This window comes from Astatotilapia calliptera, chromosome 12, assembly GCF_900246225.1.
Source record: "Astatotilapia calliptera chromosome 12, fAstCal1.2, whole genome shotgun sequence".
Taxonomy (NCBI): domain Eukaryota; kingdom Metazoa; phylum Chordata; class Actinopteri; order Cichliformes; family Cichlidae; genus Astatotilapia; species Astatotilapia calliptera.
Genome location: NC_039313.1, coordinates 11342637 through 11414725, shown reverse-complemented (window position 1 = coordinate 11414725; position 72089 = coordinate 11342637). Strand labels below are relative to the sequence as shown.

The 72089-nt window shown below is 39.0% G+C and overlaps 4 protein-coding genes across 8 annotated transcripts in view; 2 read left to right on the top strand and 2 right to left on the bottom strand.

Annotated features, from left to right (window-relative positions):
- Nucleotides 1–22417: 22417 nt before the first annotated feature.
- LOC113033730 (homeobox protein orthopedia B-like) lies at nt 22418–26928 on the top strand. Of its 2 annotated transcripts, none has more exons than XM_026187795.1 (3): nt 22418–22567; nt 22898–23292; nt 25601–26928. In XM_026187795.1, the coding sequence occupies exons 1-3, from the start codon at nt 22531–22533 to the stop codon at nt 26102–26104; spliced, it is 936 nt and encodes a 311-aa protein (XP_026043580.1). In that variant the 5' UTR covers nt 22418–22530; the 3' UTR covers nt 26105–26928. The 2 variants fall into 2 exon arrangements, with proteins under 2 accessions (XP_026043580.1, XP_026043579.1); XM_026187794.1 differs by having other exon boundaries at nt 22418–22606.
- A 12486-nt stretch (nt 26929–39414) lies between these two features.
- Nucleotides 39415–46657, top strand: LOC113033733 (corticotropin-releasing factor-binding protein-like). Its single transcript, XM_026187798.1, has 7 exons — nt 39415–39525; nt 39681–39768; nt 40554–40711; nt 42004–42214; nt 43403–43557; nt 45854–45974; nt 46266–46657. Exons 1-7 carry the CDS (start codon nt 39445–39447, stop codon nt 46418–46420), a joined length of 969 nt encoding a protein of 322 aa, XP_026043583.1. The 5' UTR covers nt 39415–39444; the 3' UTR covers nt 46421–46657.
- A 9038-nt stretch (nt 46658–55695) lies between these two features.
- LOC113034087 (creatine kinase U-type, mitochondrial-like) lies at nt 55696–63755 on the bottom strand. Its single transcript, XM_026188403.1, has 10 exons — nt 63635–63755; nt 60539–60701; nt 60036–60234; nt 59851–59946; nt 59525–59746; nt 59327–59412; nt 57673–57796; nt 57287–57421; nt 57042–57167; nt 55696–55963 (listed from the first exon to the last, which is right to left on the bottom strand). Exons 2-10 carry the CDS (start codon nt 60676–60678, stop codon nt 55847–55849), a joined length of 1245 nt encoding a protein of 414 aa, XP_026044188.1. The 5' UTR covers nt 60679–60701; nt 63635–63755; the 3' UTR covers nt 55696–55846.
- A 7071-nt stretch (nt 63756–70826) lies between these two features.
- Nucleotides 70827–72089, bottom strand: part of rasgrf2b (Ras protein-specific guanine nucleotide-releasing factor 2b) — a 51184-nt gene continuing 49921 nt past the window's right edge. For all 4 annotated transcript variants that reach the window (XM_026188803.1, XM_026188800.1, XM_026188801.1 and 1 more), the window contains one exon: nt 70827–72089. This exon is cut by the window's right edge and continues 933 nt beyond it. The gene's annotated coding sequence lies outside the window, so the exon portion shown is untranslated.

The following is a 72089-nucleotide window of genomic DNA, read 5'->3' as shown; positions in this document are numbered from 1 at the left end:
CTGGGCTTCTACTTTGCAGACGGAGCTCTCGTCGCAGCGTTTGAACGATACTGACAGTCGTGCTCACGTATAAACTACTTATTACAACCGTGAGTGCAAAGGAGTACTCAAATCTACAGGAGAAAAGAAAAAAAAAAGAGCACAAGTCAGGACTGGCTTAATTGTGACTCTGATTTGAATGAAAAAGCACCTTTATAAAAGGGCCATTGGAGGCTGAGAGGTAAAAGGTTTTACCTTTAACAAGAGCTGCACTAAAACAACTCTGAACCTGAAGAGGTGCGCTCTCAAACGCATGTATAAAGCCCTTTGTACGTGTCTGCTTTGAATGTGCGCACCACACACAAACACACACACACCGGGGTGATTTATTCCAAGCACAGGGCAGGTAAATTGAAGCAGGCCTTTCAGGTTGGTTTTCAGCTCCAGGTCTAATGAGAGCAGCGTTTCCCGTCTCTCCAAACAATGCGCTCCTGTCTCTTAAGAGCCCTTCCACCCGCCTGCAGCCTAGCCACTCTACATTAGATCTGTGGCCTGCAGCAGCCACTACAGTGAAAGGCCTCAGGCTCTGAAATGGCTGTTTGATTCTCTCCCTGCTTTGCCTCTAAATGAATGATTTATTGGCTGTCAATGAGGAGGCCAAGCGTAATGGACAAAAGCAGCACTGCAGAGCCTCAGTCAAGAGGATGTTGTTGTGGATGTTCTCTTTGAGGATCTCCCTGCCTCAGTCTGAAACTGTAATGAAGAGTAAACAACCTTGCTACTGCTAGACCAAAGGTAGTTGGGCGACATTAGGAAGTGCATGACTTCAAGTTGAATGTTGACATCTTGCACCTTTAACTCTAATAGAAACATTTTTCAAAAAGAATTAATTCAGTTTTAAAGAACGGGCTCAGGAAATGTTATTCATCGTCACAGTGCTGGAGGAGTGTTTCTTCTTAAACTGCCACCAGTTGAGTAACATTTTTTATTGTTGTGTTACTCCATTTGGCCCACAATTTGAGTTAAAATTTCAGTTTCTATGTCTCAAATGGTTCTTTATAAATACCGTAGGTTTCCAAGCCACAGATGCGGTGCATCGTAGGCTATCAGATATAGCATTGACTCCTTCTGTCAGCACAGGGCTTCAATCAATTAACACTGCTGAGTAACCTACCACACACACTGTGACTAGAGTGGCCACAGGCGGCATGGAGACGTGTTATTTAAAATCCCCGCTGCTTTTGTTCCCGTAAAAGGGGACATTAACACCCGCTCGTCCTTTGGCCTCTGCTTGTCATCCAAACGGCTAATTTCTGCAGATCCCTCTAATCTCCCAGGAGAGACGGCGTGGCTCAGAGCCAGCAGGGACGAGGGCCTCAGAGGCTGGCCGCAAGAATAGAGAGTCAATGGGTGCTTTTAGAATTGACGTTCTAAAACGTGCCTTTGTTTGCATCATGCTCCCTGGTGTCCCGCCTTTCTGCAGTTCTAATGATAAGTGACAGGCCATTAACTGAAGCTCTTTAGGAAGCCATCATCAGACACACGTCTGATCCTTCCCCACTGAGGCCAGGAGAGCAGCATTGTAGGGTGGTAGATGAGGAAGTTGTTGGCTTAGGTAGTTTAATGTCTTTGGTTTTATTGGTGCTAGTAAATCAGTTGTTATAAAGGAGAAAAAAAACAAGGATATTATTGGCTGTAAAATACTCTTATTTCTCTTCTGCCTAACAACTGATCGCTTGTTTGAGCGAGCAAAAGTGGATCAATTAGAATTTAATTTCTGTAATTTAAAAAATGTGATGCTTAATGCAAGCTGCATGTATAATGGTCTATTTTAAAAGACCATTGCCACAAATCAAGGACGCCTTTAAGTAATGCTGCAGTAAAACTTTTATTTGTTTTCATGATTGCTTCTTTTTTCTTCTTCTTCTTTACTAAACAAAGTGAAAAGTCTTGTCTCGTGTCAAGGTCTTTTGTTGTTTTAATGAATTTTGAAAGAAACAAGAAAATAGAGAATTAGTAAAGAGGTAAATACTCCCTTATGCTGTGCAGCAGGCCAGAAGTACCTCGCGTTCTGCCGTCTTTACTTTCAGACATAATATATTACATTCATAAAACACTGTGTGGAGCCATCAACTGTTTTTATTTTGTTTCGAGTGTGCACTGCCACTATGAACTTCAGGCTTCAGCCTCTCAACATGACATTCTTCAGAAAAAATAAACAACAGGAGCGTTTCACGCTGTAGCGGTGGCCTACAGTAATTTGGGCAAATGCTTCTACTGCTGATGTAGAGATGATAAAAAATATTCCTTATATAGTCTTACCGAGCTCATGATATGAATATAAGAAGAGGAACATTGCAAAGTAATTGTCTACATATCGTGATAAAAACATTAATTTAAGGGCACCACATGCACCACAAGTAATACTAGAACTGGGATTCAGAGGGAAGACAAGAGAACATAACAATATGTTTCATGTCAGCTTCTTTATTCTTCTCCCGTGGATCCGTTAGCTGCTGTAAAGCGTAAGCTAACTCAGCTTTGCAATTGAATCTTGTCATTTTTTTCTGTCTCTGAGCTGAGGACAAACATAAAAAATATCTTAATAAATTAAAAGTACTGAAAATATGATATCACAATAATATCTTAGACACATTAGGTTCTGTTGGTTGGTTCTTTGCTTTTCTTTGCCCACAAAGAAATTAATATGAATATAAACCATGTGAGAATTAGAGTACAGAATAAATGGCAAACATTATAAAACATTCTATTAAATAGAGACTGATTCAAATAATTGCAAACAAAATCTTCTTTTTTAAAAATACCTTACAAACAAAAAAAGACCAATCTCACCTCCTGTTTGATCATGTCATAATCTACAAGGTCAAAACCATCACTGGCCAAAAGAAGAACTGAAACCTCATTGAATTTATTCTACATCCCAAAGTCCAGTCATCCAGCTACAGTTCATTCCCCCACTAACCAATTTACCATCTGTGCATCTCTCCATCTTCTCCCTAAAACAGGGAAGGAAACAGTTGTCGCTGTTCGGGTTTTAGGGCTAAATGATGTCGCTAATCACCTGCTTTTAGTGGAGCTGATTTATGGATGGGACATGAATTGTTATAGGCTGACTTATATATATGTGTGTGTGTTTGGGTAGGTGTCAGAGAGGCAGCCTGTGCGATAGGCTAAATAGTCCTATTATTTATTGTCTCAGAGCGGCCTCTCTGAACGGAAGAGCGGCTCTCCAAATTGAAATATAGCTGAGTTTACCCTTCTGATTACCACAGTAGTTTACTCCCAGAGCCCAAGGAGATCATTAAACAATGGCCGCCACCAGCAACTCAGCACCCCATTATGGTCCAGGATAAATGCTCAGACTGAGGCATAGCTAACCCGGCTGACGGACAATAAGTGTTCCTCTAAGGCATCATTTTTCCCCTTAAAACTGCAGCAGTTGTTGCCTCAACCGAAGCTGGCATCACAACAGCAATGTGCCTTGACGGATATAGATTTCTACCAGAAAGATTCATTGTTTTCTAGATGAGAAAAGGCACTCTAAATCCAGCTAATGCGAGGCGTTATTCTGAGAGTAAACTGGCCAGCTAATGTTGTGACAAGCTCTGTAATTGTTTGAAAATTCTAACAAGATGATTAAAATATGGTAATGGATTATGAACAAACAATGAGCAACACATGTGCACTTTCCTTTCCTTATCATTGTCCAACTGAATGAGCTTAATAGATGCTATTGCATTGAGCCACCAAGACCAGAGACTTGGCACTGAGGGAACTTGTAAAGTTAAAAAATGAAAACAATTATATTGATGATGCAAAGCCTTCTTTTTGTGAGTATTATCAGGATAAAGCAGGAGCATTAAAGAGTTAAGAAAGTGGCAAGTGTGTCGATGTGAGGAAAAATAAGTTATCACAGTGGAACCACATCTCATTCCATCCCAGCCATCACCATCATCCAGCATTTCCACAACGACCTTTGCCGGCGTGATGATGGCCGGGGTTGCAGGCTGAGTCCTTCACACGCTGCTGCTCTGATTACTGCAACATCTGTAACATAAACAGTGGAGCAGGACATCAGCACAGCAGACCTAACAGCCATGACAATGAAGTGACAGTGTCAGCTCAAGACAAGATGACAATGATGTTTCTGTCTCAGTGTGTTGATTATGCACTGTTCAGTGTGTCTCATGGAGCTCGAATCTGTTCTGAATAAATGGGGAATGAAGCTCCAGCGTACACCATGGCAGCTTTTTATGTCACAAAATTAAACCTTGACCTATGATTACTTCTATGATTAATAGGAACTGCACAAAAACATTTCTGAAAGGACCGTGGCGCTGGCTGGTTTATGCTGCAACATGTTACCCCCAGAGATGTCTGAGGCTTTATTAGAAATTAGTATGTATGTCGGTACACAAGTCAGCCAGGAACGGCTGGAGAATCATCACCAGTAATAATCAGCCTTATTCGATAATAGCAGGATAAGAGAAAAATAGGCTTGCATACTGCTGAAACTGGAGCTAATATGATGAGCTGACTCTGGAGAGGAATAATATCGAACAGCTGAATGGAAGGCAAAAGCTCTGTAAAACTGCCCAAACAAAGACACTGTTTATGAAGTTTGTTGCCACCAGCTGCTAATGAAACTATATTTAAATCTTAATAATAAAAAATAGCTGGATGATCTATAATTGCTGTGCTTTTTAACATGCACATAGGTCTGTGAGGAAAAGGAGCAAGTTTCTTCTGTTGAGCGGCTCTACATTTCTCCCATGTAGCAGGCTGTTTTTGTGGCTGTTGTTGCTGTCTGTCCTAACACATTTACCTTAAGCCATCAGCACTCATTAAATGCCTGCTGGTGCAGGGAAACAAAAGGCTGCCCGGCGAGGCAATATGCGCCTCTGACACGTCAGCCAATCCCCAGACGGTCCGCAGAGCCTGGCTGCGCCACGGAATTCTCAAACATATTTTTCTAATTTATGGATGGATAATAAATCAACATTAAGGCTTGGACAACGAGTTATGCATCAGAGGGAGATGGCTGCAAACTGGGCCACAATGCAGCAGAGGAGACCAGGCGCACATCTGCACTAAAGTCACGCTGTGTACGTGTGTCTGGGTGTGATTACATGTAAATATGTACGTCTCTTCCCTGCCAGACTCACTTTAATTTCAACCTTTAACTTGGTGGAGATGCAAACATTTTTTAATGTCACTGCTTAGAGGTGGCGAGTATGAATATTATGAATCGGGAATAAGACCATTAGGATTTACTACTGGAGGGATGGTGCTTTAAATGCTTCATAAAATTTAACACTATGAAATATGCACGCGTTTGCATTTTAATGTCCATTTATTGGCCTTTCACTGACGTGGTAGGTCACTGCTGCTATGCTGGGCCTATAGCCCTGCATTTAGTAGCCAGGACTTGTCCTACTGCCACACGAACATGAGTTTTCTTGAGTGTTATCAAGAAAGCATGATTACTGTTTCAAAATGAAATTAGTTGCAGGTCTTCTACAAATACCCCTGGCATGCATCTGTAATCTGCCATAGCAGATTGGTGGCATGGTTTAAGTATGCTTTGATGTTGTTTCTTTAAACCTGTCAAGAATAACTAATATTATTAGTCTAGGTACACATTTTCATTTAATATATTTTTTGATATAGACTTTAAAAGCTTAAAAGCAAGCCTATCTTGGTGATTAAATAGCCAATGACTGCAATTTCAGTGAAAATTATCACTACAGTCGATTCATTAGTTTCTTTAAACAGGGACAGGGTGCAAAAAATATGTCCAGTATACAGACAGTCATCAGTACCTAAAACCTGGAGTAGACATAGTTGACGTGTGAACACATTTTTGGACTTTATCTCCTTGACTTTCATGTCACCATCACAGTGCTGCTGGTAAGTTTGTTTGTTGCTGCTGGCACTCGCTCGCTGTTTTCGCTCTCACTCTGTTCAGCGTTTGATGTATCATGTGGATAAGCTAGAGCTCCACTCTAAAATTATTAGACCTAATCATTCATTAACCTCTATTACACTGATAGGAGGGTAAACCTAACGCCTGATTACATTCTCAGAGTATGTGTGTACAAGTTGGTGTGTTTATGTCTGAGTGTGCATATATACATTATATTTATGATGAATATGTAAGTGTGAGGGATGCAACTTATGCATTTCTCCACATACTGGACATGTCTTTATTGTTTTGGTTAACAAACTATTTCTCTCTCTCTCTCTCTCTTAGTGTGTGTGTGTGTGTGTGTGTGTGTGTGTGTGTGTGTGTGTGTGTGTGTGTGTGTGTGTGTGTGTGTGTGTGTGTGTGTGTGCATGCATGTGCAGTGGATAAGGTTTGTCATTCATTAGAGTGGAGCACAATCAGGGCTAAACTAGCCATGGCGGCCTGACTCATTATAAGCTGAAGGTTTATTTAAAATCTCACACTGCCTCATTCCCAATCCACTCACCGCCATATGCATACAGTAATTACACAAGTGAGGAGGAGGAGAAGGTTAGTGAGCTGCTGCTGTGTGTGAGAGAGAGAGGAAGAGAGAGAGAGCGAGCACACAAGCCTGTGTGTATGATTATTTTTCATTCCATGTTTCGCCTGAGTTCTGCCCCTATAACTGAGGATCTAATCAATCTGCCGGCTATTAAGTTTGTTAATTGATAATGCATACTAATTAGGCCTGGCTCCGTTACCACAGCGACGACGGGAAGGTGATTGTAGGCAGGAGTCCAAATGGACTTTTAAAGCAGAGAGTGTGAGGTAGAAGCCATCATGCCAGCACATGTGCACACACATGCTCATGGATTGCATTTAAACACTATTTAAAGGTTTATAATATGTACCTACTATGTACTTATCAATTATCAATATTTCATAGCATTATAAATCATTAATATTATTGCTCAGAAAACTAATCTTGTTATTTAAGTTAGGTCTCCATCAGCTTGTTTTTTTGTCTTTATCCATCACAGAGATAGATATTATGACATATATAATACAATGTTATAGTGTTTTTACATATGAATTTAAGCTACTATTCATCTTAAAATTACTGCACATATTTACAATTTGTATAAAAACCAAATGATGATGCTTTAAGAGCATTTTGATTTTTTTAAAAACTTTTTTTAATAATAGAATTATTAGTAGTCTTTTTTATACTGCAATATTGCCACTTCTACTTAGGTGAAGCATCTTAATAATTCATCCATCACTGTTAATAACTGATGTGTTACTACAGCACATTTATTAATCATTTATTACCAACAATATTCCAAACGTAACTATCAAATAATGACAAACACCAGCCAAAGTTTTAAATTCAATCTATAAAAACTCATCTATAAATCACACCCAGGGAGAGATTAATTTAGAGTTAATAAAGTCGAGTTTAAAATTCATGTTAGGGGATATCTTTCAGTGGTTTCTGAAGGCAGTCAATGCAAACATTGGAAAATAAATCAAATGTAAATGAAAGCTTATATTTAAAATTTCCACTATTTTGCAGACCACACTTGCACAGAAAAACAAAAACAAAGGTTCATGCAGCAGTAGTGTATTCAGGGTCCATTCGTGCTTTACTGCTTGTTTAGCTCACTGCCTCTCCATTTGTTTAGGTATCATATTTGTGAATACGGTGTGAGCACACACTCAGACACAGGCACATGCACACATGCACACAAACCATTCATCACCTGCCCAAGACTCTGAATTATCTCTGCGCTTCAAGGTCAAGGAGATGCAGCAGGTAAATTGAAGTCTGAGAGGTCAGCAGGGTTTGATCTCTCTGTTCTACCCAATCCGAGAGATGAAGACAGGAATAGACCGATGCTTTCTTTGTTTAAATGTTGATGATTAGAGACATTTCCTTACTTAATCTTTAATGGGACTTATTTCTCTTCAGCCACTTCTAAGCCCATTTCCTCTGACCCTTGTTTCTTTCCACCACCCAGCAAGAAGCAGTTTCTCACCTCTGCACATATTTCCCACAGAATACAGCTGTCACTGTTCCTCAAACACTTCTGCCTTATTGACATGGTGAGTGTTTCCAGTGTGTGCGAAAGTTCAGCACACACAATTACATTGTCTGATTTTCTGTTTGTAATCTGCTTGGTTGTTATTGTGCAGAGGAGGATATTACCCTCATTACCTCATGATGAAGAGCTCAGTAGATGGTCATATCACTGATTTATCCTGCCCGCTTTGTCTGTGTGACTGATGGCGTTGTACTCACAGGCCAATCCCTCATCAAACTGCACAGTCACTGACAGCTTAGGATTTATAAATGAAGCAAACATTTTCAGGACAATTGAATCACCTTCACAAAACACTTTAATTGAGTCATCTGTATCTTTTGACTTCCTGTTTTTTTAATCTAAACATATCACAACTTTGTTAAAACGAATAAAACTCTGCTATGCCTCCAAATTTGTTTTACTTTGCATCTTTTTCTTGCTGCCTCTCATTACCTTCCTTTGCTCTGTGGATCTCCAAATGTGCATGTGTTGCACGTGTTGTGTGTGTGTGTGTAGTCACTGAGCACATGGCTGCATGCACGTGTTTATTTGTTTCTCTGGGAGCACTGCATGCATGGGTGTGTGTGTGTGTGTGTGTGTGTGTGTGTGTTTGTGCATGCTCATATATGTGTGTGCGTGTGCGAGTGTGCTCGTATGGGGCAGAGCAGCCAGCTGGGTTGGAGGGGTAATAAAGAAGGAGAATCAATAGGCCATGCAGTAGAGCCAAGGTGCTGCCATTTATCACACCGCCTCCCTGACTTCCATCATTCATCATGCCCAATGAGGCAGCAAATAGGAAAATGACTATTTGTATCAAACACATCTGCACTCATCCACTGAGGTATTTTATTCCCATTAACTCAAAGAGTAGAATACGCCAGTTTCAGCTGCTGCTGCTGTTGTTGCTGCTGTTTGTGTGTGTGTGATTCTATTTGTTCAGGCTTGTAGTTGTAGATTCATTGGGAACACATTCATGGCTGCTGTTGTTTTTTCCCTGAGAAAAAAAGAAGAAAAAAACAAAACAGAATGTGTGCTGTGAGCCCTCCAATCCCTGAGTTGATGTGTTTAGTCTCTATCTCCCTCTCTTTCCCTCACTTGACTGTCTCCCTCCTATTATCCACATTCTTTCTTGTTTCAAAACCTTCCTCTTTCTGCACCCATGGAGTGATGGGGCGAATAATATCATGGCGCCGAGAAGCCATTACATTAAGCTTGCCTTTCATTTTCACCTATAAATTAGCAACGACACTGGTCTGCCCAGGGGTTGAGGTGTATATCTGTATGTGTGCATAGCCTGTAGTACTGTGGGGTGTAGAGGGGTGGACTGTGGTCATTATGGTCTAATATCCCATGAAATGGTGAAATTATTATGCAGCCTATTTTATGAGCTGCCTGTGAATATTAAAGAAGGATATTTTGTGTGCTATCCCTCACATTGTTTTTGGCTTGCGTTCGTCTTTGCTCTTCAAACTCAATCAAAAATGTTTCTTTCTTTGAATAAGGGGATGTTAGCCAACAACCTCAATGTGTAAACTCTTTAAGAGCTAAAAAACAACAACCGTTGTTTGCCCTTTGGGGAAGATTAAAAAACAAAATAATACTCGTGGAAATGTGAAGTTCAGCAACAAATTGTATCCACAACTATCTTTTTTAAGCCATTTATCCCAAAGCATCATAGTTCAAACATTAAAAGACAGCACTTCACTGAGAAATGTTAATGAGCTTGCTTTCTTCTTCTTCTTCTTCTTTTCTTTTACATTTCATGGACCAAACAATTAATTACAAAACGTATCTGAAGGTTAATGGAAAATAAATACAATCTATAGTCCCAGCCCTTCATCAAAAACAACAAACAATTCACGTCTACAATCATTTGCAAACATGTGCGCAGAAGGAAAAGGGGGGGGGGGGGGGGGGGGAGTGGCTGGGAACAACAGTACCTGCATGCATTAACCTGCCATTATTCTTGTAACAAAGTCTGGACTGTGAGAATGGACGCTGCTCATAAACACAAGCATGCTGATATGCACAAAAGCATACTTTACATCGCAAGATAAGGGACAATCTTCTTTGCTGCAGCTTTGAAGGAGAACGTAATGTACCAAGGTCACTTAACACATCTATCTCTCAGACATTCATCAGTGCTCTTAGCGTCCCTCTTTACTGCTTTCTGATATACGGCTCTCAGTGGGCTAAAGCCCTTACACGAGGACACACACTCCACCAGCACTATTACCAGCCAGGTGGATCCTTCATGTGATATTCAATCTAAAGTACACCACAGTGTTGGAGAGTCCCACTTACTAACCTCTATTTTTTTGTATTTACATTTTCAGTCACTGATAAAAGCAATGTTTATAATTATGTTAATGTGTGTGAAAAGGGTATTTCCTCTTATTGTAGTGATTATTATATTTAATATTTGATATGCTCGAGGTGGACTGTGTAAGAGGCAACTAGGGTTAACATCATTACCTGCTCACAGCCTCATAATCATTACTGATTGGACAAATTTCTAAAATTACCTTCTTTATTACCAATTACATAGAACACTTAGCTTTCTCAATATCAATCAGCACACTGTGATAATGCATAATTAAGTCTCGCAGACCAATCTGGATGAATTATCTAATATAAACCTAATGACAAAATCAAAGGCTTCTTAATAAAACCCTTGAAGCCATATTGTTTGTTAACTGATTGAAACTGGAAAAGATAACTGTGGCCCATCTAATGCTTAATAAATCAGTGCAGAGGCATAAAGCAAATTCCTCCACAGACCACAAATACATAATCTTATGCACCCTATTGCTTTACTACTGCGTATTTATGTTGGATTAGATATCAAACAAAAACATTTTTTTAATATTTAAATACTAGTTTTATTTTATTTTTTTTACTAAACAAGGATTGCTTCAACATTTCCCCTACAGGGAACCGTAAAGCTCATGTAACCACCTCAAACACCGAGTGCTTCTGGAGCGCACAAGGAGACGTGACCGTGCCCTGCGCACCCCCACCCAGCTTCCTCTGGGAGCTGAGGCAAAGTCACCGACCGCAAGGGGATGGCTTTCAGATTCATAAAATTCATAGAATTTTTCACAAATGGATGAACACAATTTCCTCCCAATTTCCTCATTATGCAAATATGCAAAATATCAAATCTAGACCAATTAGGGGCAGCCACAGCTTCAAATTTACCGGTTTAAGCCGTAATTGCAGAAACCCTCAAATAATTACGCGGCTAATTGGGAATATTTGTGACAGATACAACAAATTCTCCCCACAAATTACATTTCACCCGAGGAAACACCGCGCCCCTGTGAAATCCTATTGAGGTCTAATTTCTCTTACATAATGAAAGGAACTGAAAACTTGTTATCACATTTGAGCACTACGCAGCTTGGTAATGTGGAATGATCAAATAAATTAAACTGAAATTCATACATATTTCTCTAATCTCTTTCAAATGCACTTTATTTGTATAGGAAATAACTCCAGGTCGTTCCACTATGAGTAATAAGAGACAGTTAGAGCGCATGAGCACTAAGGAGAGGCAGGGTGCATGTAGGACGTTGTCATTTCCAGACGCGTGAGGGAAGATCACGCAGTCACCTTCAAAACTTCAGCAATTTTTACTGGAGTTTCTGCATCCGGGAGCCTCTGGTTTGTCTTCTGGCTACCTGGGGTCTATCAAGTCCTCGCAGGTGACCCCCTGTAACTGTGCGCGATGCACACAAACGGGCTGCACACTCATCCACGTCGACACACATACACGGTCCATAAACGCCTGGAACTGAAATGGAGCCGGTCTATGTAAACAGGCAGTGCGCCTGCGGAGCGTAACTGCGCCTATTTGTCAGAAAGCCTCATAAATACGACCGCTTCTGATATCTCCATTTCTCCGCCCCGCCGGACATTGTATAAATGGGGAGCACAGATACAGCGAGCAAAGGCTCCAGTGTTTGTTTTTTAAATTATTTATCCATCCATTTTCTTAACACCTTATCAATCTTAGGGTCACGAGGGGGAGGCTGGAGCCTATCCCAGCTGACTTAGGGAGAAACGCAGAGTACAACCAGGACAGGTCTAAAAATAATTTATAGAGACGTCAGAATAAATATGTAAATCATGTAAATATTGGCTTAATTATGAAAAAACTGCCGGAGAAATATTTATTCTATTAAATTTAAATATGTGATTTTACTTTGTAACCCCAGACCCTCCCACTGTGCAATTAATTTTAAATGAGATAAACATATTTTCATTAAAATAACCTATATGTTTTTAAAAAAAAACTTTTAACAGAAAGCGTCGTCAGTCATAAATCCTAAAATTAGAGAAGCCACGTTTTAAAAATGTAATCATTTTGTCAGTCAGTGATTCTATTGCCTACTAACCTTTAAAAGTGCCATGATATTTTTCCAGTTTGTGCCATCAATCATTTTGTTAGGGAAGTTGTCACTTTTATGGAGTGGTGGATATCTCATTTTCTTACGGGAAATCCCTCCTCATAATAAAAATTGCCTGTTTGAAATACAGGATCTATTTGCACATGTCTATACAAAAAAGAATAGGAGAATATTTGTGTGTGTGTGTGTGTGTGTGTGTGTGTGTGTGTGTGTGTGTGTGTGTGTGTGTGTGTGTGTGTGTGTATTGTTCATACACTCTAAGGTCATGCTGGTGTGATTGATGAAAGGACAAAGTGTTAGCACCAGAGACAGGAAGTGGACCCTGCCGGGGAAGACTGAGGTGAGGCGTTTCTGTCACATGGAAACCCAATTCATCCCTCCCCTCCCTGCGCATTCCCACAACACCGCAGTCTATTTCAGTCTGTTTGTATGAGTAATCAGTTGACCTCTCCTCTTTCTTTCTCTCTTCCTCTCTCTCTCTCTCTCTCCCACTTTCACACACACACACACACACACACACACACACACACACACACACACACACACACACACTCACACACACACACAAACATTCACACCTCAGTCAGGCCCGTTTATGCTGTGATTTTCTGGACACGACCGTCACTGACATCAGATAGATGAGGCTAATCTCAGCCGCAGGCAGGCTGTCAGACAGCTTTGCTGAGGTTCAGTGTGTAAAATGGCGCACGACTGCCACGCACGGATTTTTTTTTTTTTTCTAAACGCCCTTTACTTTTGATAGACAAATCTTGACCAGAAAAATAAGATGCACATACCACGGCATGCAATGAAACCAAACAGACCACTAAAAGCAGTCTTAACACAAAACCAAATTCCAGGCCAATGTTTAAAGCACAATTCTAGTGTTTGGTTACATTCATTTTTCCAAACGTAATCTAAAAAAAAAAAAAAAAAAAAAAAAAGTTTTGAAAAAAAATTCCACGACGTGTCGAAACCGTTACAAACACCATTTAACACAATGTCAAGATCAAGAAAGCAGGTTTCACACAAGTGGGATTTATTTTACATTGCACGCGGGTTCCTGTTTTTTTAAACACTCATGCAAGTGTTCGCGCGACAACCGAAGCTTTGATTATGTGGTTTTGGGAAAGGACGGGCTATGTCATGTGAAGAGCATGTGCACGTTTAGCTACACGTGAGTGTGAGAGTGTGCATGTGTGCGCATCATCTCTAATGCCCTGTTAATTGCCTGACAGTGTTCCTACACACACCTCTGCTAATGTTCCGCTTGCTATTCAGTCTGTGGCCTGCCTTCCTCCTGCCTCTCCTCTGCGCGCGCGCTCTCTCTCTCTCTCAGGCACGGATTGTTCTGTTACAACAGCAGCAGGAATCTCAAGCGCTAATTAGCTTACCTCACCAGAATTGTGATCAGAGTCTCGCGCGAGATGTCACACAAATAACTGCGGGATTAAGAGTAAAATACCAAGGATTATTATTGTTGTTATAATCTCGCGTGGCCCGAGGTCATCAAGTGCCCTGATGACCTCGTGAGGTTTAGTTATACAAGTTCAGCACTTTGGACAGCGCCTCATTGCTTCGTTCAGGTGTTTCTGATTTGAAGGAAAAGACCGTCATACATTCTCCTCCTTAAAAAAGCCATTTCCTTCTTCTAGCTTTCTTTAATCACGACAATTAGACCCAATATTTTTCCCCAGACTCTGACAGACGTCGCTTGTAAGTCTCTTTTCTCTCCGAGCGTGCCGCCACTCTCATTACACACGCTGATTAAAGCATAGATTAGCCAGCAGTGGCCCTGCGCACTCCTCACCAGCAGCTCGCTCAATATCAATTAGAGGCTGCGCCAAAAGCAGCTAGTCCACCGGTGGCCCTCCGTCTCCTGATTCCAGCCTCCTAACAGCGCTGGCACTCCGCTGCCTAAGAATAAATAAATAATAATATTACCAGGATTAACAAAGAGAACAGTATAGGGGGAAAGGGGGAGGATAAAGGCGTGGAATCGCAGTTAAGACAGCATTCATCAAATAGTACCTCTGCGACTGTATGCAACTTGTTGACCAAATTTAAACTTATGCAATCACAGATCTGAGAGACTTTTCTTATCATGCCCAGACTCGCTTAATTAAGAGGCTCAGATCCAGAAGCAAAATTAAGGAAAAGTCACTTAGGCCTATTAGTCAAGGCAGTGTAGCCTACCTCTGCGGAGTTCGCTGCAGAAATGAACAGTGTGTGGACACAGAGCGAAAAGCCTTTCAGCACACCGTCAGTAGGTCGCTTCGGCTTAGAGGAAATTAATTCCCATTTTTCCTCGTCTCTGACCTCTTTGGCTCGGTAGAAATGAGGCTAATAGTGGCTGATTTCATTTACTGGTTACATTATCGGATATAGTTCTGTCTAACCTTATTGCGTCCACGTCTTAAATACCAATCTACCTATATTTTTAGAAGAGTGGAATAAGTCGTGTTTGGGTATAACAGACCCACTCCGTTCAATTAGGCTTGAATTTCATTTGCATAATGGTAGTTTCCTCATTTTCTAAGAAAAACATGGGTTGTTTCCGAGTTAATGTAATTTAACTGGCCTTAGTTTGTCAGGGATTATATTTTGCTGTGAGCAGCGACGCTATGCAGAGAAACGCGGACTATGTGAAGCGTTTGAAAGAAAAGCACGGTGCAATTTTTTTCTTTTTTAAAGAACTGCTTGTTACATTATTATCGACAAATATAAACAGTGCTATTTTAGTCTTTTTTCTTTCATGGAAATTTATGAATGTTTGAAATGTGAAAGATAACTGATCGTCATGCAACCGCAGAAGCAATGAAATGCATTTTAAAGCGAAGAACTCCGACCAAATCTCCAATAAGCACGTGGTAAACACAGTTTTGCTCAACCACTTCTCAACCTGCGGTGTCCACTAACAGACAGCCTGTCCAATTAAAAGTGGCCATTGATTATAGATAGCTACCTGCTGGCATATGAGGGAGACAATGTTGGATGCTATGCCACTGCCAATACAGGCTACAGTTAGCCATTCACTAACTAGAGCTGACACCAGCATATTAGATCTGGACTGGGTTAATTCACCTGCAGTTGGCCCCTGTGTTGGCTCCACAGCGCAGTGGTTTACCTGCCCACTCTAAATGCTGATCATTAAGTTGCTTCCAGCAGCCATGATTGGTGCAGAGGGGCTCATATCATTGATTAAAAAGGAAGGCTGATATCGCAGTTATTTCAGCTCCTTCCTTTTCTCCCTCCGCGGTCAGGCTGAAGAGGGCGAATGTAAATCAGTTCTGTTCGCTGAACAGCGCGCAGCAACATTTCATGCTGCCGTTTCTACATGGACCACGCTTAATGGGATTTTGCCATTTTAGTTTATTTTTTAATCCGATTTCAGACCGCGCAATCGCGTCAGTCACGTTTAGCATACATTTCTAAATATAAAACTAAAACAGCATTTTTAGTTAATGGCGTCAGGCTGTGAGGAAATGACAACTCTAATTTGTATGTCTGTGGGGAAATAGGCCCGTAGCTCATACTTATCTCTTGTTATTGTGTGTGAAAACCTCTGAACCTAATTCCATTTTTCCCTCTCCTATTTTCCAGCAAGCTGCTTTTCCATTAACTTTGGGAAAACACGGTGGCAGGTCCATTTAAAAAGCTCGTGCCCCACCCTTCCCATAAGCGTCTCAGCTCCGGAAAATAAGAAATTAAGAGCAGGGCCCATTTCATCATCAGCTCCTGTCTACCCCCAAACGCAGAGACAGCATCCTCCGGCAAAGCTCCCGGAGGGCGGGACAGGGGAGCTTTACCTTAGCATATGTTAACTATTACAAGATGTCTTGATGGAACACAACGAAATGACTGGTAATTGACATAAAATATGACAAAGTGTTAGAGTCTTTCTGAGGAAAGCGTCGCGTATTATGGCGTATCAGCTCCGTAATGTGACTGATTAATGAAAGATCGGCCTCGCACTCACTCAGCTGATTCTGTGAAAAATGAGTTTTGTGTTGTCATTCCGACAAGCCAGCAACCACGGCCGGAAAAGACTATTAGCCGGAATCATTATCAATAGCCATATTTTCAAACTCTATTATGGCAATCAGGCTAGAATTTATTCAATAGATTTAGTTCATTTGGTTGTAATTGATAAATAATCAAAATTTATCAATGTACTTGCACACATTTCACTAACAATCAGGGAAAACTGCCCCATTTACCAGCTGACTTGGTCCAAATTAGAGCTAAATTGATGATCAATTAATCTTGGGAGGGGTAGTGCGCCGTGTTTAGAAGAGGAGCGGCAGAAATGTGGCGGAGAGGAGGGAGGAGAGAGAGGGAGGAGACGAGGAGAGGACGATAAAGAGAATGGATGGATGGGGAAAGCGTGGGATTTGTGAGAGAGTGAGAGGAGCTGAACTGGCTGGTGAGTAACGCACTGAAAACACAAGGAAGCTGCAAGGCGACAGCAACACAAAAATACAACAGTGTGTGTGTGTGTGTGTGTGTGTGTGTGTGTGTGTGTGTGTGTGTGTGTGTGTGTGTGTGTGTGTGTGTGTGTGTGTGTGTGTGTGTGTGTGTGTTCGTTCTAGCTTTATTTTTAGAGGGGTTGCTGCATTGCTGTCACACTCTGCCTAACCTTTTTGGTATGTGTGCCAATATATGTCTCAGAGTGAGTGAGCCACACACTTGAAGTATCAGGTAGCTCAAGTTCGGCAAATCAGACTGAGCAAGGTCAAAGAGACTGATCCCATTTATTCTTTAATTTGCTGAGGCATTAAATTGCATGATGTGGCTTTGCTGCAGTTTCATAATTACCAGCACATGTTTCTAATTTCAAGCTACTCAGAGACACTACTGACCCAAGTCCTCCCATTTATCTGGTGTTTTAAGAGCACAATTGTGTGTGGAAAGTATATGTGTTGACCTAAATATACCTATAGTTTTTAAGTCAGGATAATATTACCAAATTGTTCACACTTTATATAATTCTTATAGTAGAATTTGATGTTTATTTTCTCAATTTTACTAGAGTAGCATACAATTGATATTTTCATCAATAAAATCATACATAACACATTACTAAATGTGACTCGGAATAGCCTTTGCTAAAACACAGTGACATCAAGCTAACACCTTTGTGGCTGAAATTATTTAAACTGGCATTGTTTGCAGACTACAGTGTAAAAAGGGGTCTCGTTAACTGTGTCCAAGGCTCCCTGGCACCTGTAATGTAAGGCACTCATTACCTTCAATGATGCATTACAGCTTCCTAATGATGGAGCCACAGTAATAGACCTAACTAATGACCAGACTTAAGAAAGAACATATTCTAATAGCTGGAGCAGAACTGGAGGGAAAGTCAAGGTGTCAGGGAGGAAAAAGGGATTAGATCTGCAGACAACTGGAGGAGCTTAAGTGACTGAGTGTAAACACAATAGATCAACAGACTGTGCTAAACAGTTGTGAAGACTTATTTGAATAATTTATATTGTAGTTAAGTTTGCTTGAAGTAGGGTTTTTGTTGACAATAGTAAGAGGTAATGAAAACACGCAAGCTTCAAGATAAAGATAGATAGATAGATAGATAGATAGATAGATAGATAGATAGATAGATAGATAGATAGATAGATAGATAGATAGATAGATAGATAGATAGATAGATAGATAGATAGATAGATAGATAGATAGATAGATAGATAGACATTATAGGTTATGTAAAAGAGAAATAAACAATAACATTTAGCAAACCACCCTTTTACAGAACAGTTCATGAACAGCTGACCCTACATTTTACAATATAAAATGCCTCGAGGCAGCTGTTGTTGTGAGTTGGTACTATAGAAATAAAACTGAATTGAACTGAATGGAGAAAAATGAAAAATGGTGTAATTTAGACAGAATGTCTTTTTACATGTGTTATCGCAGACCACAGCAGAGCAACAGACGTTCAAAAGCACATGAAGAGATTTTGGGACTAAACAACTAGAGAGCTTTAGTCTATGATCTGAATAACTTGCTTAGATAGAAAATAAATTCCAACTGTTTCATTTTTGACAAAATGTATAATTTGATAGTGAACTTACTTCGAGCATCACACATCACACAAGCCACAAGAGTCTACTGCAACATACCTGGAAAGGTGTATGTGTAAGAGTACGGGAAATACTGGCATGACTTCATTGGGCATTGCTGTTCATTTAACTGAAAAAAGTGAAATAATTATTGTCGTAATCCTTTACAAAATAATCCATTGGGCTAGATTAGACCTTTGTGGTCATAATTAAAGAATTTTTTCCTCTGTATTTTCAATAAAAACATTTCAGTGTAAAACTTTTTAAAATTACATTTTAATTTAATGCCAAAACATGGCTTTGTATGTTGGTGTATCTGCAGCTACATTCAGCTTCAGTGGATGATATTTGTTAAATGCACATTTATCTGGGTTTTTAGTATTAACCTGACTTAGACTGTAAATAAAAGAACATCTGCAGTCCCCCTGGACTTTAAATGACCTTTGAGTCATTTTGGTGACTACTTTGGTAAGCTCAGAGAAATTTAGCAGCGTATAGCAAATGATAACAGTGGTCTGTGGAGAATATTTTTTTTATTTAATACTAAGTAATACTATATAATAATAAATATTCTTTTCCACATTCAGAGAGGTTTGAAACTTTTGTACTGAAGACAGAATTTGACTATGTCAAGAAAAAATTGATGGGATATAAAGTTTAAGAAGAATGATTTTTTTTTTTAATCTTACTTTTGACCAATAACTGTACAATTTGATGGTGAAATTATTGTGGCCCATCACAATATATCAACAAGCTGTAGAAATCTACTGAAACATGGCTGGGTAGGTGCTGCATGTATGCGTGAACCATGTTTTCTTTATACATACTAAACTAACAACCATGTTGAAACATTTCATATTTATGGGTAACTTTGACTGCCATGAATCACATTGATGACATGAGCCATATATCATCAGCAGCAGGAGGTTGTTCACATTGTTTCTCTTAATAACAAATGAATGAAAATCCGAGCATCCCACACAGAGAGCACCTGAGCATGGGGTCGCCTTTTAACACCACATATAATGAGACGTTTTGAAAGCTGCTGAGACTTTGAACACCAATATGTAAATGACACCTATTGTGACTTTCATTGCTATTTTAATAACCTCTCAAATACACACACACATGCGCGCGCACGCATGCAAACACGCACACACACGCACTCAAGAACACCACACCACCTTCTCCGTGACATAAGCCTCTTCTTTCTCATTAAGGAAATCGTTCTTCTTTGCTGATTATTTTATTTGATGCCGTGATTACCGCTCTGTGCACCGCATCAAGCAGTAACGGACACCAGGCGGAGGGCAACGGGCCTAATTGGAGCATGAGATGCACAGGGTGGTGCAGCCAGGATGGGTGGCCGGAGAGGAAAGCCTCTAATGGGTTCGCCTGTCTTCGGCTCTTCGCTCTCTCCTCTCTCGGGCTCTGATGCAACGCACTTATTGGTCTGCTTCTTATTCCTCTGACTGTCAAATCACCTGCACAGAACTACAGCGTGATTTGTTAGATAAGCGTTTCTGCAGATGGAAAATCGATTTTCCTTTTTAGATTTCTATAACTGAGTGAATGCAGATGCCTGGAAGGCGATGCAATAGGCCTTAACATAAGAAACAACCAGTTTACCTACTGGCTCAGGTTACAGTTCAGTTGTGGTGTAAAGGCTCTTATCCCTGCATCTGCCTTTTGTTGCTTTGTGTTATTGTAACCTGTTCTGCAAAGGCTCGTATGAGCAATGGATTTAACGCAGTTTGATTGCTAAAAAACCGCGGAGAGGGTGGACACGGAATTCTTGATCTTTGAAATTGCTCTACAAAATTGCATTTGTTTTTGGTGCGCTTCCATTAAAAGTGTCTCCTCGCGTGTAAACAGCCGTTCCGCACTCAGATGCGCCGCATTAACCCGGGAGGATTGTAGGCCTATGTGAGTGTGTTTTTACTGGGGAAGATTGATGTGGTCCAGTTAGGGAGGCTGAGTGCTGAGTGAGACATAGACCCATTTCAAGTGGGTCCTTCTTATTACAGCAATAAGTTACAGTCTGTGGATCGGACAGCTGAGGGGATATCTGTCATCCAGGCCGTTACTATACCATGTAGGTCTTCAGATGAGTAACTTAAAACATATAGGCCACGATCGATTTTTAACACGTCTCATTTTATGTCCATGTAGAGAAATTAAAATATGGTGTTTTCCATTAAAATATATCGGATTTTAAATAATATACTTTAAAAAAATTATTATTATTATTATTATTATTATTATTATTATTATTATTATTATTATATTTTGATTGCATTTTTTGTTGTTGATTAGTGGTAAAAGGATAACTCATGTAACAAAAAAGTGCCCAAAGTTTGCCCAACAATAATAATAATAATAACGACTGTATATATTTATATACTTTCACAAACACTTTCCACAGCATACAGACCATCTCGTGGCTCGGGCCCTTCACAAACGCAGTGTTGGCCCTACAACTCCCAATAAAGTGAGTCCCTCTCCTCTCTCCTGGTCTACACGTCTGAATCAAGCGAATCGAGCCTCTGCTGCTGCTGCTGCTGTTGATTGCTTCTCCTGAACCTTCGGGAGATGGTCACAGCTTTCCTCATCTCAGTGCACCATGCACCAGTCCATTTCCTTAAGTTTTCACGCTGTGCCACATATAGGCTACTTCCCCGCGTCCCGGCAGATTGCTGTTGAGGAGCATAAAAGATGAGCTGCCTCCATGTGGTGCAGGAGGGGAGAGAGAGAGGAGTCCTCGCTCGGACGCCTCCTTTGTGTGGCTGAAAAGAAACCTATTTAGTCCCAGGCGGTGGTCTATTCACCAGGCTCACCCTGACATCTGCCAAAAGCCTTCTCTAACCAGCACTGTCTGGAGAAGTAAGAGTGGAGCGCAAATCAATGCGCTGTCCTGTTAATTGTATAATAGACCTACTTATGGACTTCTGCTAAAGGGGCACAATCGTTTAGGGTCCACCACGTCTGATTTTGTTTGAACCAAGCAGGCCTAAATACCTTTAATTGGGCCAGTGTTGATGAAAAGTCGATGGGAGTTAAAGCGGCCGATCACCGACGGTGTTTAAATCCATCTGTACTCGTTTATTTATTTATTTCCACGATTTGTCTCCACAAATCACCTGCCATGAGGGAATGGGAGCTATATTTGTTTTGTTTGTGAGCCAAGGACGGGAGGGAATAGGGGCTCTGAGGGGTTAGAAGGAGGTCTGGTGTGATAACGTTTCTTGTTCTTATTGCCTTTGTGTTTTTTATGACCAATGTTCAAACTGATAAGTACAAAAGAGACTCAATTTGCTCCCCTTAATAAATAAACAGCATTTAATAAACAGTTAAAATTGTAACCGTAGATTTCTGTCCCTTCATTTGCTAAACGAATCCTGGCTTTACTGTGTGAACAGTCTGAATTATACAGTCAAGGGATTTAAAAATTAAGATTTTGATGTGTTCAATTAGAGTGACAATACAGTTTCCCTTTCAAATAAGTGTCAGCTCCTTTAACGAAGTAAAACAAGCCTCTGCATGCGCTCTCCTCCCGTATTTTACATGTGTTTCTATGTACTAACGGAAGTCCTGTCAGGGCACGGACTATATGAGATTAAACAAACACATTAAGATGTTTAACGTGGGATAATTTGAGCATGAAAAGCTAATAAATCAGAGGACGGAATGGCAGAGGATTGAATTGTAGTATTTCGTGCGCGTTTGGGTCTGCGCGTGCGCGCTTACGTGCGCGCCTGTGTTAAAAAAAGAAGGGGGAGTCACGTCGCTGACATTTCCAAGCTCCTGCTCTGATTGGCTCTTATTTGAGGAAGCTCACGGGTTCTTTCAACTAATAAGCGCCTCCCCATCGCTCTAAAGGACATTATAATGCAAGGGACCTCCTTTTTAACCACAAACCGAATTTTCGTTCATTTAGACCATATATACTTTTTAAATTGACCCAAAGTTGTAGGATTTTTTTTGGAGCGCATTTCGCCCTGGAGCGGTACGCGATGCTCTCTCATGCCGACCTCCTGGATGCTCGGCTCGGTGAGTTATCATCACTAAACTCCGGCCCTAAACTCCAGTGTAAGATTTCAACTTTTTGTCTAACGTTGTGAAGTGATAAATAGACTGTGTGGTTAATTGTGTTAATAACTAAGTGGTTTATCGTTGGTCGAAGCAATTTATAAGTAATTTATCAGCACAGAAAAATTATACCATAAAATACCAACGTAAATTTAGTATATTGTGTTTTTAATGCCACCTGTGCTGCCTGTTATATTTTAAAGACTCAAAGCATTTCATATAACTTTGTTTATAAGACGCTGCGGTACTCGGCATATTTACTCAAATCCCCTCTCCTACTCATCCTCTCAGGGATGAAGGATGCTGCAGACTTACTCGGACACCGAGAAGCTCTCAAATGCCGGCTGGGAGGTGGAGTTCCAGACCAGGGGCATCCGGGAGACATGCCTCCTGGTTCAGACTCTGTTGAAGGAACCACTCTCCTGCCGGGTGAAGACATCGCCACTGTAGGATCCAACTCTGCGGGCATGCCGGTGAACGGGAAGGAGCAGGAGAAGCAGCAGCAACAGCCGCAGCAGAACTCCGGCCAGACCACAAGCCAGCAGAAGCAGAAGCGGCACAGGACGCGTTTCACACCGGCGCAGCTCAATGAGCTGGAGCGAAGCTTCGCCAAAACCCACTACCCTGATATCTTCATGAGGGAGGAACTGGCGCTAAGGATCGGCCTCACCGAGTCCAGAGTTCAGGTAAATACAATAATGCAGAGACTCGCATAACAATTCAGGGTGGGGCTTTGGAAACAGTTTTTTTACGATTTGTAAATATCCAAAATAAATACATAAATACAAAAAAATTAAATAAAATCATCATCATAATAATTACCATTTCAATCCGCCTGGAAGATAGTGAACAGAATCGGTTGTGTCACAAGAGGAAACCACGTGCCTCTGTGTTATTAAAAGACATTTTTATTTTTAATCATTTGTCATTTTACCCTAATTAATTTGTAGTTAATTTTCACCCAATATTTTGTGGACGTTTCAAGTTTGGATGAACTACTTGGAATTTCAAAGCTAACCATCGAAATGGCGCCACTTGCTCAGTCTAAGTTACAATAAGCCAAGACTTAAATGAGAGTCTATACAATATACTTCAAGTAAAGGAGTACATTTTGCTTTTTCAGGTACCGCGTGTGAAATATCTCTCCCCAGTATCACTGTGCATAAAAACGATAGCATAGCCTCGCCGTGTCCAGATTTTCCAGTAATAACTGTTTAAGAAAATAGTTTCTGCTTAAATTGAGTTGCATGACGCAAGTATCCCATAATATATTCAACTTTAACCTGATATCTGACTAATATTTAATTGTGAGAGCATCCGGTCCACAAAGGGCTCTGTCCAAGGTACTGAAACATTTCTCATTTGAGGATGAGGAATTCGATGGTCATCTGGCTTTTACAAATTCCAGAAAAAATCCGTGTATCGCCACTCATGGAGACTTTTTTTTTTCTTCTTTTTTTCGTTTCTTTGTTTTATTTTGCAATTTTGTACTTCCAACAATTACACGGGGAGCATTACGGCTTTGATCATTATCTCTGATTTTTTTTTTTCATTTATTTAACCATCTAATAAAATAAATCTTCAAGTACTAGAAGATAGCCTTCCAGATATTTTTCTCGGACTACATTTATGAGAATTTCCGTAACAAAATATGATTACACATTTGTAAAAAAAAAAAAATCTCTCTTATTAATCGCACGTGATTATTTGACAGTTTTGAGAAAACTAAAGAGAGAAGGAACATGCTAGGCTCTAATAAACAAAACACATTACCAACCAATTTCAGTCTTATTTATAACAGTGAACGGGTTATTAAACCGTGATGTGAAATTCATGCAAATTATCCCACTGAAAGCAATAAAACCAGTATAATCATTAGTCACCGTAATAATCCATTCTTTATTCCAACCAGTGCAGGATCCTAACCGCTCAGTGCATGCCGGCTCATAGTCGGTGTTGGTAAACATTAGTGCAGGCCGTGCAGGTGCAGCCTTGAGTGGGCGTGTTGGCCCGAGCGCGTGCCTCCACACAGCCTCTCTCCTTTAAAATGCTCTATCAGCGACGTCTTAATAGGACTCAAGAATATATTGTACTTTTTTAATGGAATGAGAAATTGCATTTTCTTTCCCCCCGAGTGTAATGGGTTTGGGCGACGTTTCACGGCTGGCTGAGCGGAATGAGAGCGAGATTTCACTTTTAATATGGAGGCATCGACTCACGGCCTCGTGCGCGCATTAATCACACCCGAAGATGAAATCTTTATAAAGCCCAGCGGTGTCGCGCGTGCGTTTTCAGCTGTATGGCTCGGTGTGTTTGTGGGTTTTCTCGCGCATAGCCAACAGACGGGCATTTTTTATTTTCGCATAGATGCTGTACAGCGATGCGGGCCATTTGTATTTAAGCCCGCGCAATATTTAGGGCAATTTTCAGTTAATCTGCTTGTAAATAAGATGTTAGAAAGATAAATTGCTCGACTCCTTGCTGCAGAACTTGAGTAACAAACCCTCTGACGCACACATTTTTACACCACAGCTATTTCTGTCTCCTACAGAATATAAATGTTCTCTTACTTTTATTTACTGGAACCTTTTTTTTTTTTTTTTTTTTTTACAATTTCTTTCGAAATACTTCGCTTCATCTTTAGAGATTCGAAACTTTCGGCACTCCCAAAAGCTTATTTTGAGGTTTGGGGTTATAAGTACACTATTAAAATTTTCTCTGACTGTTGGCCAACAATTATTCAAAGTGGTTGGCCTTAGAAAAGTCCTGGGCCAAGAGAAGAGGTCTAATAATAATTCGATTAAATTTAGTTAGTTCCACCTCAAAATGAGATTATTATGGTGAAGAATGCTATTATTGTGTCCATTGCAATATGGCTTCATATGGATGAGAACGTGGCATCTTTCCTGGTTAAAATAAACACACAGTGCCCAAGAAATATATCACGTATGTTTCTCAGTACCTCTAAATGTCGATTTATGTCTCTGATTTCAGGTTTGGTTCCAGAATAGACGCGCTAAGTGGAAGAAAAGGAAGAAGACCACTAATGTTTTCCGTGCACCGGGTACCCTGCTCCCAACACCGGGCCTGCCACAGTTTTCTGCCGCTGCCGCCATGGAGAACAGCCTGTGCTCCTTCCACGCCAACGACTCTCGCTGGGCTACGGGGATGCCGGGGGTCTCCCAGCTGCAGCTCCCCCCCGCTCTGGGTCGCCAGCCAGGCATGGCGCAGTCACTGTCACAGTGCAGCCTTGGTCCAGGCCCGCCACCAAACTCCATGGGTCTCTCTAACGGCCTGTCCTCCAACGGCTCCGGTCTGCAGTCCCACCTCTACCAGACGCCTTTTCCAGGAATGTCGGCCTCCCTCTCCGGCCCTACGAACGTATCGGGCTCCCCACAGCTGTGTAGCTCCCCGGACAGTGACATGTGGAGAGGAACGAGCATCGCGTCTCTGAGGCGCAAAGCGCTGGAGCACACAGTGTCCATGAGTTTCACTTAGTGACTTTTGACCACACCGCACCCTATTCCATCAAACACCCCTCTCCCAGCCCCGCCTGGCTCCTTCTTTTTTCCTGTTTTTAATCCAGCTATTTAGATCAAAATGAGAGAACGAATGAAGTAATCAGGCCTTAAATGCGAGGAGAGAAAAAAAGAGGTAAATGCCACCTCATAAAGACCAAATAATGATAATAACAAAAGGACAACATTTATTGACAAACGGAAGAAAAAAAATGGGGTCATTTATCTCGTTAATTTAAACGGATTTTTTTCTTACCAGCTATTGTTGATAAATACTATTGTAATGATCTTTAGACTATAGGCCCTAATTACCGAGAGCCAAACAATCGTCGTATTTACGTTGTCATTGAGCGTGTCTTTACGCACGTTATTGTGTTCAGGTGAGGTTGTGTTATGTCAAACGGTTATTTATAAGATTGGGTATTTTGATAGCAGCCTGCCACACACACACGCACCAAACTGACAGTGAGCCTACTGAACTGGGTCTCGGGCATGCACTGTGCATGTGGATTTAATAATTAAAGGAGAAAACGGTGCCCACTCAGACTGAACAGGTGCTTTTGTTTGGTGACCTCAGTCCCGTCTGCATGGGACGGGATCACACACACACACGGGCGATCTTTCAGTAGGCCTACTCTGTTTTAGGATGTTTTGTGTAGATAAAACATTCTTGCTATGTACCCGCTGGTCTTTTTTGTGACATGTTTTAACTTATTGTATGTGATATTACTTGACACATTTCTTAAATGTTTGATCTTACATCGAAATGCACCACATTGACGGGTTTGTACCAATTTAAAATGAGCAAACAAATAAAAATAATTTTCAAGAATGTCAAAAGCAAGAATGATGTATGTCTCCATTAAATTTAAACGCATAATGATTATTTTGAATACATTTCCAAGGACGGTGAAGCGTTTGCTACGATATCTACTGTAATACTAGTTTAGGCGATTTGAACTATCCATTGCCTTGGATTATCCACAGTTACATGTTATCAGTACGCGTCTGACTGCTATATGACATAATTTTGTTGCACAAATTATTATTATTTTGGTTATTGCTCAGTGACCTAAAGAGGTGTTTTTGCAGGGTTTATGAGGAGACAGGGTTAAAGGGTTTGTGAAGGGTGACTGGTCTTATGGTGGCAGACAGCAGCGGTAAAGATACCAGGCTGAGATGTCAGCGCTGTGATGTGACGGTCATTGATTTTAACCATGACGGTCATCCCACTGAACACACTGGATGGACTGAAACTAAACGGAGGGATCGCAAGGCTACGACTCAAAGGAATACACCAGCTTATACTGTATAACTTATATGCTTAGGTAAAGGTTGGTGCTATGACCCTAGCACGCTAAAAAGGAAGTTAAAAATTGCTCCATTATGCTATCCAAAGAGGTCATTATAGGAGTGCTAGACGACATGAAAATATCCACATATTATTCTATGAATGGAACAAAACCAGGACCGTGGAAAGCAGCAACCACTTTATTTGATCAATGATTTAAATGTAAAGTTTATTCTAATATGGAGCCAGAGAGGAAATAGTAAATTGCTGTCATTTGCTCTTAGCTAGTGGATGTTTGTTAATCATATTGTTATTATATCAAAACCGGAGATACCTCCGTTTAATTACTTACAGTTTATAACATATGGATCAGTTTAGGACTTTTCCATCATGCAATTTTAACTCAAATGGTTATAGCTAGCAATTTTAGACCAGGATGTTGGATAATACCAATGTAAATAGCATACCTGTTAAAAGTGGGATTGTCAGTAAGCTAGAAAACACAAGGATCCAAACGCATACTAACAATATATATAAAATATTAAAATTATGATTAAAATACAGCAATAAGCTCTTGGCAAGTGTATCAGAGGTGTTATGTAAACATTAAGCGTGGAGCTCAATATTGTGCGCTTCAGTCTGTTCCACAATGCATTAGCAATAACGTGTTCATGGGCAAATCACTATTTGTGTGCCTGTCAGTCAGCACCATAACAACACCATATTAATTAAATCAAATGATATTTTAGATGTTGCTTTGGGAAGTTTTCTTACCATTTTCTACATGTTACACATAAGAAAAGTTATATATAAGTTATATATACATAATATGTTTTGTCACTTCCAACAGGACAAAATTGATCCATGTGGTTAACTTAACCAATGTAGTAGACTCACAGTTAGTGTGTAAAGAGTCGGCAATTAAGCTGGTAAAACCAAGCTGAAACAGATAATAGAATGGTAGTTATATATTTAAAAATGCAACCCAGTGAAGCATTTATGAATCAAAACTAATCATTAACCCAAATCTGGTAAACTGACATGTTTTCAGATGTAATGGATAATATTCATTATTCATTACATCAGATTTATGATTAGCTCTATAATGTTTAAAACATTTCATGCACATCATGACAAAAAATACAAATCAACTGTATGAGGCAGTTTGCTTTTGTACCTTTTCATCATTTGACATTTATCTAAAATTCCTCATTACTTGCCAATCAGTTCTGTAATAGGAAAACCTCTCACCTTGTTTATGTTGCTTTGATTTTAAATTATCCTGATGTGATGTGTGATGTCTATAGCCTCAGAAGCAGCCCTGAATGTGGTAAATACAATTTTTCCATTATGAAAGTTAGCAGACCTCACTGTCTGTGTCAAAGAGTGTAAGTGTCAGCTTAGCCTGAAATCACAGTAGCTCAAATTAATCAGCGTGTTAACCTCATCTCGCTGCCGGTGCTGAGGCCAATTTATGGTCACGGGATGGTAATTGATGAGATATGGCATTACCATAAGCAGTCCCACTGCCTGTAAACTTATAATTGGAGTTTCTGTAACAATGCTGTGAGGTTAAACAAAGGATTAATCATAATTAACAAAAGTATATTACTTTCCCCATATTAAACAGTTGGCTCCCACCTTTTCTATTAGCATAAATTTGTTTGCAGTCATTTATGGAATTATTGGAAATACCAACTCAAGTCGAGACCCTGAAAAATTCATTTATTCCATTCTGTGTGTATATATGAGAGAGCCAGAGAATAAAAGCCTGTGCTTCTGCTTGGAGAAATTAACTTGAATGAGATGGCCTAAAACAAAGTTTTCCACCAAGCAATAAAAACTTTTTTGACTTAAGGTATTTTAGGATGTGTCATATGTTCCCAGCAGGAGCACAAGTGGCTACACTAACAAATGCAGTGATTGTGTTACATTGTTTAGTGTATAACACACCAGCATATACAGAGGGAGGAAAACCTAAAAACAACTGAAAGCAATGGAAATCGTTATGAATGTAAATGAAAATGGAAAACGCTGCAATCCAGCACCAGTGTCAACCTGAGATATGAAGCAGATGTTTAACCCACTCGACCAACCTTTCTGCTTTCACGTTACATTTCAAAGTAAATGCCATCTTTTGTAAAACAGAAATTTAAAACTTACTAATTACCAAGTTGTTGTTTTTTTTTTAAAACTGATTGACTGTTTACATTATAACTTGAGGCCATTGCTTATCCGTCTTGTAAACAGTATTTACATCCTAGTGGGAGTCAATCAATGAATCCAGGAGGCCCACCCACTCTCCAGAGACTTGCAATTACCAGATACTGCGTGGCAGTTGATCAAAAACGATAACAGCCACAGCCAAAATGACTACTGCTCCACCCATTCAGACAGGAGCTGTAGTGGTGTCAGCCTGAGTGTATGTTGTGTTTCTGCTAAATCTAGTTCTATGCATAGCTCAGCCCACCAGATCCGGCCCTGTGCTGACTACTGTGTCCTGGGCTGCAGTAACAGATGTGAAATCACATTACCCAAACGCTGCAATTAGTCTCACTCGCTCGCGGGTTAATGAGTTTGTGGAAATGTGCGACCCATTCCTCATTAGGTAATTTCTCATGCACTGATGAGAGAGGGAGAGAGAGAGAGATGTGGGTATACCAAGTTAGTAGAAATGACACATAGTTTGCTGCAACGTATACTGTAAAGCAACATACAGCTCAGGGAGGGGTTTTTATCACCATACTCACATAGGTCTTCTTCTATTTGCATTAAAATAAAAATATTTGTGACATATGACTTGAATTCATAAAAAAGGGTCACCATTTCCTCTGTTATGTCAAGAGTTCCTTTGCAGAGGGTTTGTAGTGCAGCTTCTGTCATCTGCTGCAGTTATATATGACTTTCTCATTATGGTGTGACTATGCTTTTTGCCTTGCTGTGAGGCCACAGAGCCTGCGTGTGAATAGACAGCCCAGGGCAAAGCTCTGTCACCACACAATGGACAACAACAAAAGAACTAATTAGCAATCAATTACCGACATGTTTCTGTCCTGCACCTTTTATGTGGTTAGAGTGTAGGGCAGGTTACCACCACTCAACATGTCCCATTCACACAGACACATACACACGCGCACACACAGACCACCTTCTGCCTGTATGTGTGTGTGCGTGTGTGTAGTTTCTGGTTGATTTGGATGATTGCAGGGATGTATGTCGTAGCCCAGGGACACACGGTTTTCCGGAAGAGAATGTAACCTCTCTCATAAAGGTAAAAAAAAATAAATCTTCAAATTAATCCAATTTAGGCCTTTAGAGGAAGTTGCTTTTCACCATGTCTGCACCCAAGAGTGCAAAAGATAGTTGTTCATTAGCCTCATCTGTGCCAATCAGTCTCTAAACTCTCCTTTGTTGTATCTCATTGCTTCTCTTCATTGTTATTATTACTTGTAGTTGATGTAAAGGGCAAATTTCATTTCATTAAAGAAGACTGAATCCACAATTTCATAAAAAAACAGCATCGGTAAAGTAGATTTAGTGTCTAATTTGAGCACGTACCTTGCTCATTTCACCATGTTCCTCTCTGTTGCTGTGTAACACACGCACACCCACACTCGCACACACAGTGACATCTGGGCGAAAGTGTGCTGTGAAGAGTCTGCGAGTGCCTCTCATGATAACAACTCTGCATCTCAACAACCTACATCCATCATCATCAACACTAACATCTGCTCTGAGCCTCAGCCTTAAATCTCTTTCTACTCCCCCAGCCCTTTACTCCTCTCTTTTTTCCACCCTCTCTTCCCCTTTCTTACACTCAGCAGCTCTTCTTTTGCTCCTTAAGATGTTTATGAAAAGATGTTTATGAAAAGAGGCCCCTTTTTATATAACTCTCCTTCCTGTGCTCTGACCAAATCCCGTCATCTGCTGATTATGTGTAGACATGCTTTTGTTTAAACCAGCCTTAGAAATCAATATTTAATGATGATGTTATCAGTGCTTTTATGTGTAATTTAGCCCGAATGTCAGTATGAATGAGACTCTGTCAGGTTTATGACGTCAAGCATTTATTTTCTGTTAATGGGTGCTCCTGGTGGTACACAAACCAAAACCCAGTGGACGTCTGATGGATTTGTCTGTTTCATTTCTGTTCACGCATGCATTCACAGGCAGGCGTGCATGCATACACCACATAACCACCTTTAAACCCACACATACACACACACACACACACACACACACACACACACACACACACACACACACACACACACACACACACACACACACTTTATTTGATTATTATTTATTATTTTACTATTGAAAATAAATGAAGTGGAAATTTGATGTGTAAAAATAGCTGATAAATTCCAGAAATACCACACTGTGATTGCTGTATAATACTAGAAAATGGCATTGAATGCAATGGCACTGTCCACATTAGTCTGAGCTTAAAACACAATCAATCAAAGCAAGTTTGTTTCCAAACAAACTGCTTTTTTTTTGACAGTCACCTCTTCAGCTCTGGGAGCCAACACTGTTGAGAAGCAATAATCGTGATAGTTTTTTCAGTCATTTTTCTCCCAATAACAAGCCATTTTTAATCCAATTAGGAGTGCTAACGTGAGAGGCATAATACCACGGCCCCTGGGACAGATGAGAGAATATGCAGGACATTTATCCCGACAGTCAATATTGGATTTCTCACTAAGCAGCTGTGCCTGCTCTCTCTGACATTCTCCACCTCTGCACAGTGATCCGTCCTGATTAAAGCGGCTTTTCTACTTTATCAACATTCATTACATGACCTGGTCATGCATGGCCACCAGGAGTAGCAAAGTTACATGCCTCACGTCGGGGTTTTCCTACTGCACTTTTTCTTTTTATTCAACTGTCTAGTGAAAAACGATATATCACTTGGCGTTCTGTTTCATTCTAGACGGGGTTTTGAAATTGTAAGAGCAGACAAGTGTGTTCTGGTATTCCCCGAAAACTTTTCTCACCTACACTGAAAGGGTAGATTTGTTTTCAAAGGTTAAAGCAGAATACAGCTGGGTAAACTGGTTTAGTATTACAGCATAAAGCAGGTATGTGACTAAATCATCCAACTGTTGTGATGCCTAATTTTGTGATTTGATTTTCTGAATCCATGAATTTTAATCCTGGGTGAATCTGATTTTTGCTTGTATTTGTTGTTTTGCTATTCGTTCACCTTTGTTAAGACAGAAAGATAATTCAATGTGAAACTCTTCAGGTTGAACAAGTAACAAAGAGCTGCCAGTAAAGCCAACAGCAGCTAAACAGTGCCACCTTCTGGTAGCTGTCTGGTAGCTCGCAGCGCTGTTTTTTAATCGTTCATGCCATTTTTTTTTCTCAAGAAAATCCAGATAGATGGTCAATAGATTTTATTTCACCTCGGTATCACTTAATCACTTAATGAAATATGTCTGTTAACTCTGCAGAGAATTATTTTTCCATCAAAACCTAGTTAATAAAACAGAAAGTGGACGAAAAAAGGGCTGCTGTTTATAGCTGATTGCAGTCGATAAATTTATGCAGTGTACTGAATCATTGTCATTGAATACATTGATTATGTAGACTAATCAATGTGTATTAGGCTGGATAAGACTGCCCAGACCACAGTGAGCCTGAATGATGAAGGAACACATTTAAAGGCCCACCCATCTCTGCCTTGAGCAGACATGTTTCAGAGTGTGAGGAAACTCTAAGCAGGTGGGAGAAAATGTTTATTTTATATATTTTAAACTGATGCACAAGATCAGTATGAGCTGTATAAAAAGATTTTCATTATGCTAGCATTCAGGCAAAGTCTGTCAATATATAAAGCAAGAAAAGTTCCCCTCCTCCGAAGAGTTAAGAGATAAATAATGTTGCCCAGGACTTAGCTAGAAGTATTTGGAGCTGACCTAAAATCATTTTTTGAAGGAGTAAGAGGTTTTAACAGCCAATTAAAGACCTTCAACTATATACTTGTCTTCTGCACTGTTCCTGCCTGCCTAACAAATGGCAACTGTCTTGCCACAAGGTACTCTCAGGCTCTCTCAAGTTAGCCACTGACTCACATAAATAAAAACATCAGACAAGTGTCTGCTTTTTTTTTCCCCACAGTCACTGCTTGAAATTGAAAAAATGATTTCCAAGATATGAGCTGAAAGGCCACTGTCTGACATACAGGAGCCTCCAGAGACTTTGTACAAATAGGAGCATGGCCTGAAGAACCAAAGTGTGTTCTATAACAATAAAAAGTGGTCCTAAATCATTAACCCAGCAGGTAAATGTATTCGCTTTTGCAAAAACAACATCAAGCCACCAAATCCCTATGACTAAGGGTGATTTTTGCATTATTTGTTTAAAGAAAGTTTAAGCAATAGCTTAAACTTTGGTATGTGTTATTTTACCATACCAGGTTTGGTGAGCACTGATATTGAGGATCATGCTTGAGTTAGTTACTACACTTTATGTAAGACTTTGTTTTATTACCAAAAAAACAAAACAAAGTGTATAAAGAAACTAGTATAATAGCAGCATACACATGAAATAGTGAGTTTTATTTTATTTTTTAGTTTGAGCAATCGATTTCATCATCCAAACAAAACTGGAGTTGATTTGTTTTAAGTGATTATCTTACTCCCTAAGCTTTTCTGTCAAATCCTGCTCTCTGTTTATATCAGTTTACCTAATTGTGTTTCATTGGGGAAAGTGGTCCCTGTTGGCTCCAGAACAATTATTTTGCATCACACTTTGTAATTATACTATTATGTAGAATTATTCTCATCGTCTGCATGCACCATCAATCATCCCTGTATAATTTGTGAATGTGCTTACTAGGAAACAGACAACAAAAAGCTCTTCACATCATGTTCCAGTGGCTCATTTCAGTGTATACAATACCTCAGTATTTTATTCTTAATATTAGCATAATCCGTGTTTGTTCAATAGCCTCGCCAATAATAGATTGAAGATTTTTTTTAAAAGATGTACGTTAAGAAAAAACTGTTTTTATCTAAATGTATTTTGTGCATTTATTATTTTTCTTTTTAACGTGTTGGCCCTATAACCCATAAATGCTTCAGCATGATCTCTTCTGACTACATAATGCATCACACAAAAGTCTAACATGGTAAAAACCAAACCAAATAAACAGGCCAGTGTCAGATGGGAGTCACCAGACCTCCCCTGAAGAACTTGGTTGGAAGGTAATTAAAAGAAGAGTGTGTTATCCATCGCTCCTCATTAATGCACTTTGAATTAGCCACTTTCAAGGGAGAGGAATGGGGAGGAGGGGACAAAGGAGAAAATCCATGCAGACTTTAAAGTAATCTCTCTCTGTCAGGTTGGTCCAAATGGGGAGGGTCAGCTCATTACAGCCCACACGGGAGATGAATGGGTCAGTCAGGCAGTGGGGAGAGCCGGGCTGGACCGCTGTGTTGACAGACAGATCCGCACAAGAACTGTGTGTTCCTGTGTGTGTAAAGGAGGCAACACACAATGAAGAAAAAAATCAAAAATACTTAGCTACATGTGTACGTTTGCCAGGGAGCAGGTGTTCAAAAGGAGGTTGCATGCTGGGCAGTAAGACAGGGTTAAGACACTAATGTCTGCAGTCAACAATCACTGTGATTTAACTTTAACCACATGGAGGGGTGACTGTCACATCTTGCCAGCTGGGACAATCATCCCAGATACAGCAAATCACACTCCTTTAAGTTTTTTTTAAACTGCTTCTATCTTTAGGAAAATCCTGGTAAACCAAATCAGTTGCATTTTTGAGAAAACTGTGGGAAGGATTTGTCATTGCCACTTGGAGCATCATTGAGAAGTTACCACTGATTCGTGCATTTCTTGAAGCAAAAATAGACCTGTTTCTGCATCTGCCACCAGATGGTGTTGTAGCCTTTTGTCTGGTGAAGACAGAAGCAGCTGGCTCCTCGCTTGTTTTTCTTAGTGATGATATTTATGGTATCTAAATTTAAAACATTTTAAACACATCTGAATTTGATGTTCTGATTTTAATATTCAAATGTACTGGGGGGGTTTTCTGTCCGTTTTTTCATATCACAATTACTGGGATATTCTTGTGTGCTGTTGGTTTAGTCATGCTAGTACTGTATTTTTATGGTTCCCCAAGAATAACACATTTACAGAGAAAGTTCATCCATGTGTAGCACAGGATGGCAATTCATTCATTCTTTCTCACCCTTCATTCAGTCAGGGTGATACACTGGGGGAGGTAATAGGGGAAGAGTGGTTGTTAAATATGGTTATTAGATTAGAAAATGAACTCTTCAAATAGGCCAGCACTGAGGGAATTGCTGTATCTGTTCATCATTTAGAGCAGTATAATCAGACTCTGGGGTTACGTGTTCATTAAAATCTATCAATTCATTTAATAAATTGGATTTTAACAATTACAGTATGTATCACAGCTCCACATCACACATACGCACACATCACATGACATGAAATTGCTAAGGGACGAGCATTTAACACCAGGAAATACACACACATGGGCACTCACCACGTAGCATTTTGCGAGCATTTTCCCTTTCCTGTGGTGTCATTCAGATTAGCAAAACACACTTTAAACAGTGAGACTCTGGCTAATAGGTTGAGGCATCTTCACAACGCAATGACTCTGTGAGGCAACTAATTATTAACACTGACTACTGGCTTTTAGATGAAAGTAACACACCTCGAATAGGTCATCAGCATTAAAAGTCAACAGGCTGACAGGCTGTTATAGTAAATGTTATTCATTATGTTCATTATTTTTTGTGGTTTGTTGTTCTGTGTGGCATCGTAGACCTTAATAACGATGGAAAAAAATGTCAGCTGTAATTAGCTCAAGGCGCACTTACGCACAGTCTCTCATCTTCATTTCAGATGAATGACAGAAAGAGAGGGCTATTTTATCAGATGTGTGTATGAGCGCTGACAGGCTGATCATCATCTCTTACACTCAGCTACATCTGAGTTTGACCTTTCACAGCGGCAGCACAGGCAGCTAAAAGTGGTCAACTCTAAATGACTTTCCTATGTCAAAACAAATTGAACTACATCGCAGACTCTCGCTCTCCCTTGTTGGCTCTTTCTTACTTTCTCCTTCCGGACAAATATTCCGGTCTTTTTCCTTTTTTCATGTGCAGTATACGGTATGACTCACTGCTCATTTTGTTCTCACTTTGTCCAAAGATGTTATTTAGACCACAGCTGTCCATTTTGATTTCCTGGCTGTCAAATTGGCCAGCAAAAACAAGTAAAATGAATGAATAAAAATCTAAACAAAGAGGTTATATCTCTCTAAACACAGAAGAAAGCAGGCTATAGCACAAGCACAAATCTGTGGCAAAATTTGGTGGTATTCTACTCAGTCTAATAGAGGTCTACTTGCAGTATCTGAAACAGTGGAACACAAAGCACCTTTTATCAAACTTCTATCAAACTGCTATGTGAAATATAAAAAATCATCCTCTCTCTAATTATCCTCTCTAATCTGATGAGTGTTTGACTAACTGACCTCAGTCAGTAAGTCAGACTTCAGACTTCTTGCAGAGAAACACCTCATTTCCTCACTATTCCTTTATTAGAGACGGGGAGCTAAAACACGTCCTTAAAAAGATAGTTGTCACAGTTGTCACAGATGTCTCTTAAGTCTTAACTCATTCACTGCCAGCCATTGGCAGTGAATGAGTTAAACCCATTGACTCATTCACTGCAATTGACGGCTATAGACGTCAATGGCAGTGAATGAGTTAACAGTAACCAGCAAGTGAGTCAAAAGTTGTCGCACATATTAGTCCCATCAGGCCACAAGTTGCTGATCAGAAAGCAGAAGCAGGAACAGAAAAGATTCTTTATATAGAATCAAAGATGTATTAATTCAAATAATTAATCATTATGGAAAAGATGCTTGGTATAAACTGAGTGTTTATCAATCAAGTAAATTTCTTTCGACCAAATTCCATCAACATTTTACATTGAACGTACGCAACACAATGGCATCGAAAATTTACATGCAATCAAATTACTGTACTTAAATGCAGCATTTTGGAAATGGGGATAAAACACAAAATAAGCAGTAACTCCAGCCTATCCCACTTGTCAGAGTACACTTCAGCTCATAATTCAAATAAAAAACTCGATTTAGGATCAGTGAACACTTTAACATGCTTTTCACTGAACTGTGAGAGGTTGTTGAGGTGCACAGAGAGAACATACATGCTCAGAAAAACTCTAAACCAAGCTAGAAGATTCATGGCAATGTCACCGTGAGGTAGCAGCACTAACCACTGCAGTTCTGTGCTCCCCGATGCCCAAATGTCAGGCAAATGTAATAGACTGAAACCAAATTGAAAGTGGTTCTTTAGCTGAAGGTTGACTCATGAGTGGCACTGCATAAACTCTGACTCATTCAGTATCTCAAAGGACATCTGAGAATTCATGACTTTTGCAATCTGAGCATTCATGTCCGAAAAGTGTATATATAAAAGAGCGCATGAGGTTCATTTTCTCTCCGCCAAAGTCTCAATATATCCATTTGTGTGACAAACTGCAGGAAAAAGTGGAGAGTGCAGATGCTTCCACCCTGGACCACTGCACCATACAATTAAGCAGTTAACATCCAGTCATCTATAAAAATTCAGAGCAGGCCCATTCAGTTCTGCTTTTGTATCAAGATGGCAAGAGGAAAATATCGAAGGGACTTTATAAGAGGGCTTATTGTTGGGGCACAGATGGCAGGTGCTTCAGTCAAATAGCCTATTCCATTAACAGGTGTTTTCATAGGAATGGTGAAGTGACATCAGCATTTAGATCTATGGAAATTTTACAGAAACACAGAACATTTGGTCTGACATTGCCTATTTGATGATTGTGATGCTCCTGCATTAGTGTGATATGCAAGTAAAAATAAAGCGGGAGTTCTTCCTCCTGACTGTGTCAGTAAGAAGAGTCCATCAAAAAATAGAGTCGTATTGTATTAAGATTCATTTCGATCCTTATTACAGAGATGAATGCACACTGAAGAGTTCAGTGGTGCAAAACCCAGAGGCACTGGTCTAGAGACACATGTGGGAGAAGTGGTATCAGATGAGTCATCGTTCATCACAGTTGGGCAAATGTGACGCACAGAAAGAGACTGGTACAGGCATGAATGCTTGACCTCCACTGTAAGGGGGATCCATAACCTCTGTAATAGCTCAGGAGTATTTTGCTATCATTGTTTGAGTGCATTTTTCTCCTTAGAGTTAAGGATCACTGCAAATCAAAATAAAGTTGTTCGGAGTGATCCTAGTAATCCTACCTACCCAGTTATGCAGTTATAGTGAATCATTTCTATCCTTATGGGAGTGGTCCCATCCAGGGTGACAACACAAGAGATGTCACAGCAGGACTTATTTGTAATGTAAATAACGTGAATTATTCAGTTTTGCTGGAGCAGTTAACAGATTTCAACCTTACTGAACACAATGAGAGTTTCTGGACAAATGTGTTTCCAGCACCACCATGGCCATCAAAACAGCAAATGAGGGAATATCCTTTGGGGAAAAAATACGGTTCATCCCTCTTATCAGTGTTCCTGAGACTTGAAGAATCAATACCAACAGTATTTGGCAGTTCAAATATGTCCCACGAGCTATTATTTTTCAATGAAGAGTCACCAAATTGACCACAAAGCACTATGTTAGCCTGTCTACTCAATGTTAAGCTGTGTAGCGATTTTAATAAACACTGACATGTTTCAAGTATTGCATTTCCTCCAATGAATTCATACGCAGTAATTATTAGTTTCTAAACATCTGAATTCCCTAAAAACAGCCTTGAATGACCGCTTTTATTCACTCATTATCAAAGTCATTTTTAAGTCCGCACGGCTAAATGTTTGTCACTAACCCTCTGATGTCGGCCTGCCTGCCTGTCTGGGCTGCTATAAAAGCTGCGATCTCACAGGCAGCTCCGTTATTCTCCCCTCAGCTTCAGGACACACTCCTCGAGAGACGCACTTCAGCATGTCGGTGGCTCTGCGCACACAGCTGTTTCTCTTTCTTATCTGCGTTTCATTAAGGATGGGGCTCGCTCGCTACATCGAGGTAAGGTCGCGTTTGTAGTCGAGCAAAGTGGAATTTTTGATCAAGTGAGGCAGTCTGAACTCATGTCTGTCAAGTTTTTATGAGCAGCCCAGAGATGAAATCTTAGGTTTTCTGTTTGTTTGTATTTACTTGTTTGTTTTCCTTCTTCTTTTCAGGACAACGAAGCCTCAGATGGATTATATTCTTTGCTGAGTTTGGCCCAGAAAAGAGAATCAGAGGATTTTATTTTCCGCCGACCTCTCAGTAAGAACTGCTTAAAAATAGCTTTAAATCACCGAATTATAACAATTGCTGGATTTAAAACAGTAATTGGGTGAATGTTTATTTATGCACCAGTGCCCATTCAGTCACTTAATTAGAACATAGGCTACTAAACACGTTAGATAATTCATGCATTAATCCAAGCAAACATTTTTAAATGAAAACTGATGCTGTCCTCTGAGTAACACTTTGACCTCATGAGAAATTATTAAGGCTAAACTCAAATCCAGTATGTTTTCTGAACCCAATATATGTGTAATGTATTTTGTATCTGGCTGTGTGTGTGTGTTCATATGTGTGTTTGCCTCACCTGTATTCTGGGGGTGTATATATTTCATAGTCACTTATGGGGACCAATCCAGTTTGGTTTTTAATCTTTAATTCTACTTTGGTTACTTGGTGTGGTCAGGGTAGGTTTGGGACTGGGCGAAGGTTAGTTAACGTAAGTTAAAGTTTAAGAGTTAGGCGAAAAGTTGTTATAGTTGGGCTTAGGGACCAACTGTGGCTCAGGAGTTAGCATGGGCTGTCAAGCACTTGGAAGGGCAGTGGTTTGATCCCCAACTCTTCCATTCTACCTGTTGAAGTATCCTGGGGTATGATGCTGAACCCTGAGCTGACCAAAAAAATGAGTTTGGGTGAATAAGACTTGTAATAAAAAGTGCTTTGGGTGCTCAGCTGGGGAAGAAAAGCTCTAAGTACTAGTCTCTAGAATATTTAAATGTATTTTTGGTCTGAAATGGAAAACTGACTGTGTGTGTGGTTTGTAGGATGCTTGGACATGCTGGCCACTGATGGCCTCTTCACCTTTGTGGCATCAAAGCCACAGCTGGCATGTGCAGCTTTCATCATAGCTGAGCCCAGTGAAGTCATCAGTCTGGAGCTGTCTGACGTCAGCATCGACTGCAGCGCTGGAGACTTCATAAAGGTTGGCGCACACACTAAAAATAGCCCCCACACATATCCAACCCCTCTTTTAAGTGAAAGGCAGGGACTCCAAGGCTTTTTTCGGTTTAAACTCTGAATTCTATTTCATCTTCTTCCTGTGCATTTGAAATTAGGCCAAACAGGGTTAAGGCGGCGTTTAAGGGCCAAACACCACACTGGATGCTTTCTGCATTGGTCACATTACTCAGAGCAAGAGTGGGAAGAGAAGGCTTTAGTTCTGAAGCCAAGCCTGCCAGTGCAGATTTCAGTTCATGGCATAGGGAAAGGGGGACATTAGAATTTCATAAAGCCTAGGTTTACATGCATGTGATCTAGAAACCAAGAGCAGATTTGTGTAAATATTAGTAGGATTAATGTGCTCAATAAAACAAAACAGCACACCTCATTTTAAGACATGAGATTTACAGAATATTTTTAGAATGAAATTCATGTTGGATTATGCTTGTAATTAAATATTATTCACAGCACAGTAGTGTAGAATGTGCTGTATGGCATGTCGGATTACCCAATAAAACATGATGATTCATGTCTTAAGTTGAATAGAAAACACAAAGATTTGTTTTCACCAACCCACTGGATCAGAATCATTTTTATTTGACCAAGTCTGTGCACACAAACCAGGAATGTGACTCCAGTTCACTTACTGCTGTCAGCATGCAAGAAAGAAACATATAGGGCAGGGGTGTCAAACTCAAATGCACAGTGGGCAAAAATTCAAAACTGGAACAAAGTTGCGGGCTAACGTTAGTATTTATTGAAATATATTTATTCCTCCAGATATAAGAATGAATCTTTTCTTATGTGCTCAAACACGTTTTGCTGAAAAACTGAATATGGAACAAGCAAAGCTTAATACTAAACAATATATATATTAGCTGTATAATACCAGTAGGCCAGCTCTGATAGTAATTTGGTATGGCTTCGTGGGCCAAATGTAATTAGGCTGCGGGCCAAATTTGGCCCGCGGGCCAGAGTTTGACACCTATGATATAGGGGGAAAAATCTTGGCAATTAGATTGCTTGTTTCTTTCTGTAAAAGCGAATTGGCTTCTTACATAAAGCTGATGAGTTATCTCTTAGTCATATAGTTAACAGCTTAATTTGGACATGCTAGCTGTCCTTGGCTTCTTCCACATTTTAAAAATTTATGCCTTGTATTTTCAGACACTGCTTCATGTTTTGTATGTGAAGGTGTGGAATAAGTGTGCTGAAATTAAGTAAGTAAAGGCATTAATTTTTGTATTTACTACATATCATATGTTCCTCTTCAAGATATTTGATGGCTGGGTTTTGAAGGGAGAGAAGTTCCCCAGCAATCAGGACCATCCTTTACCCCTCTACGAGCGCTACACAGACTACTGTTCCTCCACAGCACCAGGAGCCACCAGCCGCTCTTCTCAGAATGTTGCCATGATCTTCTTTCGCATTCACAGCCCTGCTAGTGGCTTCACCCTCGCTGTCAAGAAACTATACAACCCTTTCCGTGAGTCTTGTTATGCATCACTAAGATCAGTTTGTGGCCAAAACATCTAAAACCAAACATTAAAACACTTTCAAGTCTTCGCGTAAAAGATTTGTGTTATTTTTTTGTTTTGTTTTTTTTATATGTCTTGTGAAATGAGGGGTACATTTGTGTGCACGCATGAGTGTACTTCCTGGACATTTGTGCTTGGTCGAGCTTTAATCAAGGCCAAGAGCGAGCGTAACGAATTGAGTGAGAAGGATGCACCTGTTTTCCAGCTGTTTGACAAACACAGCGTTAACATTGTGTCAAGAAACATAACTGTCACCGTCTGGCTGTAAGACAAAGACAAGGAAATAAAGGCTGCAGACAAAAAAAAAAAAAAACCCAGCAGTTTCAATTAATTATTTATAGGTTAACAGTGGTTTATCCCCTTGTTCACCATTAAGTGCAACCGTCTGCAGTTTAGGCCTTATATATGATCTAATCAAAGTGACAATAAAGCTACCTCACATATTCCATGCAACATAACAGTGTTACTCATTTAATACATAATAAAAGTCAGAGTGTTTCTAGAACATTCCTTAAATCTAAAAGTTTGGCTGGCAAACAGAATGGAGCTAACAGCTATATAAAAGTATGGATAAACGACTGAAATTGTTAACTAGCTCCACAGTCTAAAGTTTAGACTGACTTAAACTGAATGATATGTATAAATGTTTGATGGAGGAAAAGCAAAAGTAACAATGAATGAATGATCAAAATGGTAAGGTAACCGTTACTGATGGGTAATATTTACCAATGGTAAGCTAGATGGGGACTGTGATAGTGGCTCTTACCAAAAATTGGATGTAAAAGATACACATACAACATTTAATTGTTTAATTAACAATTCAAACGTCTCTCTTCACATTTGATTAGCTCGGTTTCTTTACAACAAAAATGTGAAGGGAACAATATGAACAAAGTGGCAGCATTTTCAGGCTCCCTTTTCCGTAATGCTTTTATGAATTCACTTTTCTTTCTTTCTTTCTTTCTTTCAGTTCTGTGATCAGAACTAGAATTGGATTTCCTTTCCAGCTGCCACCCGCTGATTCTGTCCTCTTTGTGACGTGAAGTGTCAGTAATGAGTTTCTCAGGTTATGGAGAACTAGAAATGTGAAATCTCTTCTCCTGTCTGTGCATGTGTCGATTTGTTCGTGTGGAAAGCCTGTAACATCATGTCTCAGAGTCCAGAGGGAAGCTTCACCATGGTGATGCCACATCAGCGCAAGAACTGCAGCTTCTCCATCATCTACCCCGTGGAGATCCGACTGACAGAACTCAGCCTGGGGCAGGCCAAAAGCAATGAGCTAAGTCCACAGGTAGATCACACACATGCATACACGCATGCATGTGCCCACAGTCACACACACACAATCTTCTTTTCTCTGTGAAATAAATATCTTACTGAGGCCAAATTCTGACACTTTAAATAGACCTTTAGCTTCAGCTGGACATTTTAAACGCATTCAGAGTGTGATATATATTTTTTTTATTAAAGCTATTAATAATATTTGCATGTTTGTCTATGTCATCACACAAATTTTATTAGTACTTGGCAATTTTGATTTTAATTTTATTTTAATTTAATAAAGTATTGTTTAACTACAGAGATTTATTAATTTCATTTTCCTAACTGTAATGGGGAAATCACTTTAACTGATCGATCAGAGCTCAGTAGGCGTAATTAGCACCGGGATGTCATCTTCCTACATCTAGAGGGAAGCTGATGAACACAGGAAATGGAAAAACAAACAGTTATGAGACTGAAACTAAAGTGAAGCCTGGAGCTTGAATGAAGCCTTTCAGTGTAGAATTTCATGTTCTCATTGTGCCAGAGAGGACTTTCTTCAGGTATTCAGGCTCAAAAGTATGTTATGGTAGGTTAGGTTAATCCAGTGGTCCTCCAACTGTGTGGCGGGTTCAGAACAGAGCCACTGCAGTTGGAGCATGGAAGACTAAGGGAAAAGGATGTAAACTAAAGTTGGGCATGCCAGAAAAAGTTTGAGAACAACTGGGTTAATTGGTGATTTTATATCATGAATGATGTGATTGGTCCACCGTCTCACTTTGTTAGTCCTATTACAGATGGATGACCATTCTAATCATACCAGAATCTATTAGGATAGTTTCCAATTTTCTGTTGCATTCACCACATGCTGATATTATACCACAGTCAACTGAAAATATTGTCATTGAAAGTAATCCAGGATTTTGGAGAGTCATCCAAAAACAGTGTTATGTTTGGCAAATTGGCTGCTGAGCCTCACTGCCACTGTAAATTACTCTGTGTTCATAAGTCCCACTCCAATAGGTGGAAAAAAAGAAAACAGAAAATAAATCCTCAATGGCAAATGGTCTAATGAGACTAAATGAAAACATCACTGTGGTTAATAGATGGAAGAGTTTTAGCAAACCACTTTAGCTAAACTAAATATTATTCATTGTGTGTAGATTATAATGTTAAACCCTCATACTAAATGTTTGAAGATGATCCTCAGTTTTTAATGTTAAATAAGGAATAGTAATGACAAATGGAGTCAAAAATAATAACCATAAGTCTAATAAACATTTTTAATAACAGTTTATGAATTTTAGAAAAAAGCTAGCAGGTGAACACAGCAGAGCACTTACCAGTCATATCGAAGTCTTACCCCTGAAATACACCATGTCCTTGACTTTTCATCTGTTACACAGTTTTGTTCGGTAAAGTGCTTCAAATCACACAGAGTGTTGCAAGGGCAGAGGGTGTAGTTTCCACGGGATCTTTTATTTTGAAAACTGACCAGATTTTCTGTGACATTCCTGTGCCTGATGTCCTGCCCTCCTCATCTACTCTGTGCAGCTTGACAGAGCCTCTGTTAAATAAACAAACAAATATATAAATACATTACATATAAATACAACAATGCAGAGAAGCTTCTCTGGTGTCTGGTAGAACCAGAACGCTAAGCAGAGGCTCCCAGATTACTACAATTTCTGCTATAATGACAATTCCACTATTAAAAAAGTGAGGTTAACTAACGTTAACAAGAGCTGAAGTGTGTAATGGAAAATGTGTTAATGGAAAAAAAAACATAAATAAGTAGTACTTATTAATTACTTAATTAATAGTAAGTAATGAGTAGTCATAAAAGCTATTACATGAAATGCAACTCTCTATGAATAAGGGAAGGAGAAAAGTGGTACAAAGCATGCTCATAAAGGTGTAATATAATAAATAATAAATTAATAAAGTAAAATATTCATTTTTAAATATCTGAAAAACAACATCCTGTTAACTGCCTCTGTTTAAATTCTGAGGAAAACTGTATGTATTCCAAATTCAAATATTAAAAAAATCGTTTGTGTAAACATTTTTCAGTCAAATGAAGTCATTTCATTTGAATCCTTTGCAGTATTACTTTTTCATTGTGTTACAAGCACCTGCTCAATAGAGAACCATGAAACACTGGAATCACATCTCCACTTGGTTGGCCTTTTCCAGGTTAACATATAGTACTTTTATTGGTCCAAAGAGCTCCACAGGAAGTTTTAATGGCAGTTTTCTATGTAACAAAGTAAAGTCTTTATCTGGACTTCACCATCAAAATATTTTGTTGATCATTTATTTTACAGAGACTGGCGTGGTCTGGCTGCTCAGGGTCAGGTGACTATGTGGAGCTGCTGGGAGGGAATGGGGTGGATACCTCTAAGATGTTCCCTGTGGCCGACCTCTGTTTCTCCCTCAGTGGACTCGGTGAGTCTGTGTCCATCACTGTGTCCAAGAAACACTTTTACTAGTAATTATGATGTGCTGTAAAAGAGTCCTACAAAATAAAAACATCCCACATAGTGAAATATCCAATGCAATTCACATTTTATGTTTACATATATTTGCTGTTTTTACTTGTAAAAATACTGCAATACAGATACAAAGTAAATGTTTTTGCTGCCAATGTAACCAGAGTAAGTAGGGCTGGCTACAGAACAAAAATTCTTGGATGGTAGAGTGTAAAGTATGTGTTTTCCTCTCCTTGTGGCCCTTCAGCCCAGATGAAGATTGGTTGTGATAACTCAGTGGTGAGGCTCGTGTCCAGTGGGAACTATATCAACCGCGTTTCCTTCCAGTACCGACTACTGGAACACAATGAGCTTCCCAAGGCCCGAGAGAACAGTTTGGAAAACTTCTGCACTGTGGAATAAGATGTCACAACACATACGCATATGTACACTTGTGAGCACACACAGTCATTCATCTCTCTGTTAAAAAATACCACTTTAATGAAAGTGTCACATTTAACTAATTGTATTAGTAAGTATTTTGTATTGTATTTGCCAAATATTTTATTAAGCTATTATGTTAGCTTTGATCATAGCCTATTTATTTAAAAAGAATATTCTCCTTAAAGTTATGGGTGATAGTGGATTTTTTTCCTTTTTAATTATTTGTCATTAAAATTTGTTGTTTGTGGTTTTTAGTTAGTTTGACATCCCTGCTGCCTCTTTTCTTTATATTGCCTCGACGATTTAAGAAATAAATATGAACTGCATGATGAAGCACATTTTCACTGTTTTTGTGAGCAGCTCTCCTTTTCCAGGTCTACTTCGATTTCATTATATAACTGCATATTCCCTCAGGGCTTGCTTTACTGGCATGTTTTGTGGCATCCATCCATTTGACTGATTAATGCTACTTTCTTTAGAGCTGAAGAGAGAAATGCTTTAATCTGGCCAGGCTCTTAATACATAGAGTGATTATGAGCTACTGCATTTTTATGAGTTTCTGTGAGACTGAATTTAAGTGACGTGAACTTGAATTGCATTTCATTAAATTTAATTCAATTAAATTCAAGTTAATTTATTGTAGCACTGAATCGTGACAGCAGTTGAGAAGTTCCAGTGCACTTTATACTGCGAGGTAAAGACCCTGCAGTATTAGTGAGAAAACACCAACAAGTAAGCACGATCTTGGTGACAGTGGAGAGGAAAAACTCCTTTTAAGCAAGAAGAAACTTCCAGCAAAACCAGACCAGGTTCACAGAAGGGCAGCCATCTCCTGCAACCACACTATCTGGTGTAGCGGCAAGCCTGGGTCTTTTTGGGTGGAGTTTGCAAACACCCTCTCTTCCTGCGTGGGTTTTTTCCTCCCACAGTTGAAAGACATATAAGTTGGCCATAGGTGTGAATATGAGTATGAATGGTTGCCTGCTTCTCTGTGTTAGCCCTGTGATGGACGGGTGGCCCGTTGAGGATATACCCCAAATCTCACACTATGACAGCTGGGAGAGGCTCTACCTCACATCTGGCCCTGAACTGAACGGATGATAGATAAACATAGATGGATGGCACTGATCCTTGCAAGTGAAAAATGTATTTCTTTAGCATACACTAATGTACATTATGTCCAAAAGTAAAATGTTCATATTGCTGCACACAGATACACCACCTTATATCAAAACTAAAAAAAAACATGAAGTCTAGATGGAATCTTTGCATTTTAATCAGAGATGTCCTTGATATACCTTTAAATGACAGCAATTTGAACATGTATGAGCATTTCAGCATTAAGATTATGTTCCTGGCAATCAGTATTAAGCAATGACGCATGCACTTCTTCTATTTTTTATAATCCAATTTGCTCCAGATGCAAACTCTAAAACAGCTTTCATAGTGGTTCGTCGATGCTCATAATTAAAAGGGATTAATACAGACAGCATAGAATTATAACACCACATTTTTCTAAAAGTATGACCACTCTCCGTCACTGACTGTTTAACCCTAATCTCTTACATACTATACCTACAACTGTGGATCATAACTCTGAATGAATGTGCAGCTCTTAATGGGATTATCCCACAAGCCTCAGCATTCTTATTCCTCTCGACATCCTTCTGAGTGGCTCTCTTTTGATCTTCTCCTTACGTGGAATTAATCTCAAACCTGCTCAGCTGTGATGATTCAATTAACCAGCGGATGTCTTTTTTCGCTCGATCTGTTGCAATTTTCAGCCTTCATTAGAGAATGAAATGCACTTTGGGTGCCATTGAAAGGAAAATAGTCAGATGTTTTGTTTTCTTTCTAGCTTTATGCACATCAGCATCAAATACTCCGTAATGTAATTTTAGTGGCCTATCATCGTGGACTAGAAATGAGTTTGTCAGGCTAATATGCGTCACAAGTCCTTGTGGATGACGTGTGACCCTTTACAGAATGAGGCATGCTTATATTATTATTAACATTGATGTAAGAAAATGAGAGAGTAATGTTTATTTAAGATATTATTTACACGGGACTGGTTAATGAATACACATCAACAAGAAAAATCGGTCACTCCTATTCAGTATCCTCCTCCTTTCCTTCCCTGTCTCGATCTGTTCCCAAAGAGATGCTCTCAACAGTATGTGATTTGTAGCATAACATTGAATTTTTTTCCTATTATAAAGACCCTTTAAAAATATACACACAGACCTTGAAGTGGAACGCTGGGGACTTTATTTGTGTAGCTTGTATCTGTGGGAATAGACTTTTAATGAACTGCTATTTAATCCTGTAAGAGAATATATATAAACATTCCTGTATTTTACATGTGTTTTCAGTGGCAGCAGCAGCAGCTTTGAAAACTAGAAATTCAGTCTTTTTGTACTTAGATAATATTTTACAGTTCTGGCCGCTGACTTGTGAGCTATGATAATAAAACACCAGGCAGGTTGGTGAGCAGTGAACAGTGTCCTCTATCTGTGGTCATTGTGGTCATTCAGCAAAATTATGTTTTGTGTTCATCACTTATTGTTTTGCTAATAATTTACTGCACGTTAACGGAGAGCTCTCATATCACTAATTATTTGAACGATTAAAAAGAAGCTTCATATATTAATTTATGTCTATACAATTTGAAAACATACAAGAGATCACATTTAATTGTCCCTTTGATGTAATCCAGCTGAGAAAAATTTAACATGATTTCAATTAGCAAAGCTGTTTTTAATCAAACGTTTTGTCTCATGGTTGAACTTCATTCGACCATGGCCTGCAATGACTTTGCCAAATTCTTCACTGAAAAAATCCAAAAAATTAGACAAGCAATTGGTACATCAACAGCAGATCCAGGATATGTACTGTGTCCACCAAAAAACTGTTTAAACACCATGAAACAGTTTCAACCTATTAACAGCAAAGACCTGAAGGACATCTTAGGTCAACTGAACTCCTCCTCCTGCTGTTTAGATGTCCTGCCAACAAGTTTTTTCAAAAAGGTCTCAAAGACTTTAGAGTCAGACCTGTTACAGATCGTCAACTTTTCTTTATTATCAGGTGTGTTTCCAGAATCACTAAAAACTGCTGTAATCAAACCTATACTGAAAAAGGACAATCTTGACAAGACACAAATGAACAACTACAGGCCGATCTCAAATCTCCCGTTTTTAAGTAAGATCATTGAAAAAGCAGTTTCTCAACAGCTCAGTTACTTCTTAAAACAGAATAATTGCTACGATGCCTTCCAGTCAGGTCCTCACTAAGACCAAAAAAGTGGACCACATCAGTCCAGCTCTGAGGTCCTTACACTGGCTGCCTGTCCGTCAGAGGATAGACTTTAAAGTTCTGATGCTGGCCTATAAAGCTCTGAATGGTTTAGGACCAAAATACATCAATGACCTCCTGACCCAGTATGAACCATCCAGATCCCTCAGGTCATCTGGATCCGGTCTTTTATCAGTTCCCAGAGTCAGAACCAGACACGGAGAAGCTGCATTCAGCTTTTATGCTCCTTATATCTGGAACAAACTCCCAGAAAGCCTCAGATCAGCTGAAACACTCAGTTTATTTAAATCCAGGTTGAAGACTCACCTGTTCTCAGCTGCATTTGAATAAAGCACCAAATCCACACTTTAAGCTTAAATTTCAAAACTTACATTTAACTACTGATTTTATCTACTGTTCTGATTTTATCTGTTTTGATTTTATATACTGTTGTTTGTTTGTTTGTTTGTTTGTTTGTTTGTTAGTTTATTTGCTTGTTTTATTCAATTTTAAATCATGCTTTTTATTTGTTCTTGTTTCTAATGTCTCTGTAAAGCACTTTGAATCACCTTGTTGTTGAATTGTGCTATACAAATAAACTTGCCTTGCCTTGCCTTGCCTTGCCTTGAAGTTATGAGACTGATGGAAGGACTGTGAATTAACTTCATTTCACTCCAAGACAAATAAAGGTGATATATTAAACTGATATTGTAACTGTTATCACTGAATACACACACTTACTCACACATGTCTAGTGCAAATCAGTCTACTTCAGATGTTAACAAGAGCAGCTGATCTGCAGAGCAATCATATCCAATACATGCACTAATTTTTTCACCCACTGCAGTGATTTAGTCAACTGTATCAGTTGACTCTCAAAGTTCCATCTGGTATTATTCCTAAAAGACATAATTATGCTGTTTCTACTGCTATATAGCTTTCCATTCATTTGAGAATTTAAGCAGTTATGAGGACTTACAGTGGTGAATATTTTTTTTATATTGTAATATAATATTTTTTTTGTATTAATCAGCTAACTGATAACATGGTTAGTAAAAGTTAGGGTAAACAAGGAGGTCATACCTTTTCATTATATTTCATTGTATTGTGTGGATACAGCTCATGGAAGATATTTTTACGTGTGCTACATCAAACAGTAGCCATTAAAACAAAACTGCAGTTCATGGAGTGGACGATTAAAATAAGTCAGTCCCATTATCTCCCATGTTAAAATGTAAAACTTAACTGCTAAGTGAAACTACAACTTTAGCAAAGAAATAGATGGTTTGAACCACTCATACTACTCATTGGTTTTGGACATTCTGAAACTTCAGCAAACTTATTTTGTATGCTGCCATGTTGGTTTTTTGGAGCCAGAAGTTATTTTACATTGATGAAAAGGTGGCCTGCTAATTTATCAGTTAACACTATCGAGCTTAGTTAAGCTATACAGGTACAATATACAGAAAAATTATGGCTGAGTATAGGACAAATAAATTTTTAGCATTTTAATCACCAAAACTGAAGAACAAATTTTTGGCATGGTTTAACCCCATAGGAAGCCATGATATTAATCTATTCAAATGCTCCAAAAGGCATGAACAGCACACACATATACACACACACACACACACGGACATGCACATGCAGACACACTTACACCCAGTGAAGATGTCCACTTTAATTACTTTAAGTAGTGGTTGAGTCCTGCCAGACTTTGACTAGCTCCAGCTGCCCAGTAATGCGCCTATCTCAGGTATCCAGGTGGATGAGTTATTATAAAATTCCCCCTACAGGACTGTTATGAGCATATAGAGCCTAAAACTGTGTTTTTTTACCAGGTTTCAAATATGCTTTCTAATGGTGTGAATTTGACATTTTAAAATTGGAGGATTGATGGGGACTGATTGCTGTTTGGACTCAAGTTCCACCTAAAGGAAGGAATTGCAATTTTTGACAGGTTTGCATTGGCTTGTATGTTTGTCCATGAACTTGTCCGTTTGAGTACTGTTAAGGTATGTGCAATGTTAAAAGTAGGGGTGTTGCTGCTTTGATCTACAGGTGTGTGGACACAGGCAGCGGTAGCCTCATCTAATTGGAGTCACTAATTTGGACTCAAATTATCTGACAAATATAATGTCTTACAGTACAGAGCTTTTTAGAAGTCTGTAGTCCAGTTTTGGTGAGTTTAATTGTAGTACTTAATTAGTATCTTACTTCCCAATTAGTTATTGTGCATTACATCCACATGGTTTATAGACACAGCTTGCTTAGTGTTTTAGAGCTGATATCTTACTGTTCAGTCCTCTTGTCTAAATATGATTATTACTTGTCCCAGAAACCAGTGGATACTGGTTTTGTAGACAACCCTTGGTTTAGTTATCTTTGAACTGTTTTCTGATCTAAAGAAATTTATAAACTTAAATATTAGTATTTTTCTACTTGTGAATATTTTTCCAAATTTTAACCAAAATCAAAGAATGATTTTCTTGAATCATGAAGATTAGATTTTCCACATAACTATAAGAGGAAGAGTAACATTCAGCATCTTAGGTGCATGCAAGGCCAAATTCCAGTTTCTTTCCTTTTCACTCTGTATTGGCTCAAGACTGATTGAAAAAAGCACTCTGAACTTTTCTTCATCAATACAGTCATTATGTAATAAATCACTTTGAATAGAGTTTTGTAAGTAATACCCTGCTTGGTGTAAACTTTCTCTTTCAGAACTGCAGAACTGCTCATTTACTGGCTCCACTTTGAGAAATTAGATTATAATGCACAGCTATAAATATCTAAGTCTGTAAATACTGGAGATCACTAGCTTGCACATTTTGAAGGTAACATTATGTAATTTTATAAGTGCTACAGTGGATTATTATCACATTACATCAGGAGAAATGCAGCACAAAAATAATGCTGAGAGTCAATGCAATGAACAGCTCTTTAAATTAATAGTAGAACATATTTATATAAGAAAATGCCAAATACAAGAAGCCAAATGACTGTCATCATAGTTTGCATGTAAAAGCTGATTCACACACTCAATAGATCTGATCATAGTTATATAGTTTCTATGACTCCAATAACTCTGATAAGCTCAGGAATCTCAAGAGAGATGCCGTTTGATTTCTCCTACACTGCCCTCTGCTGCATGGTTTCTATTACTACACAGGTAATGAGGCAATGCTATGTACCAGATGGAGAATATGTTGTCTGAATAAACTAGCTGCAATTTTCTTGATGAATGCTTTGTTATTTGGTTTTTCAATCCATCACTTTAGATTTAGATACATTACATTTTTATACAATAAAAAGTCTGAAGAAGATAAAGTTGTTGTTGTTTTAATATAAATAAAAGAAAACAAACATCTGAAATATACAGTATCTGAATCAAACATTAGAGAAACTGCAGAGGTTGTCATCAGAATAATTGCAGATAAACAGAATCAAAATCAAAAATCCTCTCAGTAGATCATTTTTAGATTTCAATGGCTTCCTTTTAGCTACAAATACATTTGATTACCAGTGTGTTCTCCTTCATTTTTGAAAAATTTACAAAACTAAAGGAGATTTAAATTTATGAAGGCATGAAAATAAAAATGATGACCTTCAGATGAAGAGTGTAATAATAGCCAATGGCGCTAAAAGCAGAGGCACAAAGACGCCAGTTTGCTTTGCTCCATTACACAGGTCTTCACTACAACATCTGATACCCAAAGAATCAGCTATGTTGCACATATCTCTTCTCAAGCACTCTTTGGTGATCATATTTTCAGCAACTGTAACAGAGAAAGACAACAAACATGACCTGGCCAAGTATGCTGTTAGAAAATGCAAACATTAGGGCCCCTCATGGTGTTAACTGAAGCCTACCTAGGGTGGTGGAGCAGTAGTCATAACCCAGAGGACATATTCGAGTACAGCTGCCAGGATTTGCACCCAAGCAGGTGTAACACATTAATCCACATACTGAAGGCAAACAAAAACAGTTTACAAAGACCGAGAAAAAACTGAATAAATAAATAAATGGATGCTGGTCGTAAATGCTCTTACCTGGTGCCAGTATCATACAGAAGGAAGCAACAGACACAAACAGCCCCACTGTGGGTCTTTGATCAAATGTGCAAGCGCAGAGAACTGGAAACCTGTCAGACCTTTGGTGTCAAATGAAACTTCTCCACTGTTTTCCGCATTATATGACTTCAAAATGCATTATTTCATTACTTTGGCTTTGTACCAGCAACTTTTTATGTCTGGGTACTTGACTTGTCTTTCTTTAATGTTGGTCTTTATTGTAAATGTTGCTCTCCACAATTCCACTAATTCATCATCAACCCATTTTCCAGGAATTCCAGTGCTGATAAGAATTTAATTATCCTGAGTGAAACCATACATTTGTCTGGTGTTTGTGCAGTACATACCAAAACACTTAAGTGAAGTGATTGAAGCTGCCACACCCAAACACTTTAATTTCTAATGAATTAGAGTTGAAACAGAAAATTTAAAAAGTCTGCAATGACGTTAATAGCACTGTAGGTTAGACACAACACAAGTGCACCCATGATACCTGCCAGCTTTAGCATCCATCAAATAAATTCTAGCTTAATTCAAACTGTAACAACGGCACCAACAGTTCTCTTCTAGCACAACAGTCACACACACACACACACACACACACACACACACACACACACACACACACACACACACACACGGTCTGAGCTTGTTGGTCTATAATAGCATTAATAGATCTGCGTCATTAATCTGCTCCCAGAAAAGGAAGAGTCTCTCAGAGCATCACAATTTAAAGAGACAACTCACCCAAAAAATTCAATCAATCACTTTGGCAGTATGCCTTTAATTATAACATATAATCGCTCCTTCATCACGCCAAAAGATTCCACAAAAGTTGAAACTGTCAATATAAGGCATAAATCAGCTCACCTCTGTTTGGCCTGTCTGCTCTGTCCAGCCATCACTAATAAGTTTGGCCTTTTACTCCTGGATTAAAGGCCTTGTGTAGGAGGCATTTGAGAGGTTGAGGTTAGAATGTCGCGCTAACTTCAGCATGTCATTCCTTTTTATTCTCATTCATTCTGTTTGTTTTATTCCAGATATATTTTTATTTCTTGTTTATAGACAGAAACAAGTCTAGTCATCAGAGCGATGTGGACTCAGCGCTGTAAGAATAATAAAGTCTTCTTTGTGAGTTAAAGTTCAGGACAAGTAGGGTTCAGCACTTAACTATAGAGCTGTAAAGGTCATGACATTATTGCCCAATATAGCTCGTTCTTATTGAGTCAGCCAGCCACGACAGACAATGCTCCTCTTCCCCTTGTGTCTGGAAAAGAGAAGGAACTAGCAGAACGCTGGGCGGTCAAGTGTGAGCATTAACAATATTTTATAGTGCTATGAGTTATACTTTAATCATTGTAACTCTCTTGTTTCTCTCTCTCTCTTTTTTTTTTGTATTTGTGGCATTTTAGCTTTATAGTTAAGAAATTAGGAGCATGTCTTATTACATTATAGATACATATATATATGATATTAATAAGATGTGATTAACAAACACCAATAATCTTCAGATATAACAATAAAAGTATTGAATTAATGTATAAAAAGTGCTATTTTATTGCTGTTTTCAGAGCAGGTTTGCTTGTTTTAGTTACGTTTTTATTGTTTGTAAATGTTTGCTTTTAATATAGTTTTTATTAGCATCAGTTTTGGTGTTAGACTTTTTAATTTCTGTTATATGGGTGCATATTACAAAGGCAAGCTCTCAGAAAGTCAGTACAGGCAAAAGAAGTAAATTAAGGTGTCTGAAACTGAATGGAGTCAAACTATAAACAATGCTGAGTAAATAATTTTCCTTTGTTCACAAGTTACCTTTTTTGCAGTTACCGTCTAAAAGGCTGTTAATACCACCAAAGTTGTAAAAGCACCAACCAGTAACACAAAACTTAATTCATCATTGGAGTTTATTCGTTTTAGAAGTCGTGTACATGTAATGAATTTATTTTGCATGTAAGTTAGTACAGTGTTATACATGCAATAAACATTAGTTAAATGATCAGTGATCGGAGGATGCCCACCGCCCAGTCGAGGAGATTCTTACTTCCTGAACTGAGGAACCGGGGATGGGATCTTGATGTCCTGCCCCCTCTCCAGCCTCTTCTCACATTCAATAAGGTAGTTAACACCATCAATCACTAACTGCACCAGCTCAACCTGTGAATGCAACGTAGTCAGTGTCAACAATATTTTATTATGAGCATGTACAAAGTTATTATAAAGGTTTCCTTTAACTGTAACTCAGCGGTTCATCGCTACATGTATCTGATCCTGAAACTCTATTGGATATAACTGAATGTTACAAGTACTGATATCAAAGAGTAGCTCTTTTCACAAGTTGAAAGACATGAAATAAATGAAATTGTTTTTTGTTATTTGGTTGGATAAAAAAAACATAAAGCATTTATTTTTTAAATCAGTCCTTTTTAACTGATTCCATATAACATATGGCGAGAGTCTGGAGTTACAAACACAATCATAGTATTTATTTGTTGACCTTTAAACTAGTTCTAACTTATTAAGTGAAATACCAGAAAAACAACACCACCAATGTATGTACTTGTGAGGTTATAATTTGTGTACACTGCACAAAAGAAATAAGAAATAAAAGCATTGCAATATTAAGCTGAGCTGGATCAAACAAAGTCTGTGATGGCGTTAATATCAAACAAACAAAATAAAATGGATCTTAGCTTTTTCTTGAACTTTCTCTTGAAGTTCAGCTAAGATACTGTGTGTTTTGTTGATTGCCATTCTTTGCTATTAACCCCTCCAACACCAGTACACACCTGGTTAGCATTAACTGTATTGCAAAGGCTCATGTGACGCTCTGGCAAATTTAACTTAAACCTTTACACTTGTGCCTCCTGAGATTACCCTCTTCAGGCAGGGGCTTCCCCTGAGGCCATTCACAAACTTTGCCCCGTTTGGCCCAAATGGAAGTAACCACAGCACCCCACTATATCCCTGAACTTAAACACTAAGGTCCTTTCACAGCATTTGCCAAAGCCTGCAAAGACATTCTGCTCAGGAAAAAGCAGCCATTTAACCTTCACTGGCACACCCCTGCCTGGATTACAGATTAAAGAACAGCATGGGGTACAGTTATTCAAAGCTTACACCTGCTGTGCTACAAATGTCTGCTCTCCTCCATCTGACTCTGTTTCTCTCTGCCTGCTGTTCACTTTTGAGCTTTACTTTCTTTAGCTGTTGTCTTCATTCCCTGAGGATTTACCTCTGACTTGCCCAGACGGTCAAGGTTAGAGATGTCAAAGGTATCTCCGGTAGCGGCTGTGTCAACACCTCCCGTGCCTCTCTTCTGTAGTCTCAGATTATCCAGGATCTTTTTGAAGCGAGCATCCTAGATCATAAACACCAAACAAATTCAAGTTACTGTCAGATACACGAAGAATACGTGACATCATGTGCATGTGTTTGGAGTTAACGTGAGATGAACTGTCATTATGATTCATGAATTACCTTACTGAGGAGGGGCAGACGAATATGCACACCAGCCCGGAGTCCCGTGCCAAGATTTGAGGGGCAGGTGAGGATATAGCCCAGACGCTCATTCCACATGAACTCCCATCCTCTCTCCTGAATTAGATGCTCAACCTAGAAGTTAAAATAAATACTCAGATCTTAGATCAGATCTCTGAACTAAAATCTTAGTTTGAAGATCTGAATTAATCTAAGTCTTTGTTTCTTGATTTTTGGTCACTCTGCTAAAGATTAGTTTATAGACTCACAGTCTTGTAGGCAGAAATGACAAAAAGACTGTGATAAATTGAATTAATAGATAAACATTTCACTTGAAAAATTCACACTGGACCAACGATAATTCAAAGATAAAGAGATGTGTATACCTGCTTCAGCCCTCTGCAGAATCTTTCAAACACTCTTTTCATGTTTCCTCCCTTCTCCATGGATATGACCCTTGTGTGATCCTCTTCATTGATCCAGATCAAGAAGTTCTTCTCATTGTTGTGCCTGCGTGTCAAGAAAAAAGAATTAAACTCCAGTTCAAAACTATATTTATATTTTCTTGTGAAGACACCAGGGCATATAAGTGAATCAGTTTCAGTCACATTCAACATAAGAACAATTAAAAAAGCATATGTGAGGGAGAAAAATAACATTCTTAAAAAAGGACGAGGAGAGATGCAAGTAAAGATGCTTTGAGTTTTTTTTAAAAAATGTGATCTGAAAAGCATAATATGGTATTAAGTCTCGACTTTAAGTGACTGATTTTGATTTTATTGGAGCTACTAGTACAGGTCTAAGAATACTAACAAACATGTATTATAAACTTTATGTTTATGAATGAAAAAAAATCCTGGAAAAAGAGTAGCAGAAATAAGGTGGCAAGATGGAAAATATACACATTAAAAAAATCAGCCAATACTAGGACTTATGCTACCAGAAAGCTGACATTTCATTCACTGGAGCCAAACTACAGTTAATTGAATAGTTAAAATAGATGACACAGACTGACTCATTTTAATCATTTGTTCACAACAGACTTAATAAATAAATAAAAATTCAGTGTCTGTGCTGGGTTTTTTAAGTAAATTTCTTATTTCCTTAAAACTAAAGTGGTGCCTTTTACTATCTATATCATTTTTATTCTTTGATTTATCAAAAAGTTACACTGTCTCGCTTACAACTATTTTTCTCTTTTAGCTAATTCTTTCTCTTAGATATATCTTCTTTAGTTTTCTCTTATTTTCTTTGATGGATTACTTGCTTCTCATTGATTTTCTGCAATAAATGTTAAGTGTTTTATGTATGTTGTAACTAAAAAATAATTTACTAAAGGACATATAACAGGATAACATCACATATCATGTGTCCAGTGTTTGATCATAGTGTACTGATGGAGCCTCTCTCTCACTGGTTCACGCCCAAAATGCATAAATAGTTAAATAATCACTGACATTTTATATTGTATTATCTCTGGAAAATTACATAATATTACTTAAAATCCTTTGCTTTCCTCAGGATATTATCCCTTAAAAGTAAGCTATATGCTTTTGTCAGAATTTGGCGATTTTCTTAAAGTGACAGCTAATACCTAATGGTGCCTGATGTTAGACAGTATCACCAAATCAATCTGTTATAATTAACAAAGTGGTACGTCAGCAAATAACATGTTGAAATCAGTGATGAAAAGAATTTAGAATTGCAATGCATGTGTGGTTGGTTGAGATTTTAGCTCAGCTCCAGGGGGATGTGGGGCAGAGTGTTGTGGGAATAGTTTAGTTTGAGTAACTGGGACACCTGTTGTGCATTCTCTAATCAACTTGTCCTCTTGAAGAGCACACAGACACCGAGAAGCTGCAGGAAGCAAACTGAGTTATCATTAATGCAGAGTGCACCCTGGAAGCTGGAAGCGTCAAACAAGTGGATACTATTCTTCAGTAAATCTCTAACTCGAATATCTCCAAAATCTAGATTTCTAGGTCACTGAGCTACAAAACCACTATATTCCTTCTAGTCTGACTGTACTCCTAGTCTTACCAGATCCCACGAGCATCAGGCCAATCTCTGGCCATCCCAGCTGCCGTGAGCAGAGGTGACACAGGCTTATCAAACAGGAAGTGCTCCTGATTGGCCAGTATGGGGACACAGGAACCACGGGGACATTAGATAGCAAAAGAAATCAAGACAAAAAGAAAAATAAACCTTGCTTCTAAAAATGTGTAAATCTTCACTAACATCAATAAGCTGTTGCTGCTCTCTTTCAGTCATATCTCCCAAGCTGTAGTATCGACCAGAAAGGTCTCCCTTCAGGCCAGCCAGAGCGGTCACAACCACACGCTCCACTTCACGGCGCTCGGAGCGCGTGCATGCAGGGGGGAGGCTCAGTCCACGGATGCTGCGACCGGTACGAACACGAGATGACAACACGTAGCGCTCATCAAAAAATCCTGAGGTGATCTGAGGACGACAAAGCTTTAGGTTATGTTAGGCATGTAAGAGTTAATACACGGACTCATGGATGCTCAAGATGATGTGATGCAGAGAACAGAAGAAAGTATAACCTTGGAAGCGTCCAGGTCAGTCGGGTGCTTCATTGTACGAGGGTCATAGCCATTGTGTCTATCCTTAATAACAGGGTCAAAAAGCTCAGCAAACACCTGATTAAAATAAAAATGAATCAAACATATAATTTCCCATTTTATTCGGATGGAAGCCACATCAACATGGTGCAAATCTGAACGCATACCTCATAGGTCTCCTCATCCCCAGCCACCATTCCCACAGTCTTAATAAAGGGGTGTCCAGGGTTGTCCACTCCAGTCTGGATGCACTGGTCCAGGGTCCAGTTGTTGGGTGTTGTCTTATCACTCAGACGTGCATAGATCCCTGGGGTCAAGGCCGAGGCCATGCAGTTGTTGTGTTTCCTCAGGTCAGGGAAATCAGCACTGTAAAAAGTTAACAAAAATCAATGTTTATACAAATAAATTATTTTCATAGCCAGGCTTGTAACCATCTAAATATTGTTTGAAATAAATTACTTGTCGTGGTGCTTTGGTTGTATTGGGGGAAAACAGTCTTTTTGCTATCTGCTTTTCTGCTGTAATTCAAAGAAAGTTTTGCCAAGCGATCCTGCAATGTAGGCCTGGATTCATGCAATAACTTGATTGACCAGTTAGCTAGACAACTCTCAGTTTGATCTCCCTTCACTTTATGGCACCAATACACACATATACACTCATTTTCAAGTACCTGGGTGGATAGAGCCTTCTCCTCTCAGCAGCTTCCATGTTGTCACTGAGTAGGTATCCGGATGTCAGCGTGCCAGCTCCCATGGCCAACATCACTGCCGTGTTACGGCCAGAAATCACACGGGTGAAAGAGCTTGCCATGCTTGTGAGGTCTCAGTTGTTATCTGGTAAAAGTGCAGATGACAAAGGTTACTCTTCGAGAACTTCTCAATTGTAATTTATTGGCCCTGGATAGTAAAATTCCAATTTTCAGTCTGGCGGATTAAGAAACGTGATTGTGTTTGTGTAGGAATGTACTGCAGTTGAGTATTAAAATCCATAATGAATGTAATGTAATGGTTACAATCTCACTGGACTGTTTCAGGCCATGTCTTTCATGCACTACCGTACAGCATGCTGAGTTTCTCGTTTAACGAATAGTGATGTGTCAGTCGCGAACGAAACTGCTCTTAGAGCCGCCTCTTTGAAGTGAACGACGTGAGCCGGCTCCCGTGGATTTTTTTTCTTTATCTCACCCTCTCTCTCGCACTTTTTTTCCGCTTCACTCTGCACGCAAGCCTTATGCTTTGCGCTGGGAAGAGGGGGGAGGGGCGGTAGTTACACTCGCAGCAGCACAGGAACAGAGCGGGAGGGAGAGAGAGAGAAAGAGAGCCAGGGACAACAACGTCACATTAGAAAGGTATAGTGATCATAGTGATCATCCACAACTATTTTCAGTTGCGGATGATAAAAGATTCAGAAAGTTTATTCATGCATGCCCATATGTGCATCTTTTTGTTTCCATATATTTTCATATTTATATTTAATTGTGTTGTGGTTTGCAGTGTTTTGTGTTGTTTCACTTTAAATTTGTTTAAAAGGAAAACGCTGAAAATTTAAATAGTTAAAAGTTGAAATGTAAACAGGTGGTTTTTGTATTATATGAATTATTTATTACATTTTATGTGGAGTGAATAAATAAAAGTATATTTACGGTGGCCCCTAGAGACAAAGCACGTACAAACTCCAAAGCACGTACAAACTCTGAAGCACGTAAAAAACACAACAGAAGTGCTCCAGGATGCTAGGGGGCAGTGTCGAGCTTTTGTTACCTAGTGGCTACACAAGCCAGGAAGTACCAACGACTGGATTTGATGTGCGGTAGTAACAGGTAAATGAACAATTTTTTTTATTTGAATATATATGAGTGACTGTGTATAAATACACAAACAATACACATATGCTTTCAATTGTGTACTTTAAGTGATCTAGGTAGCTCTGTTTTGGAAGTTCAGTTAACGCTAGAAATGTGTTTTGGAGTTTGTACGTGCTTTGTCTCTAGGGGCCACCGTATATATTTATATATAAACATATATAAATAAAACCACAGGGTTTTCTTTTACATTAGTAATTCCTTTTGTGCATAATTTCAAATTGTTGTTCATAATAAATTAATTAAAGCAACAAAACAACCTGAAGAGCCGGTTGGGAGCCGAAAGAGACAGATCTTTTTAGCGAGTCGAGCTGAAAGAGACGGTTCTCTAAAAAGAGCCGGAAATCCCATCACTATTAACGAAAGCTGAACTTTACAGGCATCCTTCCTGAAGGTCACAGGTGGCATTCAGGGAAAGCGGATAATTGGGAATCAGATGGTTAAACCAGACAGCACCGAGAGGAGAGCAGAAAAAGTAGTTACCTCCACAGCTGAGCAGAATATTTGCTTTAATAATTTGTACAAGTCTGTGCTGCAGACTGAAGCTCGTCATATTTTTCTGCATGCTGTCACAAAGTTCAGCAATCCCTTAAAGTTTACATATTAAATTAAGACGTCTTAACACATATTCGCTCTTCGTGAGTACATACTCAGACAAAACCACTAATAGCCTTAAGCTATGAACTGCTTAAGTAACAGATACGCCTGCAGTCTGTGTGATGGGATTACTGGTGAAGCATACAGCAGCCTTCTGATTGGTCACCCAAAGAGAGTCACTGGCTCAGGTGATCAGGTGATTTGTGATTGGGTGCCTTGACCATATTAATAATTGCCTAATGATGTTTTTCGTAGTTGCTTGCAAGACTCCTCAGTCTGTTAATCAGAGCTTGCAAAGAAGCACAGTTTATTTTATTTTTATGTATTTTTAAGATACTTTAAATTAAAAATATGATGGGTTAAAAATTATTTATAGCATTATATATACAACACATATTAACACGATATTAGAGAACTAGATGTGATATTACTGTATTGTTGCAGATTACCTATATTACAAAAGTGAATTTCTTTTCTTGTCTGAAATTAGGAGTCACAAATCATATCATTTTCTCTCTCTCACGCACACAGACTGATAGTAAGTTAGTGAAGTTAAGCTAAACTGCCAGCTTAGAGTTCAGCTCATCCGTGGAAAACACATGATTCTTTCTCAAACAGGCCAAGCTTGCACAGGACAAACAGAAGAAAACATATAGAAAGAAACCAGACATTCTTCAAGAAACCCAAGAAAGACCAAGAAGTGGAGTAAAGGTCTTTAAGGCCACGTTAAAGTCAAGGAGAAAAGTTGGATTAAAGGGATTTCTCTCAGGGAGTGCATAGTAAGTAGAGTGGGAGGCACCTGCACCTTTTGACCCTTGATAAAGACATACTGCTAAGTCTACAAATGGTTATCTGACTTATTTGCAGATTTTTTTTAAAATAAAGAAATATAAAGTAAATGTAGGTGCAGGAGACATTGCTGGCTGTTTGACAAAGAATAACATTTAAGCAGAATAGTAGCAGATGGCTGGGAATAGAGGGCAGCTTAAGTGGTCTTAATGCAAGTGGCTGTGTGTAGACTATACTGTGTGGTGTAAATAATAATTTAAGGTAAAAGGATTGGAATTTTTTTTTTATATCAAACAAAGATAATCAAAGTATTTCTATTATAGAATAATAAAAATACATCAAAAATGTATCAAACTGAACTGAAAAAAAATCATGTGATCCATAAAATAGTCTGTTAATGAATGTGAGAGCTACTGCACTTTTCCAAGTGAGGTGCATGAGCAAACAGGAAACATAAATGAGGAAAGGAGCTGAAAAAAATTCAGAATGTGAATTCTGGAGGCAGAATCAATTACTTACCTTTTGATAGCTGAAGAGTGGAGGTAGCAGAAGATCCTGCAGCTCAGTCCAACGAAGCTCAACCTGCAGAGTGAGAGCAGACAGAAGAACAGGGATGGGATCAGAGGAAGACGGGGCCACTGGCTCAGGATTAGCCTCTCACTAGGCAACAGACTGAAAATCCTCTTTCTGCTGTCAGTCATCATGTCTGTCTGCCTGCCTCTTTACACCAGCCATGGGTGCTTTCACGTATACATAAAAACTCACCTAGTCTTCCATACAAAGCTGAAATTTGCACCATCCCTCACGCACATGAATAACAAAAGCAGGCTAATCAATCAGCTGTAGTCTGCTTCTGCTGAAATATAGCTGTCAGGTTGCTCTATACATTTAATATACAATCAAAATAATTTGCTTTGGAGTTTTTGTTAATCATATTTACTATTGTTGTTATAAATGTGTTCATTCTGGCACTGAAAGGCATGTTTGCCACGTGTAAGACAAAGTACAAAAGGAATATTTAGCCTATAGGACTGATTGAAAACTGGGGCACGGACATTTCACCTGTGTGGTTGGATATCTGCACGTCCTCAAAATGCTCTAGCATTTCCTGGTGATGCTCACTGGCGTTTTGCATTACTTAGTTTAAAGTCCAGCTTTGTTGTTGTTATTTTACGTGTGGCAAAAGCAAACATTTGCCATTGTACAATAAAAGTACTTGGATGGCTTAGTCAAATATACGGTCAAAGACCCATTTCTGTTAAACCTTTTAGACTACATATTCATCATTACATAGCGATTGTCTCTCCAAATTCAGTTCCCTTCTCTTTCGGCGTTACAAATTGTCACAGTGTTGTCATAAACTTCAACTGTCATCCATCTGTCCCTCAAAAACAGGAGTTGTGTTGGCTGATCTGCTGTAAAATGCCCGCTGAGAGACAACTGCTTACAACCTAAAGCTGCTGCCCTCCCTCAGTCTGTTTATCCACACTAAAAACTGACAGTAGATCCCACACTAACAACTTGCCACATCCCCTCAACAACAGTATGAATGATGACTTTATCACTAGCTCAACTTGTCTGAGATACACAACATGCCATTTTTCTTGTTCACTCTGTTTTTTTCAGGCCTGAATCGCTCTGTTTCTACTCCTTTTCAGCACTGCTAGATTTTTTTCCTCTAACAATTGAAAAATATTTCCTTTTGATATTTAAATTTCACTTTGATATGTTAACTTGCTGGGTAAACCAAAAACAATCACTGATTGATTAAAGCATTTCCTCTCTATGTCTGTTATTTCTTCAAATGTAGATATTAGGTGCTCACTGCCCTTTTACTACTCTACCTGAGCACTTGCATACCTCATTCACCCATTGACTTTTTTTCTGTGTTTAACCCTTTCACACACAGTGGTCACTACAGTGGACAGCTATTCAAAGACTGTTTTCTTGTATTTGTGTCAGTGTTGATGGTATACTTGCACATAAACCACAACATTGGACACTGATGTGTCACTCCCTACACTGCCACCCACTGGTTGTTTAATGTTACTATAGATGTATGAGACCATGGTCCTCCATAATAAACAAATATAATGACTGCTTTCTTCCATTTGCGCAACATCTCTAAAATTAGAAATATCCTGTCTCTTAGTTCATGCATTTATTACTTCCAGGCTGGACTACTGTAATTCATTATTATCGGGATGTCCTAAAAACTCACTGAAAAGTCTTCAGCTAATCCAAAATGCTGCAGCAAGAGTCCTGACAGGGACTAGAAAGAGAGAGCATATTTCTCCTGTTTTGGCTTCCCTTCATTGGCTTCCTGTTAAATCCAGAATTGAATTCAAAATCCTGCTCCTCACATACAAGGTCTTAAATAATCAGGCCCCATCTTATCTTAATGACCTGATAGTATCATATCACCCTATTAGAGCACTTTGCTCTCGCCCTGCAGGCCTACTTGTTGTTCCTAGAGTATTTAAAAGTAGAATGGGAGGGAGAGCCTTCAGTTTTCAGGCCCCTCTTCTGTGGAACCAGCTTCCAGTTTGGATTCGGGAGGCAGACACTATCTCTACTTTTAAGATTAGGCTTAAAACTTTCCTTTTTGCTAAAGCATATAGTTAGGGCTGGACCAGGTGACCCTGAATCCTCCCTTAGTTATGCTGCAATAGACGTAGAGTTTTTCCTTTCCAGTCACCTTTCTCACTCACTATGTGTTAATAGACCTCTCTGCATTGAATCATATCTGTTATTAATCTCTGCCTCTCTTCCACAGCATGTCTTTATCCTGTTTTCCTTCTCTCACCCCAACCGGTCGCAGCAGATGGCTGCCCCTTCCTGAGCCTGGTTCTGCTGGAGGTTTCTTCCTGTTAAAAAGGAGTTTTTCCTTCCCACTCTCGCCAAAGTGCCTGCTCATAGGGGGTCATATGATTGTTGGGTTTTTCTCTGTATCTATTATTGTGCGATCTACTGTACAATATAAAGCGCCTTGAGGCGACTTTTGTTGTGATTTGGCGCTATACAAATAAAATTGAATTGAATTGAATTGTCCTCCTGCTCACTAGCGATGGGATTTCCGGCTCTTTTTAGAGAACCGGCTCTTTCGACTCGACTCACTAAAAAGAGTCGAGTCTTTTGGCTCCCAACCGGCTCTTCAGGTTGTTTTGTTGCTTTAATTAATTTATTATGAACAACAATTTGAAATTATGCACAAAAGGAATTACTAATGTAAAAAAAACAAACCTGTGGTTTTATTTAAATATGTTTATATATAAATATCTCCAAAGCACGTACAAACTCCAAAACACATTCCTAGAGTTAACCGAACTTCCAAAACAGCTACCTCACTTAAATTACACAATTGAAAGTATATGTGTATTGTTTGTGTATTTATACACAGTCACTCATATATATTCAAATAAAAAAAAATAAAAAAAAGTACATTTACCTGTTATTACCACACACCAAATCCAGTCGTTGGTACTTCCTGGCTTGTGTAGCCACTAGGTAACAAAAGCTCAACACTGCCCCTATAGCATCCTGGAGCACTGCTGTTGTGTTTTTTTTACATGTTTTGGAGTTTGTACGTGTTTCGGGGTTTGTACGTGTTTCGGGGTTTGTATGTGTACGTGCTTTGTCTCTAGGGCCCACCGTAAATATACTTTTATTTATTCACTCCACATAAAATAAAATAAATAAATCATATAATACAAAAAAAAAAACTATTTACATTTTAAACTTTTAACTATTTAAATTTTCAGCGTTTTCCTTTTAAACAAATTTAAAGTGAAACAACACAAAACACTGCAAACCACAACACAATTAAATCTAAATTAAAATATGAAAACAAAAAGAAGATGCACATTCTTTGTCATATAGGTCTACGTGAATAAACTTTCTGAATCCTTTATCATCTGCAACTGAAAATAGTTGTGGATGATCACTATACCTTTCTAATGTGACGTTGTTGTCCCTGGCTCTCTTTCTCCCTCTCTCCCTCCCGCTCTGTTCCTGAGCTACTGGAACAGAGCACAGGCTGCTTTGGCTGCTGCCCCCTGGCCCCGCGACCCGGCCCCGGATAAGCGGAAGAAAATGGATGGGTGGATGTATGGATAGATGTATGACGTGTTTCATTGTAATTATTGTTTTTTTTAACCCTGTCATGCATGAATTATGACAACCGCAATCAGGATTCTTTTCTTAAGTATTTTTATTAATATTTTCATGCCTGAAGGTGAATAAAAATACTTAAGAAAAGTATCCTGGTTGTTGTCATAATTCATGTATGAAAGGGTTAACAGCTTCCTATCTAACATTCACACACAAGTATGGATGAGCAACTTGGGGATTGTGTGTTCTCCAAGGATATTTGGCATGCAGAATGGAGCGGTCAGGAATCAGACCAAAACCTTCCAATTAGTAGATGTCCTGCTCTATCTCCTGAGCTGCAGCCACCGCTTTAATGCTCTCTAGTTTGATACTTGTTAATTTCAGAATATCTAAGACAATTATTAACCACTACATAATACGTGTCCATGAAGCATACAATCACTACATAGAATTAAATATGTCACCCACAATTAAACTGAATATAATGGACTGGTATTTATATAGCACTTATTCTATTCTTGCAGACCACTCAAAGCACTTTGGACTAACATACATATTTAACGATTCATTCATTTATTGCATTGTTCTGTTCACTATTCTTCTTCACCTCCACAGCCAGTGTAGAATTGCAGATCACCATAAGATCCGTATTTTAGGCTAAATCGACAAAAATAGATATTAAAAAGAGTTAGTCATTTACCAGTTTATAAGATTTATAAGTGTACTAAAAGGGGCAGATAATACATCTTTTACCTTTGATGGTCTTGTTGAGCCCATGCTTGAGTGTCCAGAGCAGGGGTGCCCAATCCCGGTCCTCGAGAGCTACCGTCCTGCAGCTTTTAGATGCATCCTTGTTCCCACACACCCGAATCAAATGAATGGCTTGTTATCAGGCCTTTGCCAAACATGATGGCATGCTGAAGAGGTAATCAAACCATTTGATTCAGCTGTGTTGGATTAGGGATGCATCTAAAAGCTGCAGGATAGTAGCTCTCGAGGACTGGGATTGGGCAGCCCTGGTCCAGAGCTTTGGCTGATGGATGTGTGTACTGGTGGATGAAGACGCAAAATCAGTTGTGACCACATGGTGGCAGGACAACCACAGTCATGGGTCATCATTCAGAGTCAGAACCTGTCATTTATGAGGCAGATATAGTGATTACAGTTGTTTCACTGACATATAGAACTTGTAGCGCTTTGTTTTTAGGTGGCACTAAGAAGTATACTTTTTTCCTAAAATATAATGTTGTGTTACAGTGGATGAGAGCGTTTCATTTGTGCACCACTCTGAACATCAGTGCAAAGCAGTCAGTAGTACTTTGTAATTTTGTGAAAAAGTGAAAGAAAAAAAGCAGTTGGGAAAAAAACCGTTATGCTCTTAAAATACCATCCTCCATGCAGTGCACTGAGTATGTTTGCCTCGGAGCTGCCTGGTTACTCTTTCACAAAGGACTACGCACATGTAAGCAGGTTTTATAGGCCAACGTAGAATACTGTATGCATGAACTGTACTTGTTGTTTTCAGCACTAGTCCCAAGATAGAGCACTCTTCATCAGAAGCAGCAATGCAGCCTGAAGCATATCCGAATAGAAATTCATAGCATGCTTTGCACATTCTTGTATCCCTAACAATCAAAATAAAAAGTGGCTTGGAGCAAATTAATTATACAGAGGGGCATCTTCATAAAATTCAAGGTCATACTCTCTGCAAATATCCCAAGATCTGCATGAAATATCTCCAGACAACAAGGATAGAGATTTAGACTTTCAAATATCGTGTTGATTGTTATTGCAATGCTTCAAATGTGAATCTGCAACATTTTAAATTACTTAATTATTCATTATTTGAAGAGCACTATCACATTCGATATGCACAACCCCAATTTCAAAAGAGTTGGGATGCTGTGTAAAATGTAAATAAAAACATAATGCAATGATTTGCAAATCTCATAAACTCATATTTGATTCATAATGGAAAAAAACATGTCAGATATTTAAATTGAGAAAATATACAATTTTAAGAAGAAAATTAGATCATTTTGAATTTGATGGCCACAACACAGCTGGGGGAAAAAAAGTCAGTCATGTTTACTTTTATGTAGCATCCCCTATTCTCATAAACATCTGGGAACTGAGTTGCTGGGGGTGAGGAATGTTGTTCCCTTCTTGTTGGATTCCAGCTGCTCAACAGTCCTGGGTATGCTTTGCCATATTTTTGATTCATTATGTACCAAGTGTTTTTATTTGGTGAAGGGTCTGACTGCAGTTGGGCCAGTTTAGCACTTAGACTCTTCCACTACGAAGCCATGCTGTTATGATAGGTGCAGTATGTGGTTTAGCATTGTTTTTGCTGAAATATGAGTCTGAAGGACACAGTAAATTATTTTCAAAACATAATTTAAAATTTCAATCCATCTGACCACAAACCAGTTTTCCATATTGCCTCAGTTAATTTCCAATGACCTTTGGCCCAGAAATGATGGTACCATTTCTGGATCTTGTTCACACACAGCCTCCTCTTTGCATGATGAAGCTTTAACCTTTATTTGTGGATGGCACAAGGGAACTGTGTTCACAGACATTAACTTCTGGAAGTGCAGTGCAGTGATTGCCATGACAGACTCATGCCTGTTTGTAATGCTGTGTATCACAGGGATCCAATATTGATTTTAGCCTTGTTTCTTGTGCACAGAGATTTTTGAAGATTCCCAGAATAGTTCTTTCATTGAAGAACATTATTCTATAGCCAGACTCAACATTATAGAATAATATTCAAAGGGTGACTGGACTCTGGTGTAGGTATAGAATGAGGACCTCTGTCAGTCAGGAGGTGCTCATAGTAAAGCCACTACAAGTTGCTCCTTTCACTACTCACTGCACAGTGAAAGGAGCAACTTGAGGTGGTTCAGCTACCAGGAAGAGGCCCCAGGACAGAAGAAAGGGAGCTGGAGAGATTATGTCTGTCAGCTAAATTGGGAATGCTTCAGTGTCCACCTGGATCAGCTGGAGGAGGTGGCTAGTGTAAGGGAGGACTGGTGATCTGAACCTGGATCAACAGCAGAAAAATTCTGTACATAATATATTACATGTACAGTTTTTTAGATGCAGTATTTTGTAGGTTGGAGAACTTCTGCCCATCTTGACTTCTGAGAAGCTCTGCCTAAGATGCTCTTTCGATGTTAATGACCTGTTGCCAGTTAACCTAGTTAGCAGCAATGTCCTTTCAGCTGTTTCTTTTTAGAATCACTTACTTTTCCAGACTTTTCCTGCCCCATCCAAACTTTTTTGAGACATGATGCTACCATCAAATTCAAAATGAGCGAATATTTTTCATGAAATTTTTGTTTACATTTTTTTCTGTGCATAACAATGAGTTTGAAATTTGCAAGCTACTGCATTCTACGTTTACTTACATTTTACTCAGTGTCTCCAACTTTTTTTTGGAATTAAAATCTATTTCTGGTGTCTGGTTTTACAAAGTTTGGCCACATTATTTTAGTGATATTTTTTGATGCATTATTGAAAGGAGCTGAAGTGGATTCAGCATTAGTGGTAATATTACTGAAATTCTTACTAAGGACTCCAAAGAAATATGCAAACGTATAAGGCATGTTGAATTTATTTCCCCTGCACCCACACATGAAAATGCAAACAAATAAACACAAAGATAATATTACAATACAAACATAGCATACTGTATTCCCACACTTTTAATGTGAAACAGACACTCAGAATTACAGATGCAGTGAAAAAGGGCAAGTTTTCCCAAGAGCAAAGTCTGAAACATTTCCTCTAATTGATTTTGAATAAGGTTATTGTTCTGTGAGAAAAGTTGCAACACTGCTACTGCATAACAACAGCTAGTTTTGCAGAAGACACAGCCAAGAGGCTTAACTTTCTGAGGTACACTAAGAGACAAACGTGCCTGATTCGATGGACAAAGTATTGTTTTTATACCTTTCTTTTTTTTCCTGACAGCTACAGAGACGATATTATTATAGAGAAGCAGAGGAAGAAGGTAAAGGAAGCGTCCAGTCAGACATGCACAACATGCAGCTGTTGTGTGCATGCAGGACAATTATACTTATCATATCATTAATACAGAAAACAATGTCTGATTATTGAAGTGCTACATTTTTTAACCTTCAAAAGGCATTTTTTTAGAATAAAGTTGAACAGATTTTTTTTCCTATACAAGAGCCTCCGATGCAAAATTAAAATTCAACATGAAAACCAGAGACAAAGAAAAAAACCCAACAACAACAATAAAATCAGTATTCACAGCATAACAATTCCAATTATTTCTTCTTCAATCGTACAATATGTGTAAAGTCACTATATACAAAAAATAATATAAATACAGCATCTGAAATAAATAGCATGGTAAATAACGATCACCCTTTCAATCAAGCAAAGCTACATCTCAGGGAGTGCACTGTGTACTGTCCCAGTTTAGACTGTAGTTGCCCCAGTTACACATAGAGGAGTGATGACACCCACTAGCCCAGCTGACAGTCAATAAATGCCAAAAAAACAAACAAATTGCACACACATGCTGCAAAGCTTTGTGTTAGCAGAGGTTATAACAATATTTAAACAGTAGAGGGAGATATATGCTCATTGGATGCTGCAATGGCTTTACTACATTACACTGACATGCTACTGTTTAGTCTAAATGACACGTCTGATCTTAAAAAAAAAGGAAATGAATGAGTAAAATTACAGTCTTAATTTTAAATAAAATTTTAATATTTTAAATTTGAATTTATATAAAACTTTGTGCTTGCAAATTTTCAATTTGGGAATGTGGGAGATTGACCTGCACTAGTGGAAGGCACTGAATAAATGTTTTAATTTTAATCAT

Excerpts from the sequence above, each read along its gene's own strand:
- LOC113033730 (XM_026187794.1), top strand. The coding sequence starts at position 22,531 with ATGCTCTCTCATGCCGACCTCCTGGATGCTCGGCTCGGTGAGTTATCA. Across the intron at positions 22,607-22,897 it reads CTCCGGCCCTAAACTCCAGT|GGATGAAGGATGCTGCAGAC; the intron begins GTAAGATTTCAA and ends TCATCCTCTCAG. Across the intron at positions 23,293-25,600 it reads TCACCGAGTCCAGAGTTCAG|GTTTGGTTCCAGAATAGACG; the intron begins GTAAATACAATA and ends CTCTGATTTCAG.
- LOC113033733 (XM_026187798.1), top strand. The coding sequence starts at position 39,445 with ATGTCGGTGGCTCTGCGCACACAGCTGTTTCTCTTTCTTATCTGCGTT. Across the intron at positions 39,769-40,553 it reads TATTTTCCGCCGACCTCTCA|GATGCTTGGACATGCTGGCC; the intron begins GTAAGAACTGCT and ends TGTGGTTTGTAG. Across the intron at positions 42,215-43,402 it reads GAAACTATACAACCCTTTCC|CCTGTAACATCATGTCTCAG; the intron begins GTGAGTCTTGTT and ends TCGTGTGGAAAG.
- LOC113034087 (XM_026188403.1), bottom strand. The coding sequence starts at position 60,678 with ATGGCAAGCTCTTTCACCCGTGTGATTTCTGGCCGTAACACGGCAGTG. Across the intron at positions 60,235-60,538 it reads AGAAGGCTCTATCCACCCAG|TGCTGATTTCCCTGACCTGA; the intron begins GTACTTGAAAAT and ends AACTTTTTACAG. Across the intron at positions 59,413-59,524 it reads AGCAGCAACAGCTTATTGAT|GAGCACTTCCTGTTTGATAA; the intron begins GTTAGTGAAGAT and ends CTGGCCAATCAG.